Genomic DNA, 60,948 nt, shown 5'->3' with positions numbered 1-60,948 from the left:
GGTGTAAATGGTGAAGAGAAAGGGAGACAAAACAGTCCCCTGTGGTGCCCCAGTGCTGCTGATCACTCTGTCGGACACACAGTGTTGCAAGCACACGTACCAGTCTGCCAGTCAGGTAATGAAGAATCCATGACACCAGGGAAGCATCCACCTGCATCGCTGTCAGCCTCTCCCCCAGCAGAGAAGGGCGGAAGGTGTTGAACGCACTGGAGAAGTCAAAAAACATGACCCCCACAGTGCTCACTGGTTTGTCCAGGTGGGCGTAGACACGTTTCAGCAGGTAGACGATGGCATCCTCAACTCCTAGTCGGGGCTGGTAGGCGAACTGGAGGGGATTTAAGTGTGGCCTGACTATAGGCCGGAGCAGCTCCAGAACGAGTCTCTCCAGGGTCTTCATGATGTGGGAGGTCAGTGCCACCGGTCTGTAGTCATTGAGGCCGCTGGGGCACGGCGTCTTCGGCACAAGGACGAGGCAGGACATCTTCCACAGCACAGGAACCCTCTGGAGCCTCAGACTCAGGTTGAAGACATGGCGAAGTACTCCACATAGCTGAGGGGCACAGGCTTTGAGCACCCTGGTATTGACACCATCCGGTCCTGCAGCCTTGTTTGGATTGAGATGTTGAAAAATTGGGTTGAACAATGTTCAACAGAGTCACGCGATCATATGAAAAGTGACTCATTGTTAGACTGCATACTCCTCCAATGCCTCCCTGACTATTGAACAGTCACCCAGTATGATAAGGTGGACTTTTGACAGTCTCCTTGTTATGGCCTTGCACCTTATTGTCTGTCTGCACTGCACTTACTCTGTAATTGTAACACTTTATTCTGCATTCTGTTACTGTTTTACCTTGTACAACCTCAATGCACTGACGTGATCTCATTGAAACCTACAGCATATTTAAAGTCCTAGATAGAGTGGACGTAGTTTCCAATGGAGAGTCTAGGACCACAGAGAGAATAGCCTCAGGATACAAGGTTGTCCCTTTAGAACAGAAATGAGGAGGAATTGCTTTAGTCAGAGGGTGGTGAGTCTGTGGAATTCATTGCCATGGATGGCCGTGGAGACCAAGTCATTGGGTATATTGAAAATGGACCTATTGACCGATACATCTTTGGAATGTGAGAGAAAACCAAAGCACCTGGAGGAAACCCATGCGTTCATAGGGACTACATACAAACTCTTTACAGACATCATCATCATTATGTTGTCTGACGTGGGCGAACATGCTCTTTTGTCCATGGTTGTCATTGGCTAATTTTCTACATAAGTGGTTTGCCATTGCCTTTTTCTGGGCAGTGTCTTTGCAAGATGGCGACCCCAGCCATTATCAATACTCTTCAGAGATTGTCTGCCTGGTGCCAGTGGTCGCCTAGCCAGGACTTGTGATCTGCACCAGTTGCTCATACGACCATCCACCACCTGCTCCCGTGGCTTCACGTGACCCTGATCAGCAGGTGCTACACCTCGCCCAAGAGTGATCTGCAGTCTAGCAGAAGGAAGGAGTGCCTTAAACCTCCTTTGGTAGAGACGTATCTCCATCTTTGGCTGGAGATACCCACCTTTGGCATTGCAAATTTACACCACCACTATGTGACCATATTGTCCCATAAATCAGGATGCTGCCTCGATTAGTGAACACTTCTGAAGAGGAAATGTTGAGCAAGCTAAAATTTTCTCTTCGGAATGAAGGAGAATGAGAAGTAACTTGATAGAAGTGTATAAGATTATGTAGAGTGGACAACCAGTGCCTTTTACCCAGGATGGCAAGAACCAATACCAGAGGGCATCTGTTTAAGTTTAGGAGGGACATCAGAGGTAAGTTATTTTAACAGGCGAGCGGTAAACACCTGGAAATGTCACGATCCTGACCGTTAATTCCTCATTTTCTCCTAATTCCCTTTGGTTGTGCCACGGTTCCAACCGCTAATTCCCTATTTTCTCCTAAGTTCCTTTGATGGCGGTGCACCTGGTTTTCACCAAGACCTGCAGCATAAGAACCTTGGCCTTGCGCCCACTAGTTGCCAGATCGTTGGTTTTGCCAGTGTGGTAATCAACATTTCCCGGCTGCTTAGGATTATGTGTTCTAAGTTTTGCTTCAGTACCGAGATTTACTTGTGAAACTCAGTCTCTCCGTGTCAAGATAAGTTTTCTAAGTTTTACTTCAGCACCAAGGTTTACCTGTGTGACTCTGTCTCTCCATACTAAGAAAAGTTTTGCCTGCCACTTTCCTTTCTACGCTCTGTGTCAAGATAAGTTCTGCCTGCCTCCTGCTTTCCTGTACTCCCTCCCGTTTGCCGTTTGAAGCTCACGCCCACGTCTGCATCCTAACTCAATCTCCGTGCCTGTGTCCTGCATTTGGATTCGCCTCGTTCGTTGCAACAGGAATACTCTACCATGGGTATTGGTAGAGGTTGATATAACAGGGACATTTAAGAGACTCTTAGACATGTAAACTGGGAGGTTGAGGGCTGTGTAGGAGCGAAACGTTAGATTGATCATGGAGTAGGTTAAAAGGTCAGCACAGCATCATGGGCCGAAGGGCCTGTACTGTGCTGTAATGGTCTATGTTCTATGAGGGATGATATTATTGGTAGTGTAGGACTTCTACAGACAGAGGTGGAGTGCCACTCTGTGTCTTTGTGTGCTGGTGACTGTAGTGGGTTTTGAACGTGGAACTGATGACAGCTGGAGATTAGAATGTAAGAGCTGTTTTATTGAAAGAATTTGTTGTGTGTTAATTCCGTGTGTTAGAATCCCCATCATCAGAGTTGCTTTGTCTGGAATATACCCGTGACTCCGGACAGGTTTAATCGCGGGCAGTCCGCCGGCTCGTACTATGCGGAGAGCGGGCGAGTAATCTGTATGCTGTGTGGAATCGCTTCAGTGATGCGGGAGGAAGTCAGTGGGCCAGGCAGCCTCAGGTGAGGCGTTTCAGCCTGAAATTCTTACACCATCCCTCCTTTCCCACAGTTAAAACCTGTCAGCTTGTACTCCTTCCTCTTTATCCCCCTTCTTATTCTGATTTCTGACCCCCTCCTTCCCTGCTCCTCTCTTTCTCCATTCTGGCTTCCCTCTTACACTTTCTCTTCATCTCGTTTGCTCGTCTCCTCCTTCTTCCCTGTTTCTCCTCTCCTGTCAAATTCCTTCTTCTTTACCTCTTTACCTCTTCCTCCAATCACCTCCCATCTTCTAACTTCATCCCACCCACCTTCTCCCTCACCTGGTCTCACCTATCACCTGCCAGCTTGTACAACTCCCACCCCCCAACCTCTTTATTCATGCTTCTGACCCCTTCCTTCCCGGTCCAGATGTAGGGTCTCAGGCCAACTCGCCAAGTGTCCATTCAATTCTAACCTGCTGAGTTCCTTCAGCACTTTCTGTGCACTGTTCAAGATTCCCAGCCCCTCAGGATCCTTCATTCCCTCCCCCACAGTACTGCCTCTTGTTGCTTACACCCCACACCTCATACCCACACCGACCAGTCACCGTCCTGCTGGGTTTTCCTGCGACCTGTTGCTAGGAGAGTTCTTCTTACCAGGAGTCACTTTACCATTTCCTGCCAGTCACCCTATGTTCAGGTACTCCTGCACCCAGTGTCACTTCATGTACTGTACAGTCACTCTATGTATAGAAGCTAATCTTAGGTGTTTACGGCCACACTGAAACAGTTACATTGTGTTTTATAGGCTTGCTTTTCTATTTATATTTTTTGTGTTTATGTTTATTGTGTGCATTGGATCCGGAGTAACAATCATTTAGTTCTGCTTTATGCTCCTGTACTGAAGAGCAACAAGAAACTCTCCTGAATCTTGAATCTCCAGAATGTAATCGCTTCACCTTGTTTAGGTAATGGCGAAACTGCACCCGCACTGTGATCTGGTGTCAGAGATAAAGCGGGAGAGGGATGAGTGCCTACAGAAGATCACAGCGATGAGAAACACCTCAGTCTCAGGTAGGCAGCTCCTGAATCCTGCTGAAGCGTCTCGGCCTGAAATGTCGACTGTTTATTAACTGCCTGACTTGTTGAGTTCCTCCCGCATTTTGTGTGTGTTGGCCTGGATTTCCAGTATCTGCAGATTCTCTGGTATTTATACTATATCCTGCAATTTATTTTGTTTGTATTACCTCGATGTACTTATGAACATAAGACCATAAGACATAGGAGTAGAATTAGCCACCCAGCCCATCGAGTCTGTCCACCATTCCATCATGGCTGATTTATTATCTCTCTCAATCCCAGTCTCCCACCTTCTCCCTTCTCCCACCTTTGACACGCTGAATAATCAAGAATCTATCAACTTCCGCTTTAAATATACTGAATGACTTGGCCTCTACAGCTACTGGTGTTACTGAATTCCAAATAGACGTCCCTCTATCTTGAGGCTGTGCCCTCTGGTCCTAGACTCCCCCACGAAACGAAACATCCCCTCCACATCCAATCTATTTAGGCATTTCAACGTTCGATAGGTTTCAGTGAGATCCCCCTTTATTCTTATAAATTCCAGCGAATACTGGCTCAGAGCCATCAATTGCTGCTCATATGATAACCCTTTCCGTCCCAGAATCATTCTCGTGCACCTCCTCCGAACCCTCTCCAGTGTCAGCACATGTATGGAATAATCTGCCTGGATGAAACGCAAACAGATGTTTTTTTCTCCCTGTGCCCTGATACACGTAACAGTAATAAGCTGACTGGTTATCTCCTCCCTTGATACAGCTCAGTGCCTGTTTTGGGAGGCCCATGTGCAACATATGTGATTTGTGCAATGGATCTGACTGAGAGTAGACGGCCCCTGAATACTGGGCACGTGGGTCTGCCACTCTTTCCAGAGGTCTTGTTTAGAGATACGGCTTAGTAACAGCCCCTTTCCAGCCCAACGAGCCCGATTACACCCATATGACCAATTAACCTCCTCCAAGAGGACCACAACCTTGTCGTAGGGTTTGGAGGCTTGCGTACCTCAATGACCCGGAGAGCTGTGTTGGCTGAAGTCAGGGCCTTTCGCTTTGGCTCCTGATAGGGTCACCCATGCCGAACATGTAGGGTAGAGGCCACGCTCAGGGCTAGCAGCCCTGACTGGTCAAACAAAATTGTTATGGAAACAGCAGTTCTATACAGACAGAGAGGGAGGACCTTCATTGCTGCCCTAAATGCCAGTGGCCAAGCAGCAAGTGAGACCAAGTAACCTACTAACCCCTACGTCTTTGGAATGTGGGAGGAATGTGGAGCACCCGGAATAAAGTCCACTCAGTCACGGGGAGTACGTGCAAACTCCTTACAGACAACGACGGGAATTGGGCCTGGGTCACTGATGCTGTAATAGTGTTACACTAGCCGTGACACCGCTGTGCCGCCGCAAACTTTCCTCCAATTGCTTTAAGATTACGCCATCTCACGTTAGCGATTACCACCCTGGCAAAAGTGTCTGGGCCGTCCCCTCGATCCATGCCTCTTATGAGAAGTAGCTTTTTGCAACAGCAGCTCATTACCTGTAAAATATGTGTTTAATTTAAATTTAATTTGTGTTTTTCTTGTAATTGCTGCTTATCTGATGCTCCGTGTTTGTGATACTGCTGCAAGTTTTCCATTGCCCCTGTGTACATAGGGACTTGTGCAGATGACAATAAACTTGACTTTGACCTTGACATTACAAACACACCTTTGTATAAATTATGTACAACTGATATGTCAAAATAAACATTAGAGGAGATTGGATAGGTACCTGGAAGGCAGAGGTATAGACACATTTGGTCTGTGTACAGATAGTCAGGACTAGACAAATGATTTAAGATAATTTATTGTCAGTACACAAATGTAAAGGAGAATGAAACGATTGTTGCTCTGAATCTGATGCAGGACCGGTAGGTTCGTTCGTTATGTATGACATGGGTGATTATGCTCTTTCCAACACCATCTTCCTACAGAAGTGATTTGCCGTTGCCTTCTTCTGGGCAGTGTCTTTACAAGACGGGCGACCCCAGCCATTATCTGTTCTCATCAGAGACTGTCTGCCTGACGTCAGTGGTTGCATAACCAGGATTTGTGATGTGCACTGGCTGCTCATACAACTATCCACCATCTGTTCCCTGGGCTTCAACCCACAAAGATTCACCATCTTCCAATCCTATGTTACATCTTTCTACTGATTTGATGCCAAGCCATGCCATCTCCTCTGCCTACCTTCCTATCCCTCTGATACAACGTGTAACCTTGGCCATTCAGCTCCCAACTACAACCATCCTTCAGCCACAATTCAATGATGGCCACAACATCATACCTGACAACCTGTAATGGAGCAACAAGATCATCCACCTTTTTTCTTGTACTCCATGCACTGAGAGGTAACACTTTGAGTGCTGTATTTGCCACCCTGTTTGATTCTGCACCCCTAATGCACTGATATTCATCCTGCTTGCTGCCATTATGTCCTGTCATCTGCCTGCAGTCTGTCATCTTCCTGACAGTCTGACTGCACTCCATCTTTGCTTTTTCACCATCCGTCCAATCATGAATCTCTTCACTCCGGTCCCCACCCTCATGCCAAATTAGTTTAAACCCACCCCCCAACAGTTCTAACAAACCTGTCCATTGAGTGCAGGTCAAAGAACGGAAAAAAGAAACAAAAAAAGTTTTAAAGATTCGGTTTATTTGTCACATGTAGATCGGATGATAGAACCAGTGGCACGGTGGTGTAGTGGTGAGCACAAGGCTTTACAGTACCGGTAACCCGGTTCAATTCCTGCCACTGTCTGTAAGGAGTTTGTATGCTCTCCTCTTGACCATGTGGGTTTCCTCCAGGTGCTCTGGTTTCCTCCTTCAGTCCAAAAATGTACTGTTTAGATTAGATTAGATTAGATTAGATTAGATTATGAGGACACACAGTCCTCTTTTATTGTCATCTAGTAACGCATGCATTAAGAAGTGATACAATGTTCCTCCAGAATGGTATCACTGAAACACAAGACAAACCAAGACTAAAAAAAAACTGAGAAAAACCACATAATTATAACATATAGTTACAACAGTGCAAAGCAATACCGTAATTTGATGAAGAACAGACCATGGGCACGGTAAAAAAAAAAGTCCCATCATCTTACGCAGACGGTAGAAGGGAGAAACTCTCCCTGCCATGAGCTTCCAGCGCCGCAAACTTGCCGATGCAGCACCCTGGAAGCACCCAACCATAGCCGACTCTTGAGCCCGTCTGAAAACTTCGAGCCTCCAACCAGCCCTCCGACACCGAGCACCGAGCATTACCTCTGCCGAGCGCTTCAACCCCAGCCCCTGCAACAGGCAATAGGCAAAGTCGAGGATTTGGGTCCTTCCCCTTTGGAGATTCTCGATCACACAGTAGCAGCGGCAGTGAAGTGGGCATTTCAGAAGTTTCTCCAGATGTTCCTCCGTGCTTCTCACGCCTGTCTCCATCAAATCAGGATTGTACACGGCACCCTACTTAACAAATACTGATATCGTTTCGGAGCGGCCGCGCGTGTTGCGTCGCGCCACCATTTTCTCCTCCCCTCCTTTAGTAGGTTAATCAGCCATTGTAAATTGTCCTGTGATTTGGCTTGAGTTAGATTAGGCTTGGTCTCGTAGGGCCTATTCTGTGCTGTATCTCCATAAATAAATAATAAACACTACTCAGCCCATCACCCCTACTGGGGCAAAGATTGCTGACAGCAGCTCACCAGAATCCTCTGACCCGGGCCAGTCTTTCAAGTTGTCCCCAGGTGGAGCTCATCCTCAAAGATCCTTCCTCTCCCTGAGATGTGGTCTCTGGAGCTGTTGGTGGTGTTTCAGTAGCTCTGGCTTTTTATGGCTGCCCCATGCCTAACCTCCTCCTTTCACAGCCGGGCTTGGGACCATCCATGGCCAAGTTACACGAGAGTGAGATGATTGCTACTCCGGATCAGATGCAGTGATTTAAAAAAAGCCACAATAAGTATAAATCAATAACCATCTGGTTAGCATGGACTAGATGGGCCGAAGGGCCTGATTCTATGCTGTGATGTCTCTATAACATAATGACACTAGTACAGGTTGAGGGAGAAAGCCATCAATGTAATCTGAGGTAGTGTTGTTGAGGTGATCTTTGTGTTGAGTACAGATGTACATGATAAACACTGCAGATTGTTTTTCGGTCTTTCATTGATTCTGTTGTGGTTATTATTCTATAGATTTAGTGAGTATGCCCACACAAGTTGAATCTCAGGGTTGTATATGGTGACATACACAGAATGTACTTTGATGATAAGTTTACTTTGAACTTTGAGATTGGTTCACTCCCTCAGCTCTCTCTCTGCCATTGTTTACAGGATGCCGGATGGTCTGGGAATATGGGCTGTGCTGGCCCAGTGCCGAGCATGGAGAGACCGTCAACATGTCCTGCCCAAAAGTCTTCCTGCAGTTCAGTCCTGTTTTAGGTAAGAACTGTACGTCTGCAAAGCACTTACTTGTCAGAAGCTTTGGATTAATCAGAAATGTGACTAATGTGACTAAACCTTCTTCTCTTCGGCTGTCCGTCGATTTCGATGCTGACTGTGCTGAGAGTTTAGTCTCTGCAGGCACGTTTATGGGCCACAAGACCAGCATTGGATCGGCACTTTCTCCCACATCAGTTGCATTTGTGATTTGACTGGTCTAGCACTGAATGTCTGCGTTCATTACCTGCTTCATATTTCTTCTGCCTTTTCTCCTCGATAGCTGGGATTGACTTCTTGACAATGCACTGCCAACTTCTTCTGTCCAAAGCATCTTTCTTCCAGGTGTCGCCATTAATGTCTGTGTTCTTCATATGGCACTTGAGCATGTCTTTGTAGGGCAGCTTCTGACAACCATGCTTCCTCTTTCCTTGGTGTAGCTCGCCAGAGAAAACAGCTTTGGGTAAATGATCTCCACTCATTCTTGTGACGTGACCAATCCAACGCAGCTGACAGGTTGTAATAACACATTGATGAAGGAAGAGCAGTAGGTGTAGTATATATGGATTTCAGCAAGGTATTTGATAAGGTACCCCATGCAAGGCTTATTGAGAAAGTAAGGAGGCATGGGATCCAAGGGATCCAGAACTGGCTTGCCCACAGAAGGCAGAGAGTGGTTGTAGACGGGTCATATTCTGCATGGAGGGCGGTGAACAGTGGTGTGCCTCAGGGATTTGTTCTGGGACCCCTACTCTTCGTGATTCTTATAAATGAGCTGGATGAGGAAGTGGAGGGATGGGTTAGTAAGTTTGCTGATGACACAAAGGTTGGGGGTGTTGTGGAGAGTGTGGAGGGCTGTCAGAGGTTACAGTGGGACATTGATAGGATGCAAAACTGGGCTGAGAAGTGGCAGATGGAGTTCAACCCAGATAAGTGTGAAGTGGTTCATTTTGATAGGTCAAATATGATGGCAGAATATAGTATTAATGGTAAGACTCTTGGCAATGTGGAGGATCAGAGGGATCTTGGGATCTGAGTCCATAGGACGCTCAAAGCAGCTGTGCAGGTTGACTCTGTGGTTAAGAAGGCGTACGGTGTATTGGCCTTCATCAATCGTGGAATTGAATTTAGGAGCCGAGACGTAATGTTGCAGCTATATAGGACCCTGGTCAGACCCCACTTGGAGTACTGTGCTCAGTTCTGGTCGCCTCACTACAGGAAGGATGTGGAAGCCATAGAAAGGGTGCAGAGGAGATTTACAAGGATGTTGCCTGGATTGGGGAGCATGCCTTATGAGAATAGGTTGAGTGAACTTGGCCTTTTCTCCTTGGAGCGATGGAGGATGAGAGGTGACCTGATAGAGGTGTATAAGATGATGAAAGGCATTGATCGTGTGGATAGTCAGAGGCTTTCTCCCAGGGCTGAAATGGTTCCCACAAGAGGACACAGGTTTAAGGTGCTGGGGAGTAGGTACAGAGGAGATGTCAGGGGTAAGTTTTCTACTCAGAGTGGTGAGTGCATGGAATGGGCTGCCAGCAACAGTGGTAGAGGCAGATACCATAGGGTCTTTTAAGAGACTTTTAGGGATCAATGAAAATACATGGAGCTTAGAAAAATAGAGGGCTATCGGCAAGCCTAGTAATTTCTAAGGTAGGGACATGTTCAGCACAACTTTGTGGGCCGAAGGGCCTGTATTGTGCTGTAGGTTTTCTATGTTCTATGTTTTAAATAACTGTCTGGTGTTCAGAATCAGGCTTATTATCACTGGCATGAAATGAGGCAGAAAAATGCCATGTTGTAAAAATAAATAAATAGTGCAAAGGTGATAGTGTTCATGGGTTCATAGACCGTTCAGAAATCTCTCTCTTGCTGCTGCCATCAGGAAGGAGGTACAGGAGCCTTAGGTCCCACACCACCAGGTTCAGGAGCAGTTATTACCCCTCAATCATCGGGCTCCGGAACCAGTGTGGATAACTTCACTCACCCCAACTCTGAACTGATTCCACAACCTATGGACTCACTTTCAAGAACTCTACCACTCATGTTCTCAGTATTCTTTATTTACTTATTGACTTACCATTATTGTTATATTGTTATATTTTCTCAGCTCTAGCTGGTGAAATCTGAGGTGCAGGTATAGCCAGACACACTTATTTCTCAATTGTTAGGAAACTTCAGTTTGTTCCACTGGTGTTTAGTATTGTGGCTTTTGGGAGGTTTACGTAGATAGTTGTGTAGTTCAATGCTATAGTGTAGTGGCTTTGGGATGATACCAGTTGTAGGTATTACTATTGGGAACCAGTTCATGTTCCAAAGTCTTTCAATTTCCTCTCATAATTCAGCGTATTTCTGGTGTTTCTCACTTATCGATTTGTGTAAGTTATGAGTGTTTGGAATGGCTGTATCTATTAAGTAAGTTCTTTTAAAGCTATTATTAATATTATTATTTTGTATTTGCACAGTCTGTCTTCCTTTGCATATTGATTGTCAGTCTTTGTGTGTAGTTTTTCATTGATTCCATTGTATGTCTTTGTTCTACTGTGAATACCTGCAGGTAATGTATCTCTGTGTTGATATGGAGACACATGCACTCAGTAGCCACTTTATTAGGTACACATGTACAGCTGCTCTTTAATGCAAATATCTAATCAGCCAATCATGTGGCAGCAACTCAGTGCATAAAAGCATGCAGACATGGTCAAGAGGTTCGGTTGTTGTTCAGCCCAAACATCAGAATGGGGAAGAAATGTGACCTAGGAGTCATTGACTGTGGAATGATTGTTGGTGCCAGACCGGGTAGTTTGAATATCTCAGAAACTGCTGATCTCCTGGGATTATCACACACAACTGTCTCTAGAGTTTACAGAGGATGGTGCGAAAAACAAAAAAAGCATCCAGTGAGTGTCAGTTCAATGGGGAAAATGCATTATTAATGAGAGAGGTCAGAGGAGAATGGCCAGACTGGTTCAAACTGACAGGAAAGTGACGGTAACTCAAGTAACCACACATTACAACAGTGGTGTGCAGAAGAGCATCTCTGAATGCACAACACATTGAACCTTGAGGTGCATGGTCTACGGCAGCAGAAGACCACAAGCGTACACACACTTCCACGATTAAGTACAGGAAGTAACTAAGAAAGTGGTCACTCTGTACATACTTTACTTTGATAATAAGTTTAATTTAAGCTTTGAACTTTGATGATGGAGGGAAAGAAGCTGTTTCTGAATCATTGAGTGTACCTCCTCTGTAACAATAGTAACAAAACGAGGGCATGTCCTGGATTGTGAGCGTCCTTAGCGATAGACAATGTCCTCCAGAGGCGTTGCGTCTTGAGGATGAAAAATTACTGTGAGTTATAAAAGTACCTAAATGGTGGAAAGTTGGAAGTAGTGCAAAAATAAGAAATAAAGAAAATTATTCCTGAATCATTGAGTGTAGGAATGCCAAGGTCAAGAAAGGATTCTAGAGGTTTTCAAAGTGGTTCCCTGATGGATGGGCCCTCTGAATGACTGGTTTCTTGGTCTGTTTGGCAGGGGTGCTCAATAGAAATTGTACCAGTGAAGGATGGTCAGACGCACTGCCACCAGGCAAAACTTTTTGTATGACGACTGAGACAACACAAAATGGAGAGGTGAGTGATGGGGAGATTTGCCTTCCACTCTGGGATCACTTGGAAGAGGGCTGTGAGTGAAAGACATTTTGTGAGGTGGTAGAGTGTCTGTAAGGCTAGTCTCTTTCGTTCACTTGTTGCTCTATTCATATACCCAGCCGGGATATGTCAGCAGACTCCCCACCTTCATTTCCAAGGATCTGTGTCCATAAGACATAGAAGCAGGAATAGGCCACTTGGCTCATTGTCTGTGCTGGCATTCCATCATGGCTGATGTATTATCCCTCTCCTGCCTTCTCTCTGTAACCTTTGATGCCCTGACTAACCAAGAACCTATCAACCTCCTCTTTAAAAACGAACTCAATGACTTTGTCTCCATGTCCACCTGTGGAAATAAATTCAACAGATTTACCACACCCTGGCAAAAGAAATTCATTCTCATCTCTGTTCAAAATGGACATCCCTCTATCCTGAGGCTGTGCCCTCTGGTACTAGACTCACCCACTGCAGGAAACATCCTCTCCACATCCACTCTATCTTGGCCTTTCAATATGCGATAGGTTTCAAATGAGGTTCCACCCCCCCCCCATTCTTCTTAACTCCAGCGAGTATAGGCCCAGAGCCATCAAGTGCTCCTCATATGTTAACCCTTTCATTCCCTGAATCATTGTCCTGAACCCTCCTCTGCTAGCACATCTTTACTTAGATAAGGGGCCCAAAACTGCTCACAATACTCCAAGTGTGGTCTGACTACTGCCTGACACAGCCTCAGCATGACATTGTTGCTTCTATATTCTACCCCTCTCAAAATGAATGCTAACCTCACATTTGTCTTCCTCACCACAGACTCAGCCTGCAAGTTAACCTTTAGGAAACCCTGCACGAAGTCTCTCAAGTCCCCTTGCATCTCAGATTTTTTAAATTCTCTCCCCATTTACAAAAATATTTTATGCCTTTATTCATTCTACCAAAGTGCAGGACCATAAACTGCCTGTCACTATATTCCACCTTCCCCTTCATTGCCCATTCTCCCAATCTGTCCATGTCTTTCTGCAGACTCTCTGCTTCCTCAACACTACCTGCCCCTCTGCCTATCTTTGTATCATTTGTAAACTAGGCCATAAAGCCATCAATTCCAAATCATTGATAAATAATGTGAAAAGGAGCTGTCCCGATACAGACCCCTGTGGAACACCACTAGTCACTGGCAGCCAACTAGAATAGGCCCTCCTTATTCCTTCTCTTTGCCTCCTGCCAGTCAGCCAATCTTCTATCCATACTAGTATCTTTCCTGTAATACCATAGACTCTTAACTTGTTAAGCAGTGTATTGTACGGCAACTTGTCAAAGGCCTTCTGAAAATCCAAGTAAACAGCATCCACTGACTCTCTTTTGTCTATCCCGCCTGTTATTTCCTGAAAGAATTCCAACTCATTTGCCAGGCAAAATTTCTCCTTAAGAAGAAATCCACTACATAATGTACTGGTTGGGCACAGGAGTACATTCAGCCAGAGACTCATTCCACTGAGATGCAAGACAGAGCGTCATAGGAAGTCATTCCTGCCTGTGGCCATCAAACTTTACAACTCCTCCCTTGGAGGGTCAGACACCCTGAGCCAATAGGCTGGTCCTGGACTTATTTCCTGGCATAATTTACAGATTACTATTTAACTATTTATGGTTTTATTACTACTTAATTATTTATTATTTTCCCCCGGGATCAATAAAGTATGACTATGACTATTAAGGAAACCATGCTGACTTTGGCCTTTTTTATCATGTCCTGGTTCCACTTCTGCCATTTTCTGATGACCAACCATTTTCATTCCTGTTCCAACATGTTGGGCCATAGCCTCCCTTTCTACCAGAGTCCCCTCTCAGAGTGGAGGAGCAACACCTCATATTCTGTCTAGTTAGTCTACAACCTCATGACATGAACATCGATTTCTCTTTCCAATTTTTCCCTCCCCTTTCCCTCTTCGTCTAGTTCCCACTCTGGACTCTCGCATCTTCTCCTCACCTGCCTATCACCTACCCCTGATGACCCCCTGTTCTTTCCTTTCCCCCGTGGTCCACTCCCTTCTCCTATCAGATTCCTTCTTCAGCCACAAACAAGAGAAAATCCGCAGATGCTGGAAATCCAAACAACACACACAAGCAGGCCAGGCAGCATCTATGGAAAAAAAATATAGCTGACATTTCAGGCTGAGACCTTTCTTTAGCTCTTTACCTTTCCCACCCATCTGGTTTCATGTATCACTTTCTAGCTAGTCCTCCTTCCCCTCACTCTTTTATTCTGGTGTCTTCCCTCTTCCTTTCCAGTCCTGATGAAGGTTCTCAGTCCGAAACGTCGACTGTTTATTCCCCTCCATAGATGCTGCCTGGCCTGCTGAGTTCCTCTACCATTTTGTGTGTGGTTGCTTTGGATTTCCAGCATTTGCAGAATCTCTTGTATTCATGGTACCATTGTTTCTTGTTTAGGTGTTGCTCCTTTTAGTAACATCCTGGTCTGTCATCGACTTTGCCAAGGATTAAGGATCACCTTTGTTCCCCCATAAGTTTTTACATACATTAGGAATTTGCTGTGAAGCGTTGGCACAACTTGCAACAAAACACAACATCCAACAATTATAATTACAATGCTATCAGTGTTATTAGTTTGTTTACTATTTACTTATGATTCTTTTGTGTTTGCAGTTTGTCTTCTCTTGCACATCGGTTATTTGTCAGATTTTGTGTGGCTTTTTTTTGCATTTCTATGTTCTACTGTGAATGCCCTCAAGTAGATGAATCTCAGGGTAGTATATTGTGGCATATACGGACTTTGCTAATAAATATACTTTGAACTTTTAATTACGTAGAAATAGAGGTACAGATATGGAATTTTAAAAATGCATAAAGACATAAATACTAGCATGCATTTACAATGTAAACAGTTATAAAAATGGTTTAAAGTGTTTTTGAGTTTACTGCAGTGGCGGAGTAATAGATAGAGGAGGGTGTGTGAGGGGTTAACTAGGTTTTGTTTGTTTGTGTGTAGTTTTTCATTGATTTTATTGTATTTCTATGAACGTCTATAAGAAAATGAATCTCTGGGTAATATATGGTGATACATACATGCTTCCGAATAAATTTACTTTGAACTTTGCGTTATATAAGAAGTAAAGTGAGCACTTAAGGGATGGATATGGAATTTAAAATTTGTATAAAGACATAAATACCAGGAGAGCTGGGGCGGGGGGCATTGCTGGTTAGACTTTGTGTGTAGTTTTTCATCAATCCTATTGAGATTCTTTGCATCTACTGTGAATGCCCACAATAAAATGAAGCCCAGGGTAGTATGTATTTTGATAATGAATTTATTTTGAACTTTGAATGGTTGATAAGATTAACTGTCAGGGGGAAGAAACTTTTAAGATGACGTGAAGTTTTTGTTTTAATAGACCCCCTGCACTTTCCAGAAGGGAGATTTTGGAAAAGGCTGTTTGGATAGTGCAGGATGAATCGTGTCCACAATGATTTCTCCTGCCCGGTCCTTTGCAGGAGACAAGTCCTGCAGTTATCCCTATTGAACAACACACACCGAGTGCTGAGTCTGTGCTGAGGAACACGCTGAAACTCGGTGCAGTCACCACAGGAGCTCGGTGGGAGAGAACTGAAGTAGAGGGTTCATCTGCTACTAGACAGGGAGGGGCTGGGTTGGGTGAGGAAGCCCCTCAAATTATTGTAGTCGTGTACTACCCCAGGAACCCGCATGAGTGGCAACAGTCCTATTACTTTCAGAAATGTGATAGAACAATATGTAATGAATGTAAAAATGGAAAAGGCATTGCACCATTTATTCTTGTAAATATTTTTTATTACAAATAATGTTTATTTTGATATATATAAATGATGGTGGCCTTCATGAACATTTAGGCATGAATATACATGGAATAGAGGATAATGTGCAGGGAGAAGAAAGCTATGGGTTTAATTTGGCATCGGCATTGTGGGCCAGAAGGCCTGTTCCTGTACTGTGCTGTTCAATGACTGGAATTGCTTTACATATTTCATCCCTTCTCTTCCCCTCAGCTGTCCATCGCCTCTTTCTGGTGCCCCTCCTCCTTCCCTTTCCCCACTCTCCTCTCCAATCAGCTTCCTTCTCCTTCAGCCCTTTGCCCCTTCCACCAATCAACTCCCAGCTTCTCATCTTATTCCGCCTTCACCCAACCAACCGCCTTCCCCCTCACCTCGCCTCACCTACCACCTATGCGACGCACGCCGAATGCTGGAGTAACTCAGCAGCCAGGCAGCATCTGTGGTGAAAAAGTACAGTTGACATTTCAGGTCGCGACCCTCCCCCCCCCCCCCAAGAGTGTCATCTGTAATTTTTCCGTAGATGCTGTCTGGCCTGCTGAGTTCCTCCAGCATTTTGTGGGTGTTGCTCGGATTCCCAGCTTCTGCAGATTTTCTCTTGCTTAGCACCTATCCCCTGCCAGCTCGTACTCCTTTCCCTCCCTCCAGTGAGAAGAAATCAGAAATGGTGGAATGGCAGAGCAGACTCAATGGGCCAAATAGCCTAATTCTGCTCCTATGTCTAATTGTCTTGTTGCCTTTTTATTCTGGCTTCTTCCCCCTTCCTTTCCAAAGGTCGAATGTTTATTTCCCTCCACAGACGCTGTCTGACCCATTGAGTTCCTCCAGCACTTTGTGTGCGTTGCTTTACAGATCTCTGTGCTAAATTTATCATATCACAACCTTGCCTTTTGCTACGTGCTGGTTTCTCTTCTGTATTGCACTGACAGTGGGCAATAAGATCATTAGTTTTTACCATGTCATTATCAGAACACACAAATCAAATACAATGAACCTTGGCCTCTCCTTGTTTGGCAATTCCTAGGTTCCAGTGTGCGCACAACCTCTGAAAAACAAATGTGAGTGTTAGTATTGATTGCTTTCAGCTGGGCACCTGTACATGGGGAAGGTGCACCATTAATCTGGCCGCTAGAATAACAAGACCTGACATCAAAGCACTATCAATACACATTTCTGTCTGAACGACTTTCTCTACATTGTTTGCACTTTTATTGTTAAACGACGATTAGGCACTCTCAGGTTGGAGAAGCAACACCTCATATTCCGTCTGGGTGGTCTTCCACCCAGATGGTACGAACATTGATTTCTCTCAACCTCCAGTAAATTCTACCCCTTCCCCTTCTCTTTTTTTCTATTCCCCATTCTGGCTTCCCTCTGATCTCTTCTCTGCTCCTCACCTGTTCATCAGCTCACTCTAGTGGCCCTTCTCCTTTCCTTTCTCCCTCCCATGGTCCACCGTCCACCCTGTCAGTTCCACCTATCACCTCCAGCTTTCTTACTTCAGCCCCCTCCCCACCCAGCAAACCCACTCCCTCACCTGGCCTCACCTTTCAGCTGCCAGCTTGTCCTCCTTCCCCACCCCCCACCTTCTCATTCTGGCTTCCTGCCCCTTCCTTTCCAGTCCTGACAAAGGGTCTCAGCCTAAAACATCAACTCTTTATTCCTCTCCATAGGTGCTGCCTGACCTGCTGAGTTCCTCCAGCATTTCGCGTGTGTTACTTTCTAAACATTAATGGTTTAATGTACATATTGGAGAATGAAGCAACTTATGCTGAGGCCATTCAGCCTGTTTGGTCAGTTCTAGCTTTGACAAGTACTGTTCAATAGGTTCCGATATATTGACTGTGTGGGGAGTTGGCAGATAAAACTGGGTGGGGGAGAGGAACGGAACAGGGGAAATTGGAAGAATGGGGGGAGCTGTGTGAGAAGGAACCTCAGTGGATCTTGGAAAAGTACTCTCCAGTGTATTCCCATGTGTGACGTGCGTGGGTGATAGGCAGATGGAACCGGGTGTGGGGGAAAGGAATGAAACTGGGTAAGGGGAAGTTGGAAAAAGTTGAGGATGGCTTGAAGTGGTACTTGGTTTCTTCTTGTCACGTGTATTGAGGTAGAGCAAAATCTTTGCTCTGCATGCCACCCATAAAGATCATCAGAAGACCAGAAGGATCTTGAGGGTTCACGTTGACAAATCCCTCAATGTTGCCATACAGACTGGTGGTATTGTTAAGAAAGCATGTGGTGTGTAGGCCTTTATTAGTTAAGGGATTGAACTGAAGAACCGAGGTAATGTTTCAGCTCCATAAAACTCTGATTAGACCACTCTTGAGAGAATTATGTTGATTTCTGGTTGCCTCTTTATAGGAAGGATGTGGAGAGGGCGAGGAGGAAATTTACCAGGATGCTGCCTGGGTTAGGTTGAGTGAGTTAGGGCTTTTCTCTTTGCAGTGAAGGAGAATCAGAGATGACTCGATAGAGGTGTACAAGATGGTAAGAGGCATTGATAGAGTGGACAGCCATACACATTTTCCCAAGGAGGCAAAGGCTGATACGGGGGTGGGGGGCATAATTTTAATGTGATTGGAGGAAAGCTTAAGGGGGATGTCAGAGAGTGTTTATTTTACACAGAGAGTGGCGGGTGGTGGAACGTGCTGCCAGGAAAGGTGGTAGAGGCAGATACATTAGGGACATCTAAGAATCCTTTAGGTGGGCTCATGGATGATAGGAAAATGGAGGGCCAGTGGGAGGGAAGAGTTAGATTGATCTTGGAGTGGACTAAGGGTTCGGCATAATATTGTGGGCCAAAAGGCCTGTACTGTGTTATGCTGTTCTATGTTCTATTTTATCACAGTGCATTGAGATATGCAGAATGCAGAAGGCAGTGTTACAGGTACAGAGAATGTGCGGAGAGAGAGGGAGAGAGAGAAGAGAGAGAGAGAGAGAGAGAGAGAGAGAGAGAGAGAGAGAGAGAGAGAGAGAGAGAGAGATCCAAGTACACCGCTTCAAACCTTTCACTTGGATTGGGTGAAACTAGAACTAGAGGTCATTGGTTAAGGGGAAAAGGTGAAATATCTCGGGGGAACCAGAGAGGGAACTTCCTCACTCAGAGATTGGTGAGAGTGTGGAACGAGCTGCCAGTGGAAGTGGTCGTTGGGGGTTTGATTGTAACATCTAAGTCCACCGTGGGTAAAACCCTCCCCACCACTGAGCAGGTCTACACGGAGTGCTGTTGCAGGAAAGCAGCATCCATCATCAGGGACCCCCACCACAAAGGCCATGCTCTCCTCTCACTGCTGCCATCAGGAAGAATGTACAGAAGCCTCACCACCAGCTTCAGGAACAGTTCTTGAACCAGAGGGGATAACTTCACATACTCCATCACTGAATTATTCCCATAACCTATGAATTCACTTTCAAGACTCTTCATCTCATGTTCTCAATATTTATTGCTTATTTATTTATTATTATATTTGTATTTGCACAGTTTGTTGTCTTTTGGTTCTTTGTCTGTCCTGCTGGGGGATGGTCTTTCATTGATTCTATTGTAAAGGCATCCGTTAGTCTTGCGAGACCATGGATCTGCGCCTGGAAAGTCTTCACCCTCCAGGGCTCAGGCCTGGGCAAGGTTGTATGGAAGACCAGCAGTTGCCCATGCTGCAAGTCTCCCCTCTCCACGACACCAATGAAAGGCATTAGGACACATACAGCTTGGCACCAGTGTCATCGCAGGGCAATGTGTGATTAAGTGCCTTGCTCAAGGACACAACACGTTGCCTCGACTGGGGCTCGAACTCACGACCTTCAGGTCACTAGTCCAATGCCTTAACCACTTGGCCATGTAGTTACTGTGAATGCAAAGAAGAAATTGAATCTCAGGCTCATATATGATGATATGTAGGTACGTTGACAATAAATTTACTTTGAAGTTTGGATTGGTACATGGATGGGAAGGCTGTGGAAGGCTACTTGTGGGTAAATGCAAACAGGCTTTTTCTACTTGGGTTAAGTGAGACCAGAACTAGAGGTCATGGGTTAACAGTGAAAGGTGAAAAGTTTAAGGGGAACATGAGGGGAAACCCCTTCACTCATAGGGTCATGAGAGTGTGGAATGAGTTGCCAGCATAAGCTCAATTTCAATGTTTAACGGAAGTTTGGATAGGTACCTGGATAGCAGGGGTATGGATATCTATGGTCCCTGTGCGGATCAATGGGAGTAGGCAGTTTAAATGGTTTCGCATGGACTAGGTGGGCCAGAGGGCCTGTTTCTGTGCTGTACTTTTCGATGACTATGAATCTAAGTGTTGCAATCGACCTCATATCCACCCATGGGCATTGTGTGGGCAGAAGGGACTAGTTCAGTTGGGCATTTAATTACTCAATTACTTAGGTCGGTACAACACTGTGGGCTGAAGGGCCTGTGCGTGAGCTGTACTGTTCTATGTTCTGATTAGTGGGCCGTTAGTGAGTAGCAGAGGGAAACAGGTTATCGAGAAATGGGACTTTCCTCTGGCAGAGACTAGATGGAGCTCCAGAACAGGTCATTAGTTGCAGTCTACCATCCCTGCAGGACTTGTATGTGTTCAGGACACAGAAGCAGGCAGGATAAATCATTGCAGACACTACCCACCCTGCAAACAGCCTTTTCCAAAAGCTTACTTCTGGAAAATGCTATTGGGTAGCCTCTAACCTGATGGCATGAACACCGATTTCTTGAACTTCCTCTCGAACTCGCCTGCCCCTTCACCATTCCTCATTCTCATTTCCCTCTCTCACCTTATCTCCTTACCTGTCCATCACCTCCTGGCACTCCTCCCCCTTCCCTTTCTTCCAGGGCCTTCTGTCCTCTCCTATCAGATTCCCCCTTCCCCAGCTCTTTATCTCTTTCAGCAATCGACCTCCCAGCTCTTTACTTCATCCCTCCTCCTCTCCCGGTTTCCTCTATCATCCACCACTTTGTACTTCTTCCTCGCCTCCCCTCACCTTCTTACTCTGATGTCTCATCTTTTTTCTCCTGTCCTGCCAAAGGATCTCGGCCCGAAACGTTAATTGTACTCTTTTCCATAGATGCTGCCTGGCCTGCTGAGTTCCTCCAGCATTTTGTGTGTGTGTTGCCATCTTAAAAGCGTCTTCCTCCAGGCAGTTAATCTGAGCAACCATTCCAGTTACCCCCACCCCCCTCTATCTGTTACCTCAGTCACTGCACTGCAAACGCTTTAAACCATTTTTTATAAGGCTTTTATGTTGTATATACAGTACATGCTGGTATTAATATATTTATGCACATTTTACTCCATATCTGTACTTTATCCTCTAAATTTATATATAATTATTTATGTTTTATATAATTCTTTATAATTGTTGTATGCTTTATGTTTTATAATTATTTATGTTTTATATAATTCTTTATAATTGTTTGCGTGTTGCGCCATCGATAACGCAGCAGTTAGTGTGACATTTTTACAGCTTTAGGCATCAGTAATCAGCGTTCAGCTTTGGTGTGGTGTGTAAGGAGTTTGTACCTTCTCCCCATGAATGTGTGGGTTTCCTCCGGGTGCTCTGGTTTCCTCCTACAATCCGAAGAGGTACCAGTTAGGGGGTTGATTGGTGATTGTAAACTGTCCTGTGATTAGTCTAGGGTTAGTTGGTGGGTTGTTGGTTGGGGAGGCTCGTTGGGCTGGGTAGGGCCTGTTCCTCTCTGTACCTCTAAATAAATAAGACACAGCAAGTTCCTAATACATGTCGATGTATACGGCAAATCAAGGTGATCCTTGAACACATGAGCTGTATAGCCACAGGTTCTAAAACCCCAAGGTGACTTTTACCAAAACATATGGTGATATTGGGGTGGCAAGTTTTATTTTTATTTGTTTGATTGAGACACAACATGGAACAGGCCCTTCCGGTCCTTCGGGCCACAACGCCCAGCAACCCGAGCCTAACCACAGGACAATTTACAATGACCAGTTCACCCACCAACCGGTGAGCCTTTGGACTGTGGGAGGAAACCGGAGCGCCCGGAGGAAACCCACGTGGTCACGGGGAGAACATACAAACTCCTTACAGACAGCGTCAGGAATTGAACCGGCGTCACTGGTACGGTAAAGCATCATGCTAACCACTATGCCTCTGAGGGGAGAGAGTGATGGCAAGGATGAGAGTTTTAGGGATGGGATTTCAGAACTCAGGGTTTCAGTAGGTGAAGACAAGAACTGTCAGCGGTGGAGTGATTAGATTCAGAAACTGGATGTCTCATTGACTTGCCTGTGCTGTTGTTATGACAACCTGGATACAAGACTGAATATTCTTTACTTTTCAATGCAGGTCTTGTACTTCAGTACAATATGGGTAATCTACACCATGGGCTACAGTCTGTCTCTCATTGTGCTTACCATCGCTGTGGCCATTTTATTGGTCTTCCGGTAGGTATTTCACACTGCAGCCTCTGAGATACCATTGTCAGACTCTGTTGAAAGCTGTGATTGTAATCATTCAGTCTGATTTGAGTGATACATCAACCCTCCCTATAAGCCGCCTCCGGCATAACAGAACACAGAAAAAGGTCATTCGGCCCACCATAAACATGCCGACCATCCTCTGTGATGGAAGTGTAACAGTAAGCTGGAACTACATTTTTGAGGCATCTTCCTCAACCTCAGTGTAGCCCCCATGACCGTCCTCAGGGTCGCTCGGCTCGCTGTCGTCTAGGGAAACAGCCTCGGCCCTGGCAAACTGGGTAATTCGTTTGTGTGGATGCTGTGTGAGGTACCCCACCCTGCCCAAGTGACAGACAATACACCAGATACAATTAAATGATTTACAGTTTATAGATATTACTGGAACTATATAATTAAAAGAGAATAAAATATAAAAGGAAAATAAAAGGCGCCACACTTATCAAAGTTCAATCTCTTCGCGCACAAAAACCGTTGGAGCTCAAGGACCTTCTTCTTCACCCTGCGACCCCCTCGGACCACCTCGACCGGCCGCCTGGGATCAACAACGGTGGTCGACCAGACGCTCCACACGAGTCTGTCTCCGTCTCCTCGCCGAACGTCCCGCTCGGGGCCCGACCCCGTTAGCGGACTCACAGCACCTCGTGCATCCTCTGTCTCGCTCTCCCGCCTTCTGCCCCAAAACCCCGCGCATACAGTATCTTCAAATAAACCAAAACCATAACAACTATCCTAATTGGTTAATAACATATTTCTTATCACCCTCTAAACCACAACAAGCTGCTAACGCAAACTTTCTCAGCGTTTAACACAACAAAGCCGCATTCCCCAGATTAACGCCATTTTAATTAGCCTCCGCAGTAACATAAAAATCGAAACCCCCTTACATCAATTTTCAGGTTTAGTATCGCACACAAGGTATAAATGCCATGAAAATTTGCTTTCTTTTTGCAGCAATTTACATTATAAACATGACAAACATCAGTCAGTCAGGTGGGAGCTCATGTGCTGCTCTCCACAACAGGACATTCTTTTGTATCTCCCTTTCCTCCCCAAGAAAGAGGACATCTCAACATTTCAAGATGGCGGCCCAGGTCTCCCTCAGTGTTGTCAACATGAAGATCCCCCTGACCAAGACTCCTACTGTAAACCCAAGGCTTCTCCTTCTTTCTCTCAGTCATAGAGCCATAAGGCCCTTCAGCCCATCAAATCCACCCTGAACACCAACCACCCATTTATTCTCATCTGGTTATATTCTCCACACAACCTCATCAATTCCACCCCCACCCAGATTCTACTCCTCACCCACACACCAGGGGCAGTTCACAGAGGGGCAGGACCAGGAGGAATATAGGGCCAGCACAGGAATTTGGGAACAGTTAGGTGGACACTGTGGTCAGCATTGACTGGTCGGGCCGAAGGGCCATATTGTATTGCTCTATGACTTGAAGTTTCTCTTAAGGATAAGTTACAGTCTCAAACTTCTGCTTCAATCACTTAAACATAGTGGAACAGAAGAAGATTGACTCTCCAACCAGCACCAATTTCTAATCTACTCTAAGCCATAAAGAGGAAGAAACCGGAGGTCCATGAGCCAGTCATCATTAGGAGTTTTGGAGGTGGAGAGTGTCAATAGCTTTAAATACCTTGGATTTGTCCTGGGTCCAGCATGCAAGTGCCATTTCAAAGAAAGCACAACAATGACTCTTTTCTCTTAGAAGTTTGCATTGATTTGTTACTTAAATCTTTGACAAACTTCGACAGATGCCCAGTGGAGAGTATCCTAACTGGTTGCATCACGACCTGTTATGGAAACACCAATGGCCAAGAATGGAGAAGTCTTCAGAAATTGCTGGATACAGACCTGCCCATCACAGGCAAAGCACTCCCCATCATTACAAGGAGTGCTGGCACAAGAAAGCAGCATCCATCATTCAGGACCCCCAACATTCAGGCCATGCCTCTCTTCATGCTCCCACCCTTGGGCAGAAGATACAAAAGCCTTAGGTCCCACACCACCAGGTTCAGGAACAGTTATTACCCCTCAGCCATCAAGCTCCTGAACTAGCGTGGATAATTTCACTCAGCTCAACTCTGGACCGATTCCACAACCTACAGACTCGCTTTCAAGGGCTCCACAACTCATGTTCTCAGTATCATTTAATGTATTTTGCACATTGGTTGTTTGGCAGTGTTTATGTATAGTTCTAATGTACTCTTTATTTTCATGTAAGTGCCTGCAAGAAAATGAATCTCAGGATACAGTATATATACCTTGTTAATAAATTTACTGGGAATTTTGACTTTTCCAGGAATCTACATTGCACGCGGAATTACATCCACATCCATCTGTTTATCACCTTCATCCTGCGGAGTTTATCTGTGATGATCAAAGATGCCGTTCTCTTTAGCGATGATGACGTTGACCACTGTAACTTCTCTACAGTAAGGCACCTCCGACCTCTGGAACATGGGCCTGGAACGGGGGTCTTGGCAGGAGGGTTTGGAGACTGGCTTTTAAAAGATAGATGACAGATCATTACAGGCCCTTTGGGCCTCAATGTTGTGCCAACCATTTATCTTAACTCCAAGACCAACTGTTCCCTAAGTCATCGCGCCCATTTTCCTTTCATACAGATGCCTATATAAGAATCCCTTAAATGCCCTAAATGTATCTGTCTCCGCCATTGCCCCTAACAGGGTGTTCCACTCTGTGTTAAAAAACTTCCCCTGACATCTCCCTATACTTTAAAATTATGCCCTCTCATATTAGCCATTCTGCCCTAGGGAAATGTCTCTGGCTGCCCACTCTATGTATGCCTTTTATTATCTTATAAACATCTATCATCCATGAGCCTACCTAAGAGTTTCTTAAATGTCCCTAATGTATCTGCTTCTGCCACCATCTCAGCAGTGTGTTCCACACACCCACCACTCTCTGTGTAAAAAAGAAACCTCTGGCATCCGTAGAACATAGAACAGTACAGCACAGTACAGGCCCTTCGGCCCACAATGTTGTGCCGACCCTTAAACCCTGCCTCCCATATAACCCCCCACCTTAAATTCCTCCATATACCTGTCTAGTAGGCTCTTAAATTTCACTAGTGTATCTGTCTCCACCACTGACTCAGGCAGTGCATTCCACACACCAACCACTCTCTGAGTAAAAAACCTTCCTCTAATATCCCCCTTGAACTTCCCACCCCTTACCTTAAAGCCATGTCCTCTCGTACTGAGCAGTGGTGCCCTGGGGAAGAGGCGCTGGCTGTCCACTCTATCTATTCCTCTTAATCCCACCCATTCTTTCCTCCAATCACCTTAAAATTATGCCCCCTTGTGTTAACCATCTCCACCCTGGGAAGAGTCTCTTCCTGTCCACTCGATCTACAGTATGCCTGTTATCATCTTGAAAGTCTCTATCGAGTCACCTCTCAACCTCTTTCACTCCAGCGATGAAGGCCCTAGCTCTCCCAACAAGTAGCTGGGACATAGAACGTGGGTACATCAGCTCTGTGCTAACTATGATGCCAACTGAAACTACATAGGGGCTTTAGTCAATGAGGGAGGTGGGTCTGATTGAATCCCACCAGGTTCTGTAAGTCTTGAATAGAGTGGATGCGAGAGGATGCTTCAATTAGTAGGAAAGTCCAGGATCCTAGGACATGTCCTCACAATAATGGACGTCCCTTCGGTACAGAGGTGAGGAGGAATTTCTTCAGCCAGAGGGCGGTGAATCTGTGGAATTCATCGCACAGACGTCTGCAGAGGCTGTGTCATTGGCTATACTTAAGGCAGAAATTGATAGGTTCTTGATTGGTGAGGGGGGTTAAGAATTATATGTTGAAGGTTGGAGAATGAGGTTGAAAGATAAATCAGCTGTGATTGGATGGCAGAACAGATTCAATGGGCCAAATGGCTGAATTCTAACTATGTTCACGTGGTCTTTATCCTCTATCTCATGCCTGCCCATGCTTAAATGCTTTTAAGTGTTGCCATAATATCTGCTTCTACCATCTTCCCCAGCGGCCCAGTCCAGGCACCTGTGATAATGTAAAAAAACTTACCTTGCTAATCTCCTTCAAACATGTCACCCCTCACCAGGGATTAGATTACGAGGACACACAGTCCTCTTTTATTGTCATTTAGTAATGCATGCATTAAGAAATGATACAATATTCCTCTGGTGTGATATCACAAAACACAGGACAGACCAAGACTGAAAAACTGACAAAAACCACATAATTATAACATATAGTTACAACAGTGCAACAATACCATAACTTGATAAAGAACAGGCCATGGCACAGTAAAAAAGTTCAAATTCTCTCGAATGTCCCACATCTCACGCGGACGGGAGAAGGAAGAAAACTCTCCCTGCCATGTCCGACCGCAGTGCAACTCTGAGTCGTCCGAAAACTTTGAGCCTCCGATCAGCCCTCCGACACCGAGTACCGAGTACCATCTCTATCCGAACGATTCAACCTCAGCCTCGGTCGCCAGCAGCAGGCAAAGCCGGGGATTTTGGGGCCTTCCCTCCGGAAGATTCTCGATGGCACGGTAACAGCAGCAGCGAACTGGCATTTCAGAAATTTCTCCAGATGTTCCCCTGTGCTTTCACGTCTGTCTCCATCAAATCAGAATTGTCCACGGCCCCTATTTAACAGATACGATATCATTTCACCGGAGAGCTGCACGTGCTGCGTCGCGCTGCCATCTTCTCCTTCTGCCCGAGTTACAACCTCAGAACAGAGATGAGGAGGAATTTGTTTAGTCAGAGGGCGGAGGATATGTGAAATTCATTGCCACAGATGGCTGTGGAGGCCAAGTCTTTGGGTATGTTTAAATCAGAGGTTGATAGGTTCCTGATTCGTCGTCGTGGATATCCCTCGAGGACGAGGATGATGGTCTTCATTCTGTTGATCTATTTATGGGCTGTCAAGTGGCTTATGAGTCCAATCTTGGCTTTGAAAGTTCTTCCGCATTCAGGACAGGTAATTCCAGGTGGCAGGTCGGGCTTTGGTTGTTGCTGTCTCTCTTTCCATTTCCTTCTCTTTTCTTCTAATTCTGCACATCTGTTGGCTCCGAAAGTTGCTGTTCCTTCTCGGGTGATGGCTCGCCAGAGTTTCCTGTCCTTGGCATTGGTTTCCCAATTGTTGATGTCGATGTTACATTTCTTCATGTTGGCTTTTAAGACGTCTTTGAATCTCTTCTGTTGTCAGCCTGTTTTACATTTGCCTCCTTTAAGCTGGGAGTAGAAGATTTGTTTTGGCAGACGTTTGTCTTTCATCCGAACAACATGACCGCTCCATCTTAGTTGGTTCTTAATGACGTAGGCTTCAGTGCTTGTTTGTTTTGCTTCGTTTAGCACGCTGACGTTGGTTGTTCTATCTTTCCAGCTGATATTTAAGATGTTTCGAAGACAGCGTTGATGGAACTTTTCAAGTGCCTTCAGATGTCGTCGGTATGTTGTCCAGGTTTCTGATGTGTACAGGAGCGTTGGGATTACCACTGCTTTGCACACTAACATTTTGATGTCTGTTCAGATGTCACGATCATGAAAGGCTCTTGTTCAGAGATGTCCAAAAGCTGTTCCAGCGCATTTAAGACGATGTTGGATGTTGGATGTTAAATGCGCTGGTTCCTGATTAGTCAGGGTGTCAAAGGTTACGGGGAGAAGGCAGAAGAATGGGGTTGAGAGGGATAATAAATCAGCTGTGATGGAATGGTGAAGCAGACTCGATGGGCTGAGTGACCTCATTTCATCTGGTCTTGTGTGATACATTCTCTGCAGTATATGACACTTCTACCCTGGGGCAAAGGGCATTCTGGTCTACTCTTTCTATGCCTATCATAAATCTATAAAGGTCTATCAAGTCTCCCCTCAGCCTCTTCCACTCCCGAGAAAACAGCCCGAGTTGGTCCAGCCTTTCCTTATGGAAAAGCCTTTCAATCCAGGCAGCATCCTGGTGAGGACTCAACAGAGGGTGCAGATACCAGAAATTGGAGCAACACACAAAAAGCCAGAGGGACTCAGTGGGTCAGGCATCACCTATGAAGCAGACTCACAGTCTGGTTTATCTTCACTGACATCCTGTCTGTCAGGAAATTTGTTTTTTGCAGCAGCCATACAGTGCAAGACCTGTCAAAGAGCGGATGAACCCTCTCGTAGGGTGAACGGCCATCTAGCAAGCACATGCCGTGAAGCGCGGAAAGGGCACCCCTTGCATCGAGGCTTGGTCTGGCCATTCACTGCAACAGAACTTCCCCCGGCCGTCTTGGACCCCACCATGCCGCTGGATCTGGGAGGGGATATCGAGAGGGTGGGTCTGGACCTGTGAAACCCCCACTCACCTAAAATCCACTCACGCACACACTGTTCCTTTCTGAGGAGTGGGGTATCCTCAACACACCCAAGTCCTGTAGCGACGGACAAGTGGCAAAGCAGTAGGCTTGAACAGCTGGGAGTCGTAGTCACAAGTCTGCATGCAGAGGGCATGGGGAGAGTGGTCGCACATGGATTACAGAGTGGAGATCTGGTGAGGCAGCACCCTCTGCGTCTGAGCAGCCCTGTTCACAGAGGCACTGCTCACCCTATCATTAGGGAAGGGCCTAGAAATGTGGCTCAAACAAAGCCCGCTCACACCAACCTGGCCAGTCTGTTGCGGCTGGTGGGTCGTCCAACTCTAGCAGTAAGAATCACAAGCAGAATCTGATCATTGCCCCATGGAACATACGAACTCTGTTGGACAATGCTAACTCAGATCGCCCAGAGAGACGCACTGCACTTGTTGCTCGCGTGCTGAAGGACTACAGAGTGGACATTGCGGCTCTCCAGGAGTCCCGACTTGCTGGAGAGGGCGCGCTTTGTGAAGAGAAAGGAGGGTACACATTCTTCCGGTCTGGCAGGCCCGAAGAAGAACGAGGAGAATCTGGTGTGTGCTTGGTTATCAAGAACTGCCTCGCAGCAAAGCTACCGACCCTGCCTGTTGCTGTAAATGACTGAATCCAGACCTTGCGTACACCTCTGCAAGGAAAACGCCACCTCAACATAGTCAACGTTTACGCCCCAACTCTGACTAACCCCAGTGAAGTCAAGGAGGCTGAAAACCACCGTCAGTAGCGTGGCAATTTCCGATATGCTGCTGTTGCTGGGAGAATTTAATGCTCGGGTTGGCAAGGAGTCCACTGTGTGGCCTGGTGTGACTGGATGCCAAGGAGTTGGCAACAGTAATAGTAATGGTCTACTGCTCCTCCCGATGTGCACAGAATTTAAACTGTGCATTACTAACACACTGTTCAGATTGCCAGACAAGCTCAAATGCACATGGATGCATCCACGATCTAAAAGCTGGCACCTCATTGACTATGTCATCACCCGACAATGAGACATCTCTGACGTTCGTATCACCAGAGTTCAGCGTGGAGCTGAGTGCTCAACTGATCATCAAATGGTGTGGTCGGATCTATGTCTATCGATCAAACCTCCACGCAGAACGAATGCTGCCAAACCACCCAAAAAGCTGAACACCACCAAATTGAAACATCGCGAGTGTGCTGATGTCCTGAAATCCTCTATGGAAACTGCTCTAAGCAGACTGGTTGAGCATCCACCAGACGATGTTACTGTGCACTGGAATACCTTCAAAGAAATGGTCTACAGCGCTGCCCAGGACACCTCGGGGAAAGTCAAGTGCGAGCATCAGGACTGGTTTGATGAGAGCAACCAATCTGTGCAAGACCTTCTAAGAGCTAAGGCAGCTGCACACCAGGCTCTTCTTCGACACCCAAACTCAAGTTCCAAAAAACGTGCCTTTTTGAGTGCAAAATCAACTTTGCAGAGGCAGATCAGAGCTATGAAAGACCAGTGGTGGGCGAACAAGGCTAAGGAGTTACAAGCCTTCGCTGACTGTAATGACTCAAGAAGCTTCTATGAAGCAATCAGGGTTGTGTATGGTCCAACAAAACATGACACCTCACAACTCCCGAGCAAGGACAGTACATCCATCTTCACTGAGAAGTAAAAGACGGCAAGAACATTTCCACAAGCTGCTGAACAGACCAGGAACCATCACCAATGAAGCACTGGGCAGAGTACACCCGCGACCCATACTGTTCGAGCTAGATGCTCCCCCTACTCTTCACAAAGTCATCAAAGCCATCAAACAGCTAAAACCCAACAAAGCACCAGGGCCTGACAGTATCACAGCCAAGATCTACCAGTATGGTGGTCACACACTGACATCATGCCTGCACCAGCTGTTCACAAAGTTGTGGGGAGCTGCAGAACTACCACAAGACTTCAAAGATGCATCAATCGTGACCATCTACAAGAACAAGGGAGACAAGGGAGACTGCAACAATTACTGTGGCATCTCTCTTCTGTCAGTTGCGGGAAAATGTCTCGCGAAGATCATCCTTAGACGCTTGGTGTCCAACATTAGTGACAACATTCTTCCAGAAAGCCAGTGTGGTTTTCGAACAGGCCGTAGTACAGTGGACATGATCTTTTCACTGATGCAGCTCCAAGAGAAATGTGTTGAGCAGCAGAGAAGTCTCCATGTCACATTTGTTGATCTAACCAAAGTGTTTGACACCGTTGGTAGGGATGACCTGTGGAAGCTCCTACCAAAATTCGGTTGGCCCACATCATCTGTCAGTTCCACAAAGGCATAGAAGGCCACATCAACATGTGTGGTGAGTTGTCAGACCCATTTTCCATCAGCAACGGCGTAAAACAGGGGTGTGTTCTGGCTCCTGCTCTGTTTGGACTATTCTTCGCTGCTGTTCTTCAGGGTGCCACATCAGACCTGAAGTTAGGGGTCTTCCTACAAACGAGGGCTGGTGGCGGGCTCCTCAACCTCACAAGATTGAGAGCGAAAACAAAAGTCAGGGACATTGTGGTGCATGAGCTACAGTTTGCTGATGACTGTGCACTGGTTGCCCACTCTCTTGAAGACTTATAGGAGATCACCAGTCGCTTTGCCAGTGCAGCCAAAAGCCTCGGACTGACAATCAGCCTTAAAAAGATGGAAGTTTTGTACCAACTGGCTCCTGGCTCAAGCTATGAAGAAACAACTGTCCTCATTGATGACACTCGTCTCAATGCTGTCAACAAGTTTTGCTACCTGGGCAGCATAATAACATCCTCAGCTTCTCTGGATGTAGAGATTGAGTCAAGAACCAGAAAAGCCTGCTTTACCTTTGGTCAGCTGAAAGATCGAGATTGGTCACAGAACATCAGGCTGGCCACCAAGTGCAAGGTACACAGTGCCGTTACCATATCAATCTTGTTATACGGATGTGAGACATGGTGCCCATAAATGAGACACTTACGCCAGCTTGGCCAGCTGCAGCAGTGTCACCTACGTTCTCTGATGAAGATCACCTGGTGAAACAAGGTCTCCAATACAGAGGTCCTCTCTCAAGCTGGAATGCCAGCAGTTTCAACCTTGGTGATGTCAGCCCAACTGCGCTGGGCAGGACATGTTGTTAGAATGCCTGACAGAAGACTGCCCAAGGACATCTTGTATGGCCAACGGTCCAGTGGTATCCGAAAACGAGGAGGCCAGCGACTACGGTACAAGGATGTTCTGCACAGGAGCCCCAAGAAAGCTGACATTGCCCCATCAGCATAGGAGGATCTGGCTCAAGATCGCTCACAGTGGAGGGAGGCCATCAGAAAAGGTGTGGACGCTGCTGAGAACATGCTCAACGAGGCAACAGAGGAAAGGCACAGGAAGCGCCACATCAGAGCTTCTGCCCCTGCTGCCCCTCCAGGCCTCACCTGCCAAGTACGTAGCAAGCAGTGCCTGTCAAGGATCGGCCTGTACAGCCACTCCAGGACGCACATATCAAACCCCACTAACTGACTGAAAGGAACCATCATCATCCTATGGGATGGATAGCCAGAGAGAGAGAGAGAGACAGTGAAAGACATAAAACTTTTCTATAAATTACAAAAAGAAATGCAAAAATCAATACATAGTACAAAAAGAAAGCAAAATAGTGATGTGGTGTTCATGGGCCATTCAGAAATCTAATGGTGAAGGCTGTTCCTAAAACATTGAGTTTGTCCTTCAGGCTCCTGTACCTCCTCCCTGATGGTAGTAATCAGAAGAGAGCATGTCCGGTGTGGTGAGGTCCTTCATGAAGGATGCTACCATCTTGAAGTGCCAGCTTTTGAAGATGTCCTTGACAGTGGGGAGGGTTGTGTCCGTGATGGAGCTGGCTGAGTTTGCAACTCTCTGCAGCCTCTTGAACCTGTGCACTGGAGCCTCCATACCAGTCAGAACATTCTCCATTGTACATCTGAAGAAACTTGCCGACATTTCTGGTCGAAAACCTTCATCTGGACTGATGAAAAGTCAAGATGAAGGGTCTCAACTCTAAACATCCATTTCTGTCTGTGGACGCTTTCTTAACCTGCTGAGTTGAATGTCCAGACAAAACCCCTACTAGATCTTCTCCAACATCTCCACATCCTTCCTATCGTGGGTCCCTGGCAACCACACTGGCTTCCCATTAGATCATCAAGAGTCAGTGAGGGGGAAGACCACTGTCTAAATCGGTACCTGATACCATACCCCTCCACCGTCCTAATCTACTCTTCCCTTATCTACTCGATGAACTGGAAGTGGAAGGTCTGGTCTTGTATAAGTATGAACTTTGGTAAGGTGAGTATTCTTGGAGGTACGGTACCAGGCCCTCCCGACACGATGAACTATGCCACCCAATTACACACGTGTGACCAATTAGCCTTCTAACCCGAACATCTTTGGACTGTGGGGGAGAAACCGGGTAGTCCCAAAAGCCACTGATGTGGCACAGTAGTTCTATGCCACCAAAGTCAACCCTGTGGTCATTGCGTATGCAATGTTCTGCTACTGCTGACTTGCAATCAAGTCGGTTAAAATGGGTACCTCGACCCGGCTGGAAGCCCAGGAAGAGCTTATGGACCTGATGGAGGTTTATAAGATTATGAGAGGCATAGATAGGGTAGACTGAGTATCTTCTTCCCTGGGTTGACATGTCTGATACCAGAGGATATTCATTTAAGGTGAGGGGTTGGTAAGGGTGCCACAGTGTCGTGGTGGTTAGTGCGACACTACCACAGCTCAGGGCGCTCTAGAGTCTGGAGTTCAATTCTGCCGTCATTCTGTGAGGGGCCTCTGTATGTCCTCCCTGTGGAACGTGTGATGTGGGTTTTCTCCGGGTCCTCGGGTTTCCTTCCACAATCCAAAGACTTACCAGGTAGGTTAATAGGTCATGGCAAATTGTCCTGTGATTAGGTTAGGGTTAATCGGGTTTGTCAGGGGTGGCTCGAAGGACCAGAAGGGCCCACTCTGCTGTTTCGCTAAATAAATAACAATTATCAAAGGAGAGTGAGAGGCACTTTTTTATTTACACACAGAGAGTGGTGGGTGTCTCGAATGAGCTGCCTGGGGTGGTGGCAGAGGCCGATACATTAGAGACTTTCAGGAGATGTTTGGATAGGCACATGAATGTGAGGAAAATGGAAGGATGTGAACATTGTGTGTGCATAAGGGATTAGTTTAGTGGGCCATTTGATTACTGATTTATTTGGTTCGGCACAACATTGTGAGCCGAAAAGCCTGTTCCTGTGCTGTACTGTACTATGTTCTCTGTTCTAAATACATGGATGGGAGGGCTATGGTTCAGAAGCGGGCCAATGGGAGTAGGCAGAAAAAGTATGGCTTGGACTAGATGGGCTGAAGGGTCCTGTTTCTGTGCTGTAGTGCTATAGAATACTATACATTAGGGGCAGGAATGGGGCAAGTCTGCAATTTCACTCATTTAGATTGTGATAGTTCTTCAACACAGCCATGTTCACTCATCTTTATTCCATATCCTTCGATCCAAAGATAAAAAACAAGTCATTGACTCCAATATTCCATGCGTTACATTTCACACATTTCACCTATTTACTTTGAAACCCTGGTCTCCTTGGGCTGTGTACGTGTAGGGAATTCACACTCCAGTCCTGCCAAATCCGTGAGGTTGGGACGGCTTTCCCACCACAAACCCCGGTTTGTGTGGATGCTGTGTGATTTGCTGCCCTGTTACAACTCAGTGCCAAGAAATAACAGACAACACACTGCATATGATTAAACAAATTATATTATGAAGGTTAATAAAGAAAAGAAAGAAAAAAAAGGGCCCATTATAATTAAACAGTTAGATGTGCACAAGCTGGAGCTCAACTCTTCCGAAAGTCACACATATTCATAGATCCGCAGTAGACCTTCACACCTGGCTCCTTTGAATCATGGTCCCCCACCGGGTCGAATCCTACAACTGGTTCTCTCCAGCGTCTTCTCTCTTCATCTCCCACCAAAGAAAGACCCCAGCTCACACAAAAAAAAAATCCTGCTCCCCTGATTGGACGGCTCACATTCCAAAGGACCCGTTATCTCTAACCATTACCCAAACACTGCTGCTACAGAAAGACCATTATGTTAGCAGTGAACCTATCCCAGGGTGTTACAGCTTCATTTAACCCAATACCATTCCTCATTGTTATTCATCATTTCCTGCCATCGCATTACAGAAACCAACCCACCTCATTGCTAAACACATCTTTTTTAACCTTATTTATTTTTTCAAGACCCGGACATCACTGGCATCTATTTTTCATTTATTTTATTTAGAGTTGGCGCATGGCCAAGTGGTTAAGGCGTTCGTCTAGTGATCTGAAGGTTGCAAGTTCGAGCCTTGGCTGATGCAGCGTGTTGTGCCCTTGAGCAAGGCACTTAACCACACATTGCTCTGCGACGACATTGGTGCTAAGCTGTATGGGTCCTAATGCCCTTCCCTTGGACAACATCGGTGGCGTGGAGAGGGGAGACTTGCAGCATGGGCAACTGCTGGTCTTCCATACAACCTTGCCCTGGTCTGCGCCCTGGAAACCTTCCAAGGCGCAAATCCATGGTCTCACGAGACTAACAGATGCCTATTATTATTTAGAGATACAGCACAGATCAAGCCCCTCTGGCCCTTTGAGGAACGCTATCCAAAAAGCCACTGATTTAACCCCTAGCCTGATCATGGGACAGTTTACAATGACTAATTAACTTACTAGCTGGTATGTCCGTGGACTGTGGGAGGAAAACAGAGCACCCAGAGGAAACCCATGCAGTCACTGAGAGAACGTGCCTTCTAGCAGATACGTCTATGGACTGTGGCGGGAAATCGGAGTACCCGGAGGAAACACACATGCAAATTCACTTAAGGAGGATGTCAGAATTGAACTCCAGCCTCTGATGTCCCGAGCTGTAATAGCGTCACACAAACTGCTACACTACCCATCAGAGGCAGCCACATCGGTGGGTCTGGAGTCTCCTTGAAACTTCTTCCACACCTCAAAGTCAAAATCGAGTTTATTGTCATCTGCACAAGTAGACAAACACACAGCTGCAGTGAAAATCTTACTTGCAGCTACATCACAGACACAGAGCTTCAGATAAGTAGCATTCACAGGAAAAACATAAATTAAACATGGATTATTATCTCACATATCTGTCCTCTGTATAATCTCAGTTTTATTCTGAGTCTGTTCATTCAGATCCTAGATTCTCCCATTAGTGGAAACATTCTCTCCTCAACCACTCTATCCAGGCCTTTCAATATTCCATAATTAGATCGGGGTAGCATGGTAGTGTAGTGGTTAACACAATGCTTTACAGTACGGGTGACCCAGGTTCAATTCCTGCCGCCACCCTTAAGGAGTTTGTACATTCACCCCATGATTATGTGGGTTTCTTCCTGGTGCTCTGGTTTCCTCCCACATTCCAAAGACGTACCGAATGGTATGTTAATTGGTCATTGTAAATTGTTCCAGGATTCGGCTCGGGTTGAATCAGCAGATTGCTGGGCGTCATGGCTCGAAGGGTCAGAAAGGCCTATTCTGTGCCATATCTCAATAAATAAATCTCCCTTTGTTCTTCTGAACTTCATCGAGTGCAGGCCCAGAGACATCAAACGCTCCTCATAAGTTAAGCCTTTCATTCTTGTGAACCTCCTCCAGACCCTCTTCTTTTCCCAGGTACAGAGCCAAAAATTGCTCACAATATTCCAAATCCAGTCTGATCAATGCCTTATAATGCCTCAATAGTACCTTGTTGCTTTTAACAATGTCCATCAATATTCCTCAGCACTCAACTATTGGTGTGTCCATCCTACCAATTGTGTATCTGCCCTATCATTGGTATATCTGCCCTACCGTTGACAATTCTGTCCTATCATTGGTGTGTCTGCCTTACCATTGGTGATTCTGCCCTATCATTGGTGATTCTACCCTATCATTGGTGAATCTACCCTACTAATGGTGTATGTGCCATTGCCATTCACTATTGGTGTATCTGTCCTCCCTCAGTTAGATTCAAAACTGTATCCCTTAGCTTCCTAAAACGCTCCTGTTGTTTCCATGAGTTCCGGAGGCAGAATTGACTTCCATCGTTACTAGAGAGGGTGCAGGGAGACAATACTTTCCAAGGTTAACGCTACAACTGTTCCATTGCTGCAGGTGGGATGTAAGATTGCCGTGGTGTTCTGCTATTTCTCCACGATGACGAATTACTTCTGGCAGCTGGTGGAGGCTCTGTATCTCAACTCACTGCTACTGGCTTCCTTCTCCTACGTTCGGAGTTCCATCTGGTGGTGGAGCCTGCTCGGGTGGGGTATGTACTGCAGCTCTGAGCACCTGGTGAGGTCGTGGCAGTAGAGAGTCCCATGTTGTGATGCACAGGAGGAACCATCCAGTGTCTATAGAGTAACTTCCCTCACCTCAAAGGTCAAAGTAAATTTGTTATCAAAATGCATATATTACATTAGATTAGATTATGAGGACACTCAGTCCTCGTTTATTGTCATTTAGAAACGCATGCATTAAAAAATGATACAACGTTCCTTCAGGATGATATCACAAGAAAACACAGGACAAACCAAGACTAAACTGACAAAACCACATAATTATAACATAATTATAACAACAGTGCAAAGCAATACCATAATTTGATAAAGAGCAGACCATGGGCACAGTAAAAAAAAATCTCATATACAAACCTGAGATGTCACCATATACAAACCTGAGATTCATTTTCTTATGGGCATTTATAGGAAAATAAAGAAATACAATTGAATTAATGAAAAATTATATATAAGCAAAGACTGACAACTTGTAAAAGAAGACAAATCGTGCAAATAATAAAAAGTAAATACATAATACTGAGAACATGAGTTGCAGAGTCCTTGAAAGTGAGGCCACAGATTGTGGAATCGGTTCAGTGTTGAGGAGAGTGAAGTTATCCACGCTGGTTCAGGTGTCTGATGGTTGAAGAGTGATAATTGCTCCTGGACCCGATGGTGTGGGACCAAAGGCTCCTGGACCTCCTTCCTGATGGTAGCACTGAGAAGAGAACCTGGCCTGGATGGTGGGGGATGCTTGATGATGATGCTGTGCAGCCCAAAGCAACATACATAGAACATACTGTACATACATAGAACATACTGTACATGCTTAGAACATACTGTACATGCATATAACATACTGTACATGCATATAACATACTGTACATGCCTGGAAACACATATCACCCGACTCAAAGTCAGCTTCCATCCCTATTGAATGGTCCCTTAGTATGATATCACGAACTCCTGACTTCACAATCTTGCCCCTTGTTGTTTACCTGTACTTCACTCTCTTTGTAGCCTTTACACTCTATCCTGCATTCTGTTATTGTTTTACCTTGTTCTACCTCAATGCACTGTGTAATGACTTGATCTGTGTGAGCAGTATGCAAGACAAGCATTTTGCTGTACCTTGGTATATGTTACAATAATCAACCGATTCCAATTCCAGCAACACGGCACAGGAATGGGCTCTCACCCAGTTTCACTTTTCACCAATTTCTCCCCCTCCCCCTTCTCTTTTTTTCCATTCCCCTTTTGGTCCTTCTCCTCCTACATCTCTTCTTCCCACTTGCCTATCACCTCCCTCTGGTGCCTCCCTCCTTCCCTTTCTCCCATGGTCCACCTTCCTCTGCTATCAGATGCCTCCTTCTCCATCCCTTTACCTCTTCCACCTTTCACCTCCCAGCTTCTTACTTCACCTCCTCTCCCCCACCCACCTACCTTCCCCCTCACTTGGCTTCACCTATCACCTGCCATCTTGTACTCCTCCCCACCTTCTTATTCTGACATCTTTCCCCTTCCAGTGCAGTCCTGATGAAGGGTCTCGGCCCGAAACCTTGACTGTTTATTCCTCTCCATCTACTGTATGCTGCCTGACCTGCTGTGTTCCTCCAGCATTTTTGTGTGTGTTTCACAGAATAAGCTTTTCAGTGTAGAAGATTGTGCTGAAATAATTAAGCTAGTAATTAAACTAGTAATTAAATACCTAGATAAATTAATCCCTTCTGCCTATAGGACATCCATATTCCTTCCACTCTGCACGTCCACGTAAGAGCTGATGTAAAATCCTCTTAAACACCACAGTGGTATCTACTGCCACCACCACCCAGACACCAAAGGAAGAGGAAGAAGTCAGTGTCACTTGCAAACTTACTAACTATGTTAGAATGTAATTATGCGGGCAGTGGGAAAAATTATCCCTCTTGTGCTTCTTGATCTCATTACTGGAAATTCAGTGTCACTCAACACTGCCGCTTTGATCTGGGTCACACCCTCATTAAATTAGGGTTAGGATCCTCATCCAAATCATTGATATAGATGACAGATAGGCCCAGCACCAGCTACAGCCTGCTCTTAGTTATGCACAACTCTCTTCCGAAATGAAATGAATCTCTGACATCCAGCCATCTAATGAACATTTTCTCATCCTCTAGGTGTTCCATCTATCTGCATGCTTGCCTGGGTAATTACCAAAATCCAGTTTGAGAACACTGAGTAAGTAAAATGTATTAAATTTTGAGTTCAAGAGCCGGGGGAGAGGGGTGTGGTAAACCATATATATGTTGTAACTGGGTTAACTGTCTGGACACGCCTCTCTGCTGACTGCCCCTGTGGCTCCTCCCACAGGGTCCTGAATAAAGATGATTTCCCCTTGCCCCTCCCCCTCAGTCGGGGGGCAGACACTCAGAATGGAAGTCGTATTGTACAGCGAATAAAAGCCTTTCAGTATTTACCCTACTTCAGTCTTTTGGAATTATTGAAGGTGGTTCAAGGGGTAATGTTGCAGCTCTATAAAGCCCTGGTTAGACTTGGAGTATTGTGTTCAGTTGTGGTCCCCTCATTATAGGAAGGATGTGGAAGCTTTAGAAAGGGTGCAGAGGAGATTTACCAGGATGCTGCCTGGATTAGAGAGCATATGTTAAGATGAAAGGTTGAGTGGGCTAGGGCCTTTCTCTTTGGAGAGAAGGAGGATGAAATGTAACTTGCTAGAGGTGTACAAGATGATAAAAGGGATAGATAGAGTGGACAGTCAGAGGCCTTCGCCCAGGGTGCAAATGGCTAGTACAATGGGCAAAATGTTAAAGTGATTGGAGGAAAGGACAGGGACAGTATCAGATGTAGATTTTCTATAAAGAGAGTGGTGAGTGAGTGGAACACCTTGCCAGGGGCATTGGTAGAGACAAATACATTAGGGCTGTTTAAGACCCTCTTGGATAGGCACATCATTGATTGAAAAGTGGAGGGCTATGCATGAGGGAAGGGTTAGATTGTTCTTAGAGTAGGTTAAGGGTTCGGCTCAACATTGTAAGATGTAGGGCCTGTACTGTTCCATGGTCGATGAAGGAGAGATAAGGCCCCCACACTAAACAAGCCACATGATAAAAGACACAAAAGCAGATGCTGGAACCTGAAGCAACGAACAATTTGCTAGAGGAACTCAACGTGTCAAGCAGCATCGGTGGGGGAGGAACTGTTGACGTTTTGGATCAAGACCCTACATCAGGACTGAGAGTGGAGAGGAGAGGGGTAGGGAAGTGGTGAAACAGGAATCTCAGGTGAAAGGGGCCAAGGTCTTTTTCCTTCCCTCTCTCTCCGCCTCCATCTATAATTCAGAATCAGGTTTATTGTCACTGAAAGTAGTTGTGAAACTAGTTTTCTTCTGTGACAGTGCAAGACATATCAAAATAGTTTAAGTTAAAGTAGAAAACAAGGTAATTAATAGTGCAAGAGGGGTAGTGTTCATGGGTTCATGGAGTGTTCTGAAATTTGATGGCGAAGAGGAGGAAGCTGTTCCTATAATGCTGAGTGTGGGTTGTCAAGTTCCTACCCCACCTCCCTGATGGTAGTAATGAGAAGAGGGTCCTCAATGATGGATGCCATTTTCTTGAGGCATTGCCTTTTGAAGACGTACGCACTGGTGAGCAGGCTTGTGCCTGTGATCTAACTGGTTGAGGCTGCGACACCCTGGAGCATCTCATGATCCTGTGCATTGGAACCTCCACACCAAACAGTGATGCAACCGGTCAAAATTCTCTCCACGGTACGCCTGCAGAAATTTACAGGCTTTGGTGACAGGCTATCACTGGCGAAGGTGGCATCACGGTTAGATAGGGTTGTCAAGAAGGCTTTTGCCACATTGGCCTTCGTATTGAGAACAAGGGATGGATGTTATGTTGAAGTTTTATAAGACATCGGTGAGACTGCCCACTGCATCTCTTCATTTTCCATCTTAATGCATGGTTTCCACCTGAAATGTCGAATGTTCCTCCCATCCCACCCCCCCACCCAACAGATGCTGCTCGACGTATTGAGTCCCTCCAACAGATTGTCTGTTAAGCATTACAGTAAGTCATAGAAACAGACCCTTCAGCCCAAGTCTATACTGACCATCAGGCACCTGTCTCCAGGACACTGAGAAATACAAACAAACATTTTGGTCAGTACAAACATAACAAAAAGCATCATTTTCAACGACGATTGCATAGGACAAAATTACAACAAAAAAATGCTTCTGTACCAGAGAACTGGGTGTGACAAAGGGTAGAATATAAAACAGAACAGTACAGTGCAGTGCAGGCCCTTTGGCCTTTTGATGCTGTGCTAACCCTTTAAACTTCTCTAACCCTACCCTCCCACATGGCCCTCAATTTTTCTATCTGAGAGCCTCTTAAATGTCCCTAATGTATCTGCCTGTACCACACCCCTGGTAGTGCATTCCACACACCCATCACTCCCTGTGTAAAACTACCTCGGATATCCCCCCATACTCCCTTTCAAACAGCTTCAAGTTAAATTTCCTTATATTAGCCATTTCTGTCCTGTGAAAAAGGTCTCTGGCTGTCCAATTTATCTATACCTCTCATCATTTTGTACATCTCTGTCAAGTCACGTCTCATCCTCCTTCACTCCAAAGAGAAAAGCCCTAGCTCGCTCAGCCTTTCATCTTAAGGCACGCTGTCTAATCCAGGCAGCATCCTGGTAAATCCCTACTGTATCCCTTCTAAAGCTTCCACATCCCTCCTCTAATGAGGTGACCAGAACTGAACACAACACTCCAAGTGTGGTCTAATCAGGGTCTTATAGAGCTGCAACATTACCTCAGAGCTCTTGAACTCAATGCCCTGACTATGAAAGCCAACACAACATGCTCCTTCTTAACAACACTATCAACTTGTGCGCAGCTTTGAGGGATCTATGGGCATGGATCCCAAGATCCCTCCGTTCCTCCACACTGCTAAGAATCTTGTCATTAACCTTGTATTCTGGTTAGTTGGCGGAAAGGTCAGATGTTCATTCATATAGAGCCTTGTACGTCCCAAGCCACTTTGTGGCCAATTCTTTGAATGACAGTCGTGGTCACAATTCAGAAACACAGCAAGATCCCACAATCGGCTGAGAGAACCCTGGACATATATGTTCAGGAATAGGTCGTTCAGCCTATACTGGGCAGGTCTGGATTTGGGTTAATTCCACTTCCCTGTAATAAGCTCTTTGGACTGTGCAGGAAGTCAGACAACATTTGGCTCTGAGGGTTTACAACACCTGAATTGGTTAATTGTTGTTTAATGAGAGTCATTAAAAATGTTTAGAGTTCCTTGTGTTTTCTGTTGAGTGTCTGGCTCTGTGCAATGTGGTCTCCTGGTGCTTTCTGTTTAAGCTTGTTAAGTTTATTTTTATAGGCTCAGGGATTCCATGTCACTCCTATTAGTTAAATGGATGCCTGATTAGTGCTAATCACGGGGTCCTAGTTTTGAGAATGTTATGTCTTGTGCTTTCACTCAGCCGAGCTACTGATGTTCTTTTGGGACTACTATGGAAAAACCTCCGGTCACTGTCTCTACATTGGAGTCTGCCTTCCCTCTGCACTTGGGTTCCAACATTGACAGAGCTCATCGTGACATTCCCAAGTCTTGGAAAGACACAGGAATACAGAGGGAATGGAGGGATAGAGATTGTGTATGTGCAGAAGGGATGAGTTTAATTCGGCATCATTCTCACGTGGAGAGCATGGAGCAAAGAGCCTGCTCCTGTTCTGTGCTGTTCTGCGTTCTGTGCAATGAAGGAGGAAGGAACGGGAGGTGATGGAGAGACTGTGGGAGAAAGCTCACCTGGCAGTACGGTAACATTGCTGTTAACGCAACGCTCTGCAGTGTCCGTAATCGGGGTTCAATTCCTGCTGCTGTCCGTAAGGTGTTTGTGCAATTTCCCCCTGAGCACGTGGGTTTCCTCAGGGTGCTCTGGTTTCCTCCCACATTCCAAAGACATACGGTGAGTTGTAGGCATGCTATGTTGTCACTAGAAACGTGGTGATGCCTTGTGGGCTGCCCCTCAGCATATCCTAGGTCTGTGTTGGTTGTTGACATAAAAACACCCTGTTTCACTGTCTGTTTCAATGTACGTGTGACAAATAAAGTTAGTTGTTACCTGGACCATGAGGACCAGCATGGGCCCATTGGCAGAATGGCCTCTGTGCATTGTGGAGTGATTCTAGGAAGATGCGCACAATGGAGTCAGGGACACAGGCCCTTCTGCACACTGTCCGAGTGACCTACAAGCACCCCATTACCTCGACCCCATTTTACTGCCCCCAGAGTCTACCTTTCACCTGCATACCAGATGCAACAGCAGCCAGGTCATTGAGTCACAGAGCACTGTAGCACAGAAACAGACCTTCTGGCCCATCTAGTCCATGCTGAACTATTACTCTGCCTAGTCCCATCAACCTGCACATGGACTATTGCCCCCCGCCATACCCCTCCCATCGATGTACCTATCCAAATTTCTCTTGAATGTTGCAATCAAACCCACATCCATCACCTCTGCTGGCAGCTCGTTCCATACACCCACCACCCTCTGAATGAAGAAGTTTCCCCTCATGTTCCTGTTAAACATTCACCCTTCATCCTTAACCCATGGCCTCTAGTTCTAGTCTCCCCCAGCCTCAGTGGAAAAAGTCTGTTTGCATGAACCCTATCTGTATCCCTCATAGTTCTGCACACCTCTCTCAAATCTCCCCTCATTCTCCTACGCTCCAGGGAATGAAGTCCCAACCAATTCAATCCTTCCCTATAACCCAGACTCTCATGTCCCCGGCAGCACCCTTGTAAATTTTCTCTGCACTCTTTCAATCTTATTGATATCTTTCCTGTAGGTATAAGTGACTAAAACTGGACATAATACTCAAAATTAGGCCTCACCAACATCGTATACAACTTCAACATAACATCCCAATACCTGTGATCAATACTTATTAGATCAACGTGTCAAAAGCTCCCTTTCCAACTCCACCTACCTATTGATAGGTAGATTAGGTCATAAAGAGCACCCAGGTCACAGGAAGAGCATGTAAACTCCACACAGACAGTGACAGAGATCAGGATCGAACCTGGGTCCCTGGAGCTGAGAGGCAATGACCCTAATGAATCTCTTTGTTGTCATTATTGAGTGGTAATGAGTGGACTGAGGGTGTTGCTGGTGTGTCTAGATTACAGTTTGAGAAAGGAAAGACATCAATTTCTGACTCTTTCTTCAGCTGCTGGGATATTATAGATGACTCGCCCTACTGGTGGATTATCAAAGGACTGATTGTCACTTCTATTGCTGTAAGTACGATGGGGTCTTTGCAAACCAGGCAGCAGGAATGCAAGGGTGGGGGGGTGTGGGGGTTGGTCTGGAACATGTGCTTATGTCATATAAGACTGAAACATGTCCAAATGTATTTTAAATGTTGTTAATGTACTGTGTCAAATTCCAGAATCAGAATTAGAATCAGGTTTATTATCACCAGCATGTGACGTGAAATTTGTTAACTTAGTAGCAACAGTTCAACGCAATACATAATCTAGCAGAGAGAGAAAAAAATAATGATAATAAATAAAATAAAACATGGCAATAAATAAACACGTAAATCAATTACGTATATTGAATAGATTTTAAAAATGTGCAAAAGCAGAAATACTGTATATTAAAAAAATGAGGTAGTATCCCAATCTTCAATGTCCATTTAGGAATCAGATGGTGGAGGGGAAGAAGCTGTTCCTGAATCGCTGAGTGTGTGCCTTCAGGCTTCTGTATCTCCTACCTGATGGTAACAGTGAGAAAAGGGCATGCCCTGGGTGCTGGAGGTTCTTAATAATGGACGCTGCCTTTCTGAGACACCACTCCCTAAAGATGTCCTGGGTACTTTGTAGGCTAGTACCCAAGATGGAGCTGACTAGATTTACAACCTTCTGCAGTTTCTTTCGGTCCTGTGCAGTAGCACCGCCCCCATACCAGACAGTGATGCAGCCTGTCAGAATGCTCTCCATGGTACAACTATAGAAGTTTTTGAGTGTATTTGTTGAGATGCCAAATCATTTCAAACTCCTAATAAAGGCTTATTATCAGTTACATATGCCGTAAGATTTATTGTTTTGTGGAGCAGGACTGAAATGTGTGCCTACAAGCTCCTGTACCACCTCCTTGATGAGCTGTGCCTAGCATCACAGTTGTGGGTGTAGAGTGAGTAGAGCAGTGGGCTAAGCATGCATCTTTGAGGTACACCAGTGCTGATTGTTAATGAGGAGGAGATGACCATCAGGCAGCAGGTACTGTACAAGCTCCGTAAGTTCCACACCACCAGGTTCAGGAACAGTGATGGATGTAGTCCAGTCCATCAGAGTCAAAGCCTACACTCAAAGAAAGACTAACAAGCAACCAATATGCAAATAAAAATACATGCATACTATGAATATGATACCATGGCTGAGAGAATGAGTTGTAGAGTCCTTGAAAGTGAGTCTATGGATTGTGTTCAGTGTTGGGGTGAGTAAAGTTATCCATAATGGTTCAGGAGCTCAATAGTTGCTGAACATAGTTGTGTGGAACCTGAGACTTCCTGCCCAATGGTCATATTGAGAAGAGCACATGGCCTAAATAGGGAGCATCTTGATGATAGATGGATAGGAAAGATTTTGGGCCAAACACGGGCAACTGGGGCGAGCTGACATGGTCATCTCAGTCAGCATGGACAACTTGGGCCGAAGGGCCTGTTTTCATGTTGTATTGCTCTTGTTTAATCTGTTTGTGACTGTCTTTTTTTTCTTCTGCAGATCAATTTTGTACTTTTTGTGAACATCATCAGAATCTTGGTCCAAAAGCTATTCCCAGGGGAGATGCACTTTGCCAATTCCTCGCAGTACAGGTAGGAGAAATGAAGAAAGAAAAGGTTTTAAAGATTAGCTTTATTTGTCACATGCACATCGGAACATGGGTAGAAGGGTGGAGATAGCAAAGGAGGTGTAAGGTGCTCCTTCCCTCTGCTAGCCTGCAGGTCACGCTTGGGCAAGGTGTAGCACTTGCTTAGCCTCCCTCCCCCACCCCCGATCAGAGTCATGTGAAGCCATGGGATCAGGTGGTGGATGGTCATATGAACAGCTGGTGTAGATCACAGGTCCTGGTTATGTAATCATTGACTCCAGGTAGACAATCTGTGAAGAGATTGATAATGGCTGGGGTCACCCGTCTTGTAATGACACTGGTCAGAAGAAGGCTACGGCAAACCTCTTCGCTAGGAAAATTTGCCAGGAACAGTCAGGGTCACCGTGACTGCCCACATCATACAAGGTGGCACATAGTGACATCAGAATATCGATCGGGCAGCACAGTTAGCATAATGCCATTAGAGCACCAGCAAAGAGTACTGTGTGACATCAGTGAGGACCACAGGATAGTGTAGCGGTTGGTGTAATGTTTTACCGGGCTGTCAGTAATGAGTTTGTATGTGACCACGTAGGTTTCTACAGGCTGTTCCAGTTTCCTCCCACATTTCAAAGATGTATAGATTAGTAGATTAATTGGGGGGGGGGGTATGTGTTGTTAAACCAGGAGGGTCGGTTACTGTGCTCTATCCCTAAATAAATTAAAATAAAATACAGTGAAATGTGTCGCTTAGCTTTAGTAACCAACAGTCTGACGATGTGCTGGGGGCAACCCTCAAGATGTCACCACGTTTCCGACACCAACAGAGCATGCCCACAACTTTCCAGCATAACCTGTATGCTTAGTGGATGCAAAGGATCTTTCCTACAGTGGGAGAGTCTAAGACCAGAGGGCACAGCCTCAGGATAGAGGGATGTCCATTTAGAATAGAGGTGAGGAGGGATTTCTTTATCCAGAGGGCAGTGAATCTGTGGAGTTCATTGCCACAGGAGGCCAGGTCATTGGGTGTATTTAAGGTGGAGGCTGATCGATTCATGATACGCCAAGGTTCATTTATTATCGAAGTATGTATGTAGTATACAACTCTCAGATGCTTCTTCTCCAGATAGCCATAAAACAAAAAAAAACACGGAGATCAGTTCAGAGAGAAACAGCAAACCCACCCCCACTCCTGCACAAAAAAAGAATGGCAACATGATTAGTAGCCCCCAAATCAACCCCTCCCAAACAAAACGAAACAAGAACATCGGCCCCCAAACTCACCCTGCATGAAATGCAACAAGAACATCAGCCCCCAAAATTGCCCTCTCCTTGCACAAAAAAACTAGCAAAAACAGAACAAGAACATCGACCTGTCCCCACTCCCCCTCCCCCGCACAAAGTGCAACAAGAACACAACAAGACTGCTGAATCCCCCTACCCTGGCACAAAATGCAATTGAGTCTGTGTGCCTATCTGACAGCCTCTTAAACTCCACTATTGTATTTGTCTCCACCATCATCTCTGACAATGCATTGTGGACACCTCTCCCCCACTCTTGCGTTAAAAAACAATTTACCCTGTGCATCTCTTGAACTTTCACCCTCTCACTGTAAATGCATGCTCCCAGGAATTAGATACTGTGACCCTGGGGGGAAGGTACCGACGGTCGACTCTAACGATACTTCTCATAACTTTATAAACTTGTTTTTTTCAGGTAGGGTCAGCAGACTGTTGTAGTGTTCTGTTCAAGTAGACTCTGTAAGGTAGATGGGTGTTGACTGACAGAGATATCAACAAATAACCTCTCTTTTCATGGATGGAGAGGCAGCAGCTGGTGAACCAGTCTTAATCTTTCTGCTTAGGGTGACTGAAGTGGAGGTTGCAGTTCTCAGGGTGCGGAGAGATGACTGGAAATAGAACCATAAGACATAGGAGCAGAATTAGGCCATTTGGCCCATCGAGTCTTCTCCACTGTTCCATCATGGCTGATTTATTATCCCTCTCAACCCCACTGTCCTCTCTTCTCCGTGAAATCTTGGGTGCCCTTACTAATCAAGAAGCTGTCAACCTCCACTTTAAATATACCCAATGACATTGTCTTCGCAGTCACCTGAGGCAATAAATTGCATAGATTCACCATTCTCCGGCTAAAGAAATTCCTCCTCATCTCTGTTCTTAAAGAGACATACTTCTATTCTAAAACTGTGCTCTCTGGTCTTAGACTGCTGCTATAGGAAACATCCTCTCCACGCCCACTCTGTCTGGGCTTTTCAATATCCGATAGGCTTCAATGAGATCCCCATCCTCCCCCATTCTCTCATTCTTCTCATTTCCAGTCAGTTAAGGGCCAGGAGCCATCACATGCTCCTCATATGTTAACTCTTTCATTCCTGGGATCACTCTTGTTAACCTCCTCTGGACCTTCCCCATTACCAGAACATCCTTTCTTAGTTCATCATCGTCATCATTATGAGCCGCTGGGGTTGGTGTTGCTTTATCATGGTGGAGATGCTGTTCATGTGGGCCTCTTCTAATACACTGGTGTTAGTGTGTCTGTACTAAAAGTTGATCCTCAAAATCCTTCGTAAGGATCTTTGGGTGGTATTGTTTCAGGGCTTTCAGGTGTCTCTGTAGGAGGTCAATGATTCAGCTCCATACAGTAGTGTAGGGAGGATGACTGCTCTATATTCCAAAAGTTTTGTTTGGACCAATAAGGTGCAAGGCCATAACGAGGTAGATTCTAAGGCCTTTTACTCCACGATGGTTTTTAATAATCACTGAGTGTTTTGGATCCCTACGGTCTCTTGCTGACTCATCCCCTCTGTTACAGGTGGCTGATAAAGTCCACATTGCTTCTCATTCCTTTGTTTGGGACCCACTACATCATCTGTGCCTTCCCACCAGACGGGGCCGTGTTGGCTGTTCAGCTGTACCTCGAGCTCTGCATCGGGTCGTTTCAGGTGAGCTGAACTTCGAGCTGTGTGGTGACGGTAACGTCTGAGGGGACCTCTCACCTCTCACCTTCACACGGTACTGTTTACATAGAACAGAACTGCAGGAGGAACGGGAGCTTTGTGCCACAATGCCTGCACCGAACATGGTGCTGAATGACACTGTATTTCTTCAGCCTGCACATCATCCATATCCCTCCATTCCATGCACACTCATGTGTATGTCTAACAGCCCCTTAAGCACCTCTATTCTATTTGCCTCTATCGCCCCTGGCAGCCTGTTCCAGACACCCGGTGGTATCTGAATACAAAAACAAAATTGACCCACCCATCACCTCTGACCTGTAATGAGTTCATTGGGCTTGTGTGGGGCACCAGAGAGCGTTGGTTTCCAAGGTTTTTTAGAGCACGTGAATTGGTTAACTGTTGTTAATTGTTTAGTTTCTCTTATGTTTATCTTGAGCGGCTCGCCCTTTGTAATGCGGTCTGCTGCTGCTTTCTGTTTAAGCTTGTGTTTATTTTGATAGGCTCGGGGATTCTGTGTTTCTTGTATTATTTAAGTGGACTCCTGATTATCACTTATCGCAGGGTCCTAGCTTTGAGAATATTACATCTCACGGTGTTGCTCATTCCAATGTTCTGTTGGAATACTTATTTATAAACTCTGGTTGCCGACTCCACATCAGAGTCTGTCATTCCTTGGCACTTGGTTTCTGACATTGTCACCCACACAATATTACATAAAAGTTCTCCTTCTCACCTTAAGTGCGAGTCCTGTAAGACTACAAAACATAGGAGCAGAATTTGGCCCTTTGAGTCTGCCCCACTATTCAATTATGACTGATTTATATTTCCTCTCAACCCCATTCTCCTGCCTTCTCCCCATAATCTTTGACACCCTTACTAATTAAGAACCACTTTAACTCTGGTTTAAAGATACCTAATGACTTGGTCTCCACAACTCTGAGAAAAATGCTGACTGTCAACCCTGCCTACACCTCCCTTAATCTTATAAACTTCTATCAGGTCTCTCCTCAGCCTCCATCTGTCTGGAGAAAACAACTCAAGTTGGTCCAGTCTCTCTTTTTGGCTCATACTTTCTAATCCAGGCAGCATCCTGGTGAACCAGCCTTTCCATAGACTCAACATCCTTCCTGTAATGGGAGCCCCAGAACTTCATGCAATTGCAACCTAATGAAAGGTTTATAGCAGTGCAACGTGCTCAATCAAATGGACTCCCCTTAAATGGGAATCTTGGTCAGTATAGTTCACTGGGGCTGAAGGGCAGGATTCTGTGCTGATATACAATGACAAACTTTGTTTTGCATGCCATCCGTACGGATCATTTCATCACATCAGTGCATCGAGGTAGCACAAGGGAAAACAATAACAGAATGCAGAATAAAGTGAGTCCTGATGAAGAGTCGCAGCCTGAATCATTGACTCTTTATTCCCCTCATAGATGCTGCCTGACCTTCTGAGTTCCTCCAGCATTTGTGTGTGTTACTACGGAATAAAATGTTAAATATACAGAGTGAGTGCAGGCAGATAATGTGGTGCGAGGACCACAACGAGATCGGCTGAGCAATCAAAGAGTTCATCTTTATTGCACAAGAGGTCCATTTGACAGTCTGATTACAGCAGAATAGAAGTTGTCCTTGAGCCTGGTGGTATGTGCTTTCAGGCTTTTGAATCTTCTGCCTGATTGGAGGTGGGAGAAGAGAGAATGTTTGGGGTGGGAGTGGTCTTTGATGACGTTGGCTGCTTTACCAAGGCTGTGAGGAGTATACAGAGTTCATGGAGGGGAGGCTGGTTCCTTTTATGAACCTCATCTGGGCCCTCTCCAATGTCATCACGTCCTTTCTCAGATAAGGGACCCAAAACCATTCACAATACTCATGTGCGGTCTGACCAATGTCTTATACAGCCTCAGCATTATATTATTGCTTTTATGTTCTAGTTCTCTTGAAATGAGTGCTAACATTGCATTTGCCTTCCTTACCACCAATTCAACCTGCAAGTTAACCTTTAGGAGATCCTACACGAGGATCCCCAGATCCCTTTGCACCTCTGATTTCTGATATTACTTCCCATTTAGAAAATAGTCCGTGTCTTTGTTCCTTCTACCAACATGCACGACATCGCACTTCCTGACACTGTATTCCACCTGCCACTTCTTTGCCCATTCTCCTAATCTGTCTAAGACTTCCTGAAAACTCCCTGTTTCCACAACACTCCCTGCCTCTCCATTTATTTTCCTATCATACACAAACTTGGCCCCAAAGCCATCAATACCTTCCTCCAAATCATTGACATATAATGTGAAAAGCAGTCCCAAGACCAATCCCTGGGGAACACCAGTAGTCACCAGCAGCCAACCAGAAAAGGCCCTCTGTCTCCCCCAGCCCGTGCCTTCTGCCAGTCAGTCAATCTTCTATCCACATGGATAATTAAATGACCAAAGTCTTTCCATTCAACAATTGCGAAGGAGAAATCATTCATAGCTATAGAGTCATCAGAATAATATAATTATATATTCATACACAGCAGATACAGGCCCTTCGGCCCAAATAGTTTATGCTGGCCACCTCAGATTTCTTTTAAATCTTTCCCTTCTTCTCCTAAATCTATACCTGTAATTTTGGATTCCCCCATCCTGGTGAAAGGATGGTTATTGTCCATCTTATCTACACATCTCATAGTTTTAATATTTCTGTAAGGTCAGCTCTCACCACCCACCTTGTGAGGAACTGTCCTCTCCAGTCCCTTATAAATGGGCGCCATGGCGGCGTGGTGGTTGGCATCACACTATTACGGCGCCAGTGACCCAGGTTCAATCCCACCGCTGTCTATAAGGAGTTTGTACGCTTTTCCTTTAGGTTAATTAGTTACATGGGTGTAATTGGGCGTCACGGGTGTAATTGGTATAGAAGGGCCTGTTACCATGCTGTATCACAAAAAAAGTCTTTCCCCTCCCTCTTGTTTAATAATGTTTTACATTATTACTGATGCCACTCCCTTCCTTCTTTCACAGGGTTTGACAGTGGGAATCCTGTACTGCTTCCTGAATCGGGAGGTGAGTGGAAATTTGAAATAAAACGTGAACTGAACGCCTCTCCTTTAGTCACCATCCAAAGTAATTTTCCATGATGGCATTACTGGATAGAACAGTCAGGACCCCAAAAAGTCCTTCCAGGTGAGGCGACACTTCACCTGCGCGTCTGTCTGGGTCCGGTGCTGCCGGTGCGGCCTCCTGTACATCAGTGAGACCCGACGTAGATGGTGGGACCGCTTTGTTGAGCATCTTTGCTCCTTCCACCACAAAAGGCAGGCTTTCCTGGTGGCTGCCCATTTTATTTCTACTTCCCAGGCCTGGACAGGGTAGATGTGGAAAAGATGTTTCCTATGCTGAGGGGGTCTAGGACAAGAGGGTGCACAATAAGCCCTTGCTGCAGAGTTCATCTGCTGTCCAACAACTCTCTCGTGGGGTCGTCTTGCAGCGCCTGGTATTGTTGACATCCAGCAGTGCCTTGCGATCATAAGGAAGGTGTAAAGGATGAACAATTACACCTTTAGCAGGAGCCAGAGTGGCCACTGTGACTGGACACGCTGGCGTTTTGTAACCATCAGAAGGGAGGGGCTATGTGGAGTGAGCTGCCACATGGGGGGGGAGGTACAATTTGTCATTACATGCCATGTTGTACGATGTGGGCGATCACGGTCTTTCCATGACTTTGACTGTTCTTGGCAAACTTTTCTGCAGGAGTGGTTTGCCATCACCTTACTCTGGGCAGCGTCTTTACGAGAGGGGTGACCCCAGCCATTATCAATACTCTTCCGAGATTGTCCGCCTGGCGTCAGTGGTCACATAACCAGGACTTGTGATGTGCACCAGCTGCTCCCATGGCTTCCCGTGACCCAGGCTGGTGGAGGGAAGGAACACCTTAATCTCCTTTGGTAGAGACATATCTTCACCATGCTACCCAAAATATAATTATAATGTTTAAATGCCATTTGGACAGGTGCATAGGAAGGTTTTGGGGTCAAACATGGGCCTACAGCACTAGCTCTGTCTTGCACCTTGGTTGCCACGGAGAGTGGGCCAGAGGCCCTATTTCTAACTCTTTGATTGTCAGCATTTACCTGAAGGGTTGAAGGGCCTGTTCCTGTGCTGTATGGCTAGGCCACTCGGCCCCTCCAGCTATTCAATATGGTTGTGGATGGAGAGAGGACGGATTGTTCCCGGTGAGGGGGTTGCCCCTGTTTGCTCAGTGACGTGGTGTTATTAATGCATAAAAAGGCTGTCCCTTCTCCCACCAGGTACAGACCGAAATATACCGGAGGTGGCTGAGGAGGCAGATGGACAGTTATGTGGGCGTGCCTGTTATCAGAAAAAGCCTGATGGATACGTCCTGCTGAACTCCGTGCTGAAGATCAAAGCAAATCCCCCGTCAATCCCATGTTACATATCTCAGCAACTTATTCTCCCCACTCCAGACAGAATCTGTGCCCCACCTCTCCCTACACAACAGCCAGAACGACAATTGTTTTAAAACCCCCTCCCTGGTGCCTTTGTGCAAGGAAGTACGTACTGTATCTCACTGAGGTGGACCTAATGTCACAAGGTGAGTGATGCACCGGGTAGCCACCTTTACTTCCTACACACAGTTATATAACAAACTCTTCAATAGATATAGCATACTTTAACTTCATGATTCATGAATTTGGTACAGTCACCCAGAAAGTAGAGAGCAGAGAGATAGGCATTGACTATATGGTCTACAGTAAAGCCTTTGATAAATGTCTACATGGTAGGCTGCTATGGGAAGTTAGACTGCATGAAATCCAGGGCAGGTTGGTTAATTGGATACTCAGTTGGCTTGATGGTAGGAAGCAGAGGGTTGAGGTTCTCACCCAGGGTTCTCGTACATCATCATCAGTGTTGTCCTCAGCCCATACCAGTGATTGAGCTCTGAAGGTCCATCAGAGCTCCAGATTCAGCCCTGAAGATCAATCAGAGGTCTAGATTGAAGCAAGATGGTTAATCGGAAGCCCAGAGGTCAAGGCCCAATGCCAGGGCCCCAGGTCTGTGAATCTCTACAAGTCCATTAGGGATGTAGGAAGACTGTATCTGTGAGTCCACGAGTTCTCTGGAGGCCGGAGGCAGTTGGAGGACTCAATATGTGTATGGGTGGATGGGTGGGAGTGAGGAACAGGGCTTGTTTTGCTGTTGCGGGTTTTTTGCTTATTATGTCCAGTGTTATTCTGTCAAGCATCACTGGACAATCTGTGGACTCACCTTCAAGGACTTTTCATTTCATGTTCAAAATAGCAAATGCTTGCTTGCTTGCTTGTTTGTTTGTTTGTTTGTTTATTTATTTATTTATTTCAAGAGTTTGTTGTTTTTTACACACTGGTTGAACATCAAGTCCTTTATTCATTCTATCATGGTTATTATTCTGTCTTGGATTAATGACAAGAAAATGAGTCTCAGGATTATATGTATTGCGACACAGTTTATGTACTTTGATAATAATTTACTTTGAACTTTGATTAGCGAAGTTCCCCGGGGGTCAGTGCTAGTTTTCATCTGTAGCAATGATTTGGAATGAATGTATAAGGCACAGATAGTAAGTTTATAGATAACACTACAAACTTTGTGGTGTCCTTGACAGTGAAGAGGAGGGTCAAGAGTTGCAGTGGGATCTTGAACAGTTGGATAAGTGGGCCAAGTGATGGCAAATGAAATTTAATTTGGATACAGTGCCTATTCATCCCCCTTTTTTTCTCTCCAGTCCTGCCGAAGGGTCTTGGCCTGAAACGTTGAGTGTACTCTTTTCCATAGGTGCTGCCTGGCCTCTGAGTTCTTCCAGCATTTTGTGTGTTACTTGGATTTCCAGCATCAGCAGACTTTCTCTTGTTTATGATTCACCTCCCTTGGAAGTTTTCATGTTGTATTGCTTTACAACATTGAATTCACAGTGGGTTTAATTTGACTTTTTTGATACTGATCAATAGAAAAGACTCTTTATGTCAAAATCAAAACAAATTTCTACAAATTGATCTAAATTTATTACAATTATTAAACACAATAATTGATTGCATAATTACTTCAAGTCAGTATTTAGTAGGTGCACCTTTGGCAGCGATTACAGCCTTGAGTCTGTGTGGATAGGTCTCTATCAGCTTTGCACATCTGGGTACTGCAATTTTTCCCCATTCTTCTTTACAAGACTGCACAAGCTCAATCAGATTGCATGGGAATCGAGAATGAACATCCTTTTTCAAGTCCAGCCACAAATTCTCAATTGGGTTGAGGTCAGGACTCTGATTTGGGCATACCAGAACATTAATTTTGTTGTTTTTAAACCATTCCTGTGTAGCTTTGGCTTTATGCTTGGGGTCTTTGTCTTGATGGAAAGCAAATCTTCTCCCAAGTCACAGTTCTTTTGCAGACTGCATCAGGTTTACCTCCAGGATTTCCATGTATTTTGCTGCATTCATTTTACCCTCTTCCTTCACAAGCCTTCCAGGGCCTGCTGCAGTGAAGCATCCCCACAACATGATACTGCCACCACCATGCTTCACGGTAGGGATGGTGTGCTTTTGATGAATTATTTTATAGTTCTATTTGTAATTAATTTACATCACTTTGTAGAGATCTGTTTTCACTTTGACACAAAGGAGTCTTTTTCTGTTGATCAGTATCATAAAAGCCAAATAAAATACATTGTGATTCAATGTTGTAAAACAATAAAACATGAAAACTTCCGGGGGGTGGGGTGTGTGAATATTCTGTACAGGCACTGTATGAGGGAAGGGTTAGATTGATCTTAGAGTAGATGAAAAGTTCGGCACAACATCGTGGGCTGAAGGGATGTACTTTGCTGAAATGTTCTATGTTCTCAGTGCAGAATGTACGCTGAATAGAGGGGGAGAGAGTTTGGCAGGCCAAACTTCTGATACAAACAGAGAGAATCGGGGAATTATCTGAAGTTGGAGAGCCATACAGACGGGTTCTTTGGCCCAACTCGTCCACGCGGACCAAGTTGCCTACCGGAGCCAGTCCAGTTTGCCAGTGTTTGTTCACCTTTAACCCTTCCCTCTTCATGTGCAGTAACTGGACCTGAAGCAGCATTTCCTTTGCATTAATTAGTATTCCCTCTGGTACTTTACACACTCCTGTTGGTTTGAACTCATTTATGATGACCACTTACACCGATAGAGCCATAGAGTTATGTGCAGTTTAGTCTGAGAGCTTCACTTGAACAACAGATGAAATTGCAGCCTGGTGTATATGATTTAAATCTCATCTCATCTACTACACAAACACGAGGAATACTGTACCTCTTCCTAGAGATGCTGCCTGGCCTGCTGCGTTCACCAGCAACTTTGATGTGTGTTACTCATCTACTACACAATTATCTTGTAAACATTGTAATTGTACCAACCACTGCCAGCTTGTTCCATTTACTCGATATCCACACCCCCACCAGTTCCCCTTTAAATATCTCCCCTCTCATCTTAAATCTCTGCCCCCTAGTGTTGGACCTCCTACGCTGGGGAAAAAGACTGTCGACTACCTTATCCATGCCGCTCCTGGGTTTATGACTTTCTATAAGGTCACCTCTCAGCCTCCTACAGACGAGATGCAAGACTCAGGATAGCTTATTGTCATTCATCAGTACAGGAGTTTAAAGGAGAACGAAATGATTGTTACTGCAGATCTGACACAGCACAAAAACACTATAACCATAAAAAACACAATAAATATAAATAAATAATGCTATAAAACAAATGTACAAGTAATTGAGTTTATACATAGGATAGGGTATATACCTGCAGTAGACTGATTGTCTGTACTATATATAAAGTGTAAGGGTTCTGGGGGGCTGTGAAGAGGAGTGTCTGATGTGTTTGTAGTGGTTTGGGGTGAAGTTTGTTGGGGGGCTGTGAAGAGGAGTGTCTGATGTGGATGTAGTGGTTTGGGGTGAAGTTTGCTGTGGGCTGTGAAGAGGAGTGTCTGATGTGGATGTCGTGGTTTGGGGGTGAAGTTTGTTGGGGGGCTGTGAAGAGGAGTGTCTGATGTGTTTGTAGTGGTTTGGGGTGAAGTTTGTTGGGGGGCTGTGAAGAGGAGTGTCTGATGTGTTTGTAGTGGTTTCGGTGGGGGGTGGTTGGTTAGGCAATGGGTTACGAGATGATAAGAGCCAGATATCATTGCGCACATCATCACCAAACGACATGAGTAAAGGGATGAGATCTTGCAGAGTGAAGATTCCTTTGGGGTAAAGGAGAATGAGAGGTGACTTGATAAGGTTGTACAAGAAGTTAAGAGGTGTTGTGTGAATGATGTCACCGGAGAGAAATACTGGTACTATTGAAGCAACACACACAAAATGTAGGAACTCAGCAGACCAGGCAGCATCTATGGAAAAGAGTAATTAAATTCACCTATCACCTTGTGTTCCTCTCCCCCACCTTCTAAATCTACCCCTCATCGTTTTTCTCCAGTCTTGGTGAAGGGTCTTGGCCTGAAATGTCTAATTGTATATAATGAAAATTCTGTAAGTTTTTTACCATAAACGCTGCCTAGCCTGCTGAGTTCCTCCAGCACTGTGTGTGTGTGTGTGTGTGTGTTGCTTGGATTTCCAGCATCTAGAAACATAGAACATAGAAAACCTACAGCACAATACAGGCTCCTCGGCCCACAAAGCTGTGCCGAACATGTCCTTACCTGAGAAATTACCTTGGGTTATCCATAGCCCTCTATTCTTCTAAGCTCCATGTACCTGTCCAGGAGTCTCAAGATCCTATCGTATCCGCCTCCACCACCGCCGCCGGCAGCCCATTCCACGCACTCACCACCCCCTGCATAAAAAATTTACTCCTGACATCTCTGACATCTCCTCTGTACCTAATCTGCAGCTTTTCTCTTGTTTGTGGTAGTATTGAAGCCGTCTTTTTATTCAGCAAAATATCTCAAAAAAGCTGACAGCCTATGCAGTCACGAGAGAGAGAGAGAGAGAGAGAGAGAGACACAGACAGAGACACAGACCCTGACCCCTTTTTGGAGCAAGGTCTGTTATGCCAGTCCAACCCTACATAACAATGTGCCAAAGATCAAAGAAAAATCCAGACCAATTCAAACAAATCCATTTATTCAGTGCTTCCTTTGAACTACATGCAACAGTTGCAAAGGCCTGGATCTTCCCACCATCACACCCAAAATAAGTGTGAATTACTGTCGTACCCACGTTGATTGCATTTGTGCGTTTGTAGACAATTAGTTAAGTGCCTATTTCCTGGTCTGTCCAATCTGCATTTTACTGTTCTGATCTGCATTTTAAATTTAATCTCAATGCATATTCGAATCTGAAGGCTAGTGGTTGAAGTTAGTTAAATTAATTCCAACATGTGCCTAATAGAAGAGGGCATAATATTAACATGATTAGAAGAAATGCCATGGTGGATGTCTGAGGTAGGTTTTTACACAGAGAGTGTTGGGTGCTTCAGACTCACAACCAGGGTTGACGGTAGAGGCAAATATATTAGGAACATTTAAGAGACTGTTATATAGAATGAAAAGTGGAGGGTTATGTAGCAGGGAATGATTGAGCTTAGAGCAGGTTAAAGGATTGGCACAACATTGCGGGTCGAAGAGCTGAAATATTCTTTGTTTTGTTCTCCAGTTTAATACCAAGAGACTTTCCGTTGTATTCAAAATTCAAGATAGATTGTCATTCTTCAGTACACGGGTGTAAAGGAGAACAAAATGATTGTTACTCCTGATCGGATGCAGAAAAAAACACAATATGCATATAAATATAAGAGCAATCCTCAGAAGCTCAAGTGTACAAGTAACCGTTAAACACATAGACAGATATATACAGTGATGTTCGGTGATGTGTATGTGGGCTGGGGTGGGGCCAGAATCAGAATTAGGTTTAATATCATTAGTTTATGGTGAAGTTTGCTGACTTTTCAGCAGCAGTACAATGTAATACATAACAAGAGAGTAACACTGAATATATATATAAGTTAAGTATCAATATCAAAATAGTTAAATATATATATATATAAAAGTTAAACTAAGTAGTGCAAAATGGCAGAGTGGAAGAAGCCGTTCCTGAATGGCTGAGTGTGTGCCTTCAAGCTAATGGGTTAGTGGGTGGAGGTGTTGATCAGCCTGACAGCTTGGGCAAAGTAGCTGTAACAAAATGAGACAGCCACTGCCTGTCCAGTCTCTGTCTATAACTCAAGCCTTCCAGTCCTGGCAAGATGGTTTTCTGCATCCTTTCCAACTTAATAGTAACCTTGCTATAGCTAAGACACCCAAGCTGCACACAGTGGGTGCACTAACCAATGACTTGTGCAGCTGTAATATGAATTCCCAAATCTTTTACTCAGTGTTGTCACCGATGAACGCAAATGTACCAAATGTCGTCTTCACCATCCTGTGTTGCCACTTCCAGTGAACTACGTACTGGTGAGGTGAGGTGAGGGCCTCCGTTGGTCAGAGTCAGTGATGAATATTGCATCCTTGCTGACAGGGCAGTACGATATAGAAACATAGAAAATAGGTGCAGGAGTAGGCCATTCGGCCCTTCGAGCCTGCACCGCCATTTATTATGATCATGGCTGATCATCCAACTCAGAACACCGCCCCAGCCTTCACTCCATACCCCCTGACCCCCGTAGCCACAAGGGCCATATCTAACTCCCTCTTAAATATAGCCAATGAACTGGCCTCAACTGTTTCCTGTGGCAGAGAATTCCACAGATTCACCACTCTCTGTGTGAAGAAGTTTTTCCTAATCTCAGTCCTAAAAGGCTTCCCCTCTATCCTCAAACTGTGACCCCTCGTTCTGGACTTCCCCAACATCGGGAACAATCTTCCTGCATCTAGCCTGTCCAATCCCTTTAGGATTTTATATGTTTCAATCAGATCCCCTCTCAATCTTCTAAATTCCAACGAGTACAAGCCCAGTTCATCCATTCTTTCTTCATATGAAAGTCCTGCCATCCCAGGAATCAATCTGGTGAACCTTCTCTGTACTCCCTCTATGGCAAGGATGTCTTTCCTCAGATTAGGGGACCAAAACTGCACACAATACTCCAGGTGCGGTCTCACCAAGGCCTTGTACAACTGCAGTAGTACCTCCCTGCTCCTGTACTCAAATCCTCTCGCTATAAATGCCAGCATACCATTCGCCTTTTTCACCGCCTGCTGTACCTGCATGCCCACTTTCAATGACTGGTGTATAATGACACCCAGGTCTCGTTGCACCTCCCCTTTCCCTAATCGGCCACCATTCAGATAATAATCTGTTTTCCTATTTTTGCCACCAAAGTGGATAACTTCACATTTATCCACATTAAATTGCATCTGCCATGAATTTGCCCACTCACCCAACCTATCCAAGTCACCCTGCATCCTCTTAGCATCCTCCTCACAGCTAACACTGCCACCCAGCTTCGTGTCATCCACAAACTTGGAGATGCTGCATTTAATTCCCTCATCCAAGTCATTAATATATATTGTAAACAACTGGGGTCCCAGCACTGAGCCTTGCGGTACCCCACTAGTCACCGCCTGCCATTCTGAAAAGGTCCCGTTTATTCCCACTCTTTGCTTCCTGTCTGCTAACCAACTCTCCACCCACACCAATACCTTACCCCCAATACCGTGTGCTTTAAGTTTGCACACTAATCTCCTGTGTGGGACCTTGTCAAAAGCCTTCTGAAAATCCAAATATACCACATCCACTGGTTCTCCCCTATCCACTCTACTAGTTACATCCTCAAAAAATTCTATGAGATTCGTCAGACATGATTTTCCTTTCACAAATCCATGCTGACTTTGTCCGATCATTTCACCACTTTCCAAATGTGCTGTTATCACATCCTTGATATGGAGAGCAAGCTATTGTCCATGTAGCAAGCTTCCCCTCTCCACACATCTGATTAGCCCAAAGGAACGGCAGAGACCGATACAGCTTGGTACCAGCCAGCCAGTCGCACGAGTTGCCAGTCAGCGTT

General features: G+C 45.4%; 1 protein-coding gene across 1 annotated transcript; it reads left to right on the top strand.

The window, feature by feature from the left end:
• Positions 1–3,856: 3,856 nt before the first annotated feature.
• On the top strand, positions 3,857–53,328 carry LOC140195735 (growth hormone-releasing hormone receptor-like). The gene is made up of 13 exons (XM_072254439.1): positions 3,857–3,959; positions 8,324–8,431; positions 11,965–12,062; positions 15,585–15,685; positions 22,190–22,315; positions 24,661–24,793; positions 36,891–37,044; positions 39,211–39,271; positions 44,310–44,379; positions 45,868–45,959; positions 48,789–48,918; positions 51,944–51,985; positions 53,230–53,328. The coding sequence occupies exons 1-13, from the start codon at positions 3,857–3,859 to the stop codon at positions 53,326–53,328; spliced, it is 1,317 nt and encodes a 438-aa protein (XP_072110540.1).
• The last annotated feature ends 7,620 nt before the right edge of the window (positions 53,329–60,948 follow it).

Source organism: Mobula birostris, chromosome 3 (genome assembly GCF_030028105.1).
Source record: "Mobula birostris isolate sMobBir1 chromosome 3, sMobBir1.hap1, whole genome shotgun sequence".
In the NCBI taxonomy this organism is placed as follows: Eukaryota; Metazoa; Chordata; class Chondrichthyes; order Myliobatiformes; family Myliobatidae; genus Mobula; species Mobula birostris.
The sequence above is the reverse complement of the archived record's forward strand: the minus strand, read 5'-3'. Positions and strand labels throughout refer to the sequence as shown.

Bases quoted from the DNA above. Each gene is read 5' to 3' on its own strand.
- LOC140195735 (XM_072254439.1), top strand. From the start codon at position 3,857: ATGGCGAAACTGCACCCGCACTGTGATCTGGTGTCAGAGATAAAGCGG. The intron at 15,686-22,189 runs GTGGGAGAGAAC...CCTGGATACAAG, and splicing joins GCAGTCACCACAGGAGCTCG to ACTGAATATTCTTTACTTTT. The intron at 24,794-36,890 runs GTAAGGCACCTC...CCATTGCTGCAG, and splicing joins ACCACTGTAACTTCTCTACA to GTGGGATGTAAGATTGCCGT.